Source organism: Vulpes lagopus, chromosome 18 (assembly GCF_018345385.1).
Source record: "Vulpes lagopus strain Blue_001 chromosome 18, ASM1834538v1, whole genome shotgun sequence".
Classification (NCBI taxonomy): Eukaryota; Metazoa; Chordata; class Mammalia; order Carnivora; family Canidae; genus Vulpes; species Vulpes lagopus.
The window spans coordinates 11,203,680-11,259,405 of NC_054841.1; the positions used below are offsets into that span (position 1 = coordinate 11,203,680).

Here is a 55,726-nt window from a genome sequence, read left to right on the forward strand (position 1 = left end):
AGAGAAATGCTTTTAATATTTCTATCGTAGATCCTTCCAGAGTTTGTTTCTGCATGCAAATACAAACAGAAATGAAGAGCATGCCTGTTTCCTCTTCTTCCCACAAAGGGAGCATGTACTGCATGTTACTTTTTTCACTTAGCAATGTGACTAAGTGGGGACTGCTCCCCATCAGGACGCAGGGACCCTCCTCATTCCTCTTATCCCTACCCCATCTCGGCCCCTGGGGGCCAACATCCCTTTTTAATAACCCCAAATAACCCTCACCCACTAAGCTCCCAGGTGTGCACCCCGGCCACGCTGCTTCTTGAGTGAGCCTTCACCCCACGGCCTCCATCACCCGTGGGCCAGGCCAGCACCGGCTCTGCCTGGGACTTCCGGGCTTCCAGCTGTTTCTCTCCTGCCCTGACTCTGGCTAAGTGCGTGCTGCACCAGGAGCCGCCGGGGCACCCACTCCCCTGCTTAGGTGCCAAGGGCTGCCCTGAAGCTGGACTACATCCCGACTCCTCACGCCGCACACTCCCTCTGCAGGATGTGGGCGCCTCACTCGTCCCCCACCCTGTCCCTCTGCCCTCCAGCCCCCCCTGGTCTTTGCTGTCGGAGAGCAAGTTCATTCCAGCCTCTGAGCTCCCTCAGCGCCTGGAACGTTCTCCTCCTCGGGGTCTCAACTGGAATGTCAGCGCAGCAAGGGCTCTGGTTCTCCTGCCTGCCTTATCAAGCGGGCCTGCCCTATCGCTCGCTCTAATTCCATCTTGGCACCATCACTGTAGGAAAGCGGCATGTTTATTTAGTCACTTGTTTGGTTTTTCCTATGTCCCTCACGAGAAGCTAGATTCCATGAGTGCAGGGAGGACTCTGTTCACCGCTCTGCCCCGGGGGCCTAGAACAGGGCCTGGCACACATGGTGCTCATCAAGACCAGTGGAATGAAAGCCCCGTTCTAGTCTCCAAGGAGGAAGGCATGACCATCACGGCCCCCATTTTATAGAGGCAGAAACTGGGGGTCCCAGAGGGGAAGAGCCTCGCTCTAGGCCCTGACAGGGGCACGAGCCAGGCATCCGACTCCCAGGAGGATCAGAGCCTGGTACAGCCCAGTTTGGATGCGGAGGGGCGGGGGACTTTCCATGAGGCGACAGGCGACCCCCCCCCCCAGGAGTGTGTGAAGCCATGTATCCCCTCACCATTGGTGTCAGCACCTACTGTGGGGTGTCTGTACATGACAGCACAGGGACATGGGACACAGTAGGCCTTCAGCAAATGGGTGCCCAGCCCCCAGCCCCCGCAACCCCCTAACTTCCCTTCAGGGAGGCCAGCTACAATTTGGCGATTGTTAGAGAACTTTTTTTTTTTTCTTTTGGGAGGAAAGCTGCAAGTCATTAAGGGCTGCTCCCGGCCTGCGGGTCACCATTTCCTGTTTAGAAGAAAGAATCATCTCTCCTTTGGAACATGAAGCTCCCCCCACCCCCGGCCTGACGCTGGGGCTCTGGAGCTCTGGGACGCCTGCAACCGCCTGCTCAGCTCCCCGCAGGAAACTGGCACCTCAGCACCTTTTGTGCTCAGAAAGGACACTCATTTTCTCCTGGCCCCAGGAGGGCCCCAGAGGTGAGGTCACCATGATAGCCAGCCAGGAGTGAATGATCCCAACCCAGGACGCGAGCTGACCGTCTTCCCGTCCTGTCCTCCAGCAGGAAGCTGAATGACCCCTACCCTTTGGCCTGGCTTCTCACCCTCTCGGCTCCAGCCAGCCAATTTCCGTGCATCAAAGGCCATTTGGTACCCAGCAGCCAGACAGAGGTGTGGGTCCGACAGGGAGGCCAGAGTGGGGCCCAGAGCCCTTGGAAACAGGAAGGACATCCTCTGTCCCCTACTTGCTCACTGCATTCCACTGCCTCATCTGGGAGAAGCAGCCAATCCCTCCCCAAGTCCTGCGGTGCTGGGGCAAAGCTCAGCAGCCTGTCTCGTTGATGAGACCCAGGGCGCTGGCTTCTCACCCTGCAGGCCTGGTCAGCCTCAAAATGGACGGATGAGAGAATAAATCAGGGTCACAGTGTAAAGTATGAGGAACCTACACACACACCCCTACTGTTCACTGGCCCGCAGGTGTTTCCCAGCTTCCACGTCAGACAGGACACCCAGGCTCAGAGGAAAACCCACAAATAAGGTCCCCGACAAATTCAGAGGTCCAAAAGCCACATGATGTTTAAGAGAACAGGATTTAAGCCCATGTCAGGACTATCTGAGCTCCATGAATCCCTGCCCCCTCCTCCCTTCCTGAAGGCCCTTTAAAACACTCACCCCTCTATAAAACTAAGAAGACTTTTTTTAATACATAAATTAACCACTTTATTGAATATCAATAAACTGTACATATAACTATACAAAACGTTTCCTTAGTACAAAATGTTGCTTGCAATATAAATACCAGTGTACCTTTAAAAATGTAAACATCTTCCTCCCAGGCCCACCTGTCAGACCCCAAAAATAGTTCTGGGAGACACATTGGTTGGGCTGAAGCACCCCACTCGGGCCCCCAACAAGTGACAGCAATTACTCACAGTCCCTTTTGGGACTGTTGTTAAATTGCCCATGAGACAGGTGCCACCGTGACAAACAGGACGCTGACATAGCTGCCCAGGCCTGGGGGCATCCTGGGGTCTAGACACGTCCTTGTGTCAATGGCCACCCACAGGCCCCTGGGCTGAACCTGGGGGTGGATTACTGCATAGTTAGTCACACCTCCTGGACGGGTGGCCTGAGGGTTCCGGGTGGGGGAGGAACGGGTTCCCCTGAGTGAGGGGGGAAACTTCCTATCAGTCTGTCGGCTTTTATCCTGGAGCTCAAAGCAGCTGTATCCAAACACCTTTGGATACACAAACCCACACAGAGAGGCCGACTCCAGAACACTCAGCTGCAAGCCACCTTCCCTATCAGCCGTCCACAGAAAGGCCATACTCAGAGCCTACTTAGGCACCTAGGGCAGAGAGAACTGGAATGGTCCTCAAAGTCCTGTGGGGCCAACACAGCCAAATGGGGGCACTCAGAAGGGAATTCTGTGGCAATGAGAAGGATGGGATGCCTTCCTTCTGGAGCTGGGGAGGCTACAATGGGGCAAGGGCCTGGAGAGGCAGAAGGAGCCTTGAGGGTCAGCGGGGGCCCCCTGAGCAGCCTGATTCTTGGTGTTTGTGCAGCAGGGACATGCGGGAGAAGGTTCGGGAACAGGTCTTGCACTGATACTTCTTGACATCTGAGTGGGTCTGCAGGTGGGCCCGAAGGTTGGAGCGGTCGGCAAAGGCACGGCTGCAGTGGGAGCAGGAAAACGGCTTCTCACCTGGGGTAGGAAAACAGGAGAGTTGAGCGCTGAAACCACTTGGGATAACAGCTGCCATTTATTTAACGAAATGCCTGTCCACCCACCCAGGCCTGCAGAGCCCAGATCATCCCAGGCCTGAAGGAGTCCTGTCATCCAGAAAAAAACAGGCCATATCTAGTGTCCGAAGCCCTGCAAAGGATTGAGAGCTCGGCCACTTCCCACCATGTGACCTGGAGCAAGTCATGTGGCTTCTCTGAGTGTCCATTTGCTCATCTGTAAAATGGAGCTGTTCACCCCCGCCCCCATAGGACTTGGTAACCCAGAGATGGTAAATAAAGCCTTCTCCAGGCAAAGCCAGCTGGGACAATGACAACTACATTTACTGAACACACACTTTGTGCCAGGGATGGTGAGGAGCATTATTTACTTATTTTATCCTACCCTTGTCCTCAGTTTATAGAGATGGTGAAACTGAGGCACAGAAGCCAAGTGGCATACACAGGGTCACCTAGCAAGAACCAAGCAGCCTGACTCCAGAGCCTTGACTCCAACAGCACAGAAGGCCTCTCAGTTAAGGGGGCTATAGTGGGTGTCCCTCATGATCACTCCTGGATTTACTTCATCTGAGGACAAAGCTTGAGTCAGCCTTAAAGGAGGCTCCCTGCCACACCCCTCCTCCCAGCAGGTTAGGCCACTTCTCTGAGCTGCTTCTCCATCACAAGGCCGACCATGTTCTGACCAGTTTGGTCATTTCTGCCTTGTCTGTCCCCCCAATCAGACCAAGTCCCACGAGAGCAGGGGCCTCCCCTGAATTCATTCCAAGGGCTCAGGGCCTGGGACCCCCAAGAGGCTACAGAAATACTTTAGGACTTGTTTAAAAACCCCTTCCCACCTGTCACCCTCACACCACCTGCCTGGTCAAGGTGGTACTGAAAACGAATCATGCACATAGAGCTAGGTACACAGTAAGTGCTCAATAAGCCATTATACAACAGGTAAGTCTTTTTTTTTTAAGCCTCAGAGGAACCTGACCCATCAATCACCACCAGATAACGCTATTCACCAACTTTTTATAATCCTTGCCCCAACTAAGACAATAGAGTTCACAGTCCAAAAACATCAACAATGTTGTATTTTGTTTTTTCCCCCCTTGGGGGTGCAGCATTTCCTAACTAAAAAGTCCAAATAATAACTCATTAAATAAGTAGTTATCAATCTTCCATTCCGTGCCAGGCAATAATGCTGAACACTGTTTACTAAAAAATTGAATTCTACTTTCCAGCTCCCAGCCTGATATGCCTCGGGGCCACAGGCCATTTGTTAAACCCGAGTGTCAGAATTCAAAAGCAGGGAATAAGCGAATGGCCTCAGCCTACTGGGTACCAGGGGCCCTGTACTGGGCACCCGGAGGGAGGAGTCCGGGAGTCAGAGGCCTGAGGCTGACTATGGAGGCTCCGTCTCCTGGGGCAGATACACAAGGAAACAGGCCCACGGAGATAGGGGATTTAGCAGGACTCAGGAAGGGATGTCTGAGTGAATTGGCTCTGACACTGAGCACCCTCTGCATACTAGGCCTGAAGGGCTTAACTGCACTACAAGGCCCAAGTGAAGTTCTTCCTCCTTCACACACTCCCTTGTGAAGGAAGGGCTTACTGTATGCAGATATGGATAAGGGCAAGGAGTCCTGTTTTCCCCAAGGTGCAGAAAGCCATTTCCCTCTCACCTGCCTGGCAGAGGTTAAGGAGCCCTGGCTCCAGCCCTCAGAGCTGAGATTTTGGGAAAGTGATTTCCTTCTGTGCCTCAGTTTTCTGATCTGTAAGGTGGCAGTTACAACAGTACCTCCCCTCCGAGGGCTGTCGATTCACTGCATTAACCCAGGTGATGGAAGACCTGGGCAATGCCCTGCCCCTCCCATCCAGCAAGTGCTTGGTGAACATTACCTTTATGTCATGTATGATTAGACATGAACGTGAACAAAGGAGGAAGGAGGCCTTATAGGATGCGATGGGGTGGAGGTCTGTGTGTTTAAGCAGCAGGCACAGACCTGCACCCCTTGCAGATCCCCCACCCCCGCAGACGTCTTTATGGTGATCCTGGCGAGTGTGAAATCGGCACCAGGCCGGCGGGGACAGAGGCCGCCGAGGGGGGCACTGTACATGCGATACTCCCCGGATTAAAGGGGCCTGACACGCTGTGGGCCAGCAGCTGCGGCCAGGAACAGGTGCTGGGCACCACTGGCCCATGCACCTGCTCCACACCCCCAGCCCCCACCCACTGGGCCCACCATTAAGGCACACAATGGGAGTCAATGAAGATGGTGATGGTGCATTTCAACAGGCTTTTTATGTCCCAGCCGTGCCTTTACATGAAAATACTGTGTGTGGGGAGGGGAAGCTGGGGGGCTCAGGGGAGGACCCCAAGGGTTGACTCCTCCAAAGAGAGCCCTCTTCAGCTGGGCAATCACCCTGGACAGAGGCCAGGCAGTTGGACCTTTACGTCAGGTCCCTTTGAAATCAGGGCTATGTGTGCACAAAGTAAGAGAAACAGGGAGCCATAGTCTACAAGGTGGGGAGGATGCCAGGGACACTCTGGAGGAGTAATGACAATATCAATAATGCCTGCAAAATGAAACACTAGGCCTAACAAACTGCCCCACTGACCCTCACAGCTCAGAGGTCAGCCACTGGGCCAGGAAATGCCAGAACTGAGGTCTCCAACCCAGTCAGCTTGACCCCAAAGCTGATAGCTATGACCCTTGAACCTTCTCCCAAAGTCACTCCCCAAAGAGCAGCCCCAAATATGGGAGCCTCCACCTTTCAAGTTCTGAAAACACAGTGGCTACTGTGTTTTCAGTACTTTCACATTTCCAGAAAGTCAGAGGATAGAAAAGGCTTCTTTTCGCAATTTTTCTACACATTTAGTGTTGTGTTTTTGAAACATCAAGACATAACTGTTTTCCTACGTCTGTGTAGTAAGACTGAGTTTTATCTACTACATGGCAGGGATGGGGAGAGCAGATCTGAGAAGCATGATAACAAATTATCATGAAGTGATTAAGGACCCACTGAATCTTGACAGCCACCCTATAAAACGCTATCAGAATCCACCCCATACGATTATGCCAGCATAATCCTGAGGCTCAGAGACACGACATTGCTTGCCCAAGGTCAAATAGTATGGAAGCAGAGCAAATATCAAAACCATTTCTGTGTGCTTATTGTGTACCAAGCAGTGGCCCACGTGCCTTCTGCACGCTTTCTTTCATTTAACTGGCACAGAAACCCCACAAAATGTCCTTATGCTCATTTTACAGATGTGGAAACTGAGGCTCAGAGAGGTGAAACATTGGCTCAAGGTGTGAAATTCTGGAAGCAGGATTCAGAGCCAGGTGGGGGGTCTGACGACATCCTGGCTGGCTGGGGTGGGGATGGGCCAGGGGAAGGTGGAGGGGGGGGGCCCCCTTCACACCTGGCCCCGGCAGCAAGGTGTTGGTTGCACCTCTCCCATATCAGACTCCAATCCATTTGGTGGAGAGATGGAGACTTCGAAGACTTAAAAAGTTACCTACTTCAGCCATCTGCTTAGCTGATGAATGAATGAATGTTTCTGCCAAACATTTCAGAGAGCCAGAAGTCAGAGGAGACTCTGGCCTCAGTTTCTACTCTCCGAAAATCACAGCAAGCCCGGTCCCCACCCCACCCCCGACCCAGAGATGGCAGAGAAGGCGGGGGGGGGGGGCAGCGGTGAGAAGAGTGGGGGGCCTGCAGGGACACTCACCGGTGTGGGTCCGGACGTGGCCCTGCAGCAGCCAGGGCCTGGAGAAGGCCTTCCCGCAGGTGCCACAGACGCAGGGCAGCGTGTGGCTTCGGATGTGCATCTTGAGGGCACCCAGGCTGAGGTATTCCTTGTTGCAGTATTTGCAGTTGAAGGCCTTGCGAGTCTGGGAGTCCTTGGCCACGGAGAGCCCGGCCAGCTGCGTGGGCAACTGGCCCAAGCCTGGGAAGGCAACATAGCCCTCGGCCTCCAGGGAAGAGGCTGAGGTGGAAGAGAAGGACGAGGGAGCCGGTGAGGGGGGACTGGGGGGCTGGGAGCCTTTCCCACTGTCCTCGTCCGACAGGGAGGTCAGCTCCACGGCCTTGGGGACCTCCTGGGGCAGAAGGGCGGCCCAGCCCATCGGCTGGGCTTGGGGTGCCAGGAGAGAGTCCCAGATGAGCGTGGGCAGAGAGGCCGTGGGGTTGAGGACCTCGGGAGGCGGGATGGCCGCCAGCAGGTGGGCCTGGTCGTAGGGCTGCTGGAAGGTAAACTCTGAGGGGAGACGGAGAAAAGGGCAGGGTCAGGCATGCGGTCGAGCAGTCAGTCAACAAACAGTAGCCTGCTGCGGGCGGGGGCCGCGGGCCGGCGCTCAGTACTTACTGGAGGAATGAAAGGATTACGGCCGGCCGGGGCGGCCCGTCCTGCCCGGGCCCCTCCTCACCGGGCCGCCCCGGCCTCCAGATCTTCGCGAAGGGCGCCGCCGTCCAGCCCCGACTCGGGGGCGCTCCCGCCGCCGCCCCCGCCCCCAACCCCGCCGCCGGCGCCTCCCCGCCCCCAGAGGAGCCTCCGGCTTCCCCGCCGTCGGGGCTCGGCCGCCGCGCAGCCTCCTCACGCCAGACCCCCGCCCTCGGAGAGCCCTCCCCCAACCGCCCGCATCCACCTGCCCCGAGCTCCTCACGCCCCCCCGCCCCCCCGGGCCCCGAGCTGCGGCCTGGATTTGGGCCCCGCGCCCGCGCCCCCCCGCGGCCTTCGCGGGTCTCCCGAAGCCCCCCGGGCCTCTCCCCCCTTCCCCTCACCTGGAGAAGAGTCGTGCAGCTCGCTGTAGTTGGGCCTCCGGCGGGAGCAGGCGGACTTTCTGACAAGAAAAGAGCGCGGCATGGTGGCCGAAGCAGCCGGGGTCGCCGGGTCGCGCAGGGGTCGCGGGGCACTCTACCCGTGAGGCCGTGCCGCTGCGCTGTGAGTGGAGACGCGCCGCCAACTCCTTTAAGTACTCCAGCCCCCGGATGGGCGGGGCCGGGCGGGGCCACGCCCCTTGTCACCTCCCGCCAATCGAGGCGCGCCTTCGCCGGAGGCCACGCCCCGAGCAGGTGCGCCGGGGGCTGGCGGGGCTCGCGCCGCGTGGCGCTGGGGGCCGGGCCGGGGCGGCTCGGAGGCCCCGCGGCGGGCGCGGCGCGGATCTCCCCGCAGCGAGCGGACTGCCGGGGGCGGGCGCTCGGCGCCAGGAGCCCCCAAGCGAGGCCGGACCCCCTCCGGGACCCCGCGCGCCCGCCAGCTCAGCGCTGCACGGTCGTCCGCCTCTGGCGCCCCCTTGTGCCGCGCGAGCCGCGGGCCTGGGCACCTGATGTTCCGAAACCGCCCCCGCCTCGGGCTCGGGGAGGGGGGCGGAAATTTCCTCGGTCAGGCTGGCGCCTCGCGAAGAGCGTAGGATTGACGAGGGACGATACACATTTCGGGGGAGGATGCGAGGAAATGAACACCTTCACGTGGCTCCTGGCAGTGTGAAATGCCACAGCCTTTTTGCAAAGCAATCTGGCATCATCTCGCAGAAGGCATCCGTTCCTTCACTTCGCAAATGTTTACCGAGCACCCGCTACGTGCCAGTCACACTATTCCCGGAGCTGGGGACACAGTTCTGAGCAAAATGCTCGGGGTCTCTACCGAAGGGCACCTCCCTTCGGTGGGGAAGAGAGAGAGAGACGAAGTGAACATTGTTAAGCAAAGGGAAGTGTGCTTTGATGGGGGGGAGGCCACAGGGCGCTGTGTCAAGAAGCGGGTCACCTGACAGGGGTCCGGGGCAACTTCCCAGAGGAAGTGAAGAAATACCGAGGGGAAAGGCCCGAGGTTAGAATCAGTAACTACTTCAGAGTCACTGAGAGCAGCTCCCAGGGATGGGGGTGGGGTGGGCGAGCGGGAGAGGTCAGATCTGCTGGGCCTGCAGGGCCTAGAGGAGTTTGAACTTTGCCCCAGGGACAGTGGGAGCCAAGACAAGATTTTCAGCTGAGAAGGGACCTGTTTAGAGTTTGCTTGAGAAAGATCACTCCGGCAGGTGGGAGAAAGAAGTAGGGAAGGGAGGGGCCGAGGTGGGTCTTCTCACCTGCCTGGGGGTCATCCATCCTGTGTCTAAAGGACCTAAGGCTGGAGCCTCGCCCTCAGCTCTGCTGTGAACCCACCAACTCCAGACAGGGCCATGCCGGGCCTGGGGTGAGGGGTGGGGGCACAGAAATAAATCCACAGGTCCCACCCAACTGGTTTCCATCTGTGAAGCAAGGACTATGAAAACCTGTAAGTCCCCCTACTCACCACCTAGAATGAGGGCAGGGACAACTGTCTGTTTGCATGGCTAACTTGTATTCTAGTTGGTGAGTCGAAGGTAGGGTGGGGGAGACAGGCCATACAGAACACCCTCCCCTCCCATGTCAATTTAGTTCCCAAATATCTTAATTCTCCTCATGAAACCAGAGGGAGGAGTAAGACCATTTCCCCCTGCTCAAACCCTCCCATGTTCCTGTCTCACCCAGAGTAAAAGAAAGTCCTCGACACAGCCCTCCGCCCAGCTGATCTGACCTATGCTACCCTGTCTTGAGCCACTCTTCCTACTCCCCAGGTACGGTGATACCCCTCCACACTTCTTTGGAGTCCTCCACATCCCAGCCCTTTCCCACCACAGGACCTTGGCACCTGCCAGCCACCCCTCCACCTACCTCTTCCCTAGATCTTCACCTGGCAGGCTCCCCCACCACAGGACCTTGGCACCTGCCAGCCACCCCTCCACCTACCTCTTCCCTAGATCTTCACCTGGCAGGCTCCTTTTCGGTCTGTTTCATCGTTTTTCACCAAATGCCTCATTAGTAATGAGAGATATGCAAATTAAAACCACAGCAAGATACCATTTCACACCCATCAGAAGAACAAAAAGTTAAAATTTGGTCAATATCAAGTGTTGATGAGGGTGTGAGGGCAGCAGGACTTTTGTCCCATGCTGAGGAGAGTGTCAATGGGCATGACCACTTTGAAAAGGTTTGACATCAGCTAGTAACAGGTGACTCTCCTCCCACCATTTTACTCCTAGGCCAGTCTGCTCCCAGGGATTCTCAGCCCAGGCCACAGATTAGATTCCGCTAGGGAACACCCAAGGCTGGGCCCCACCTCCACAGACATCCTGATTTAATTAGCCTGGGTGGGGGCAGGGGTGGGGGTGGCCTCCCGTATTAGCATTTTTTAAAAACTCTCCAGGTGATTCTAGTGAGCAAAGCTTAGGACTGCTGCCCAGCCCTAAACTCAGAAGAAACGAGAATATTCACTGAACTCTTGTTCCATAGCAAAAATTTGGAAGCGACCCAAATGTTTAACGATATCATGGATTAACCACCCCACGATACCAGCCCATAACGGAAGAGACGCCGATGGGTAGAGCCCAGGGGCCGCCAGTGCTGACACCACTGCCTGGGCGTCTGGCTTTCCGCGTCCTCGGCTGGCCAGGTACCTGCGCCCGGGAGGGGGTCTAGGGCGGCGGAGGCCCCTTTCTCAGACCCGGGCTGTCCCCTCCTTTCAAGACTGAGCTGCCCCGCCCCATCCCCTCTCCTGGAAGCGGCGGAGACGGCGAGGTGGGGAGGGGGCTTCGAACAAGGCCCCGGGGCCACAGACCAGCTTTCCGGGGTGCTGCCCCCTAGGCTGCGAAGCAGGGAAGGGCGAGGCGACACTCGAGATGCAGTGGTGTCACGTCTTCCCGGAAGTGGGCGGCCTCTGCAGCGGAGCCCAGCGGACCCCGCCGGGACCGGCGCTCACCCCACGCCCCACGCCCCACGCCCCACGCCCCAGGGCGCGGTCCTCCGGCGCCCTCTGCTGGCCCGGGTGCTCCCTGAGCCCGCTTCTGGGCCACCCCTCCTCGGGGCCGGGCACACAGGCCACTAAGGGGGGTGAAATCTGGTACACCTGCCTTGGAGAACAGCTTGGGACTACTTCATGTGATGAGGAAAGGCCTTGGAGGGGGAAGATAAATTTAAACAGAGGCTTGCATTTTCCACACGTGTCCATCCCCCACCAAAAGCAAAAACAATAGGGGCGCCTGTGTGGCTCAGTGGGTTAAGGGTCTGCCTTGGGCTCAGGTCATGATCCCAGGGCGGGGTTCTGGGATGGAGGCTGGCAAAGGGCTCCTCGCTCAGCAGGTAGTCTGCTTCTCCCTCTACACTGCCCACACCCCTCGTCCCCACCCCCCCACCCCCGTGCTCGCTCTCTCGAGCACTTTTCTCTCTCAAATAAAATCTTAAAAAAAATTAAACAATAACTAAAAATGTGACTGACAACCAAAGCAGAAAGTCCCCTTCATCCCATATAGCCTCCCCAAAGGCAACTATTTCTACCAGTGTCTTGCAGGACCTTCCAGAGATGACCTTTATAGAAACAAGGTTTTATATATATACCTTCTTTATGTACCATAAATGGGAGCCCACATGCTAGCCTACACTTTGCTTCTTCCTCCCAAGTAACAATATTCAGTGTCTTGAAAATTGTTCCAGGGGATCCCTGGGTGGCTCAGCGGTTTAGCGCCTGCCTTTGGCCCAGGGCGTGATCCTAGAGTCCCGGGATCGAGTCCCACGTCGGGCTCCCGGCATGGAGCCTGCTTCTGCTTCCTCCTGTGTCTCTGCCTCTCTCTCTCTCTAGGTCTATCATAAATAGATAAATAAACAAATAAATAAATATTAAAAAGAAAAGAAAATTGTTCCATTGTACCAGCTTCCTTAATCTTTTGCAGGACTCTTCCATTGTATGGATTATACCACAATCACACAATTTATCTAACAAGAGGACTGGTGCTGAGCCTTTCAGTTAGATTACAATTTTTTGCTACTATAAACAAAGTGGCAATTTCAATGACTATCTTACACATGCATCTTTGCACTCTGGGTCAAAAGTATGTTATATAAAGTGTTGATACATTTGTCCAAATGTCCTCCAAAAAAGGTTAAACTAAATTATACTTCCAGCAGCAGTGAGGTGAGGGCCCCTTTTTAAAACCTGGCCCAGGCAAGGTATTGTCTGACTTTTTTATCTTTGCCCATCTGATAAGGGAAAGTGAGACCTCCTAGTTACAACGTGCATTTCACATGATTGGGGTGGAGCATTTTTTACATGCTCCAAACCCACTTCTGTTTCTCCATGTCCCGAAGAATCCCTTCCAGTCCTTTGGTCACAGAGTTGATGAATTTCTTAACTGCTAAGCGCACTTTGTTTATTAGGCCAACTGGCCCCTGCTGACTAGATCACTCATCGGTGAGCAAATCAAAGAGTTAATCTTGACCAGGAAGAAGACATTGTCTACAGAGAGTTCAAGGAATGAGTCAAGGCTCAATCTCCACCCTTATCCTTCCTTGATTTAAAAAACAAAACTTATTGAGTGTCTTGCACTTGTAATGATTCAGCCTTGGGCCTGACTCCATAGGCCCTCTGAAGGAGTGAAAATCACCATCCCAGGATATAAACGGCTTTCAAGGGAGTTTTGGGGTCCAAGTCTATTGTGTGTGGCCCAGAGTTAGGGACTCCAAGAAAAGATGTACAAACCCTTTTCATTCCAATTTGCTGAGCACCTGCTGTGTGCCTGGTTCTGTGCAGGAGCCTCACTCATATGGATATCTCCTGAACATCCTAAGGTGGTATTCGATGCTCCTCCACTCAGGCCAAGGCCCCCCTGGAGACCAGTTAATATATGACAGTGCAGTCATATTACACATCTTTCAAAAAGGACAAAGTTCTACCCATAATGGATGCAAGGTGCAGGTGCAGAACAGCATGCACTGTGTTACCATTTGCATATAAACAGGGAGAAATATATAGATATTTCTTAGAGACACAGAAAGCACCTCTGGAGGGAGACACTGGTAATGGTGGTTGTCTCTGAGGAGGGGATCTGGGAGGCTGCCAGGCAGGGATAAGAGAGAGAGGCTTTACTACATGCCCCATCCCTTGTCTGAATTTTTTTTTTTATCATGTGCAAGTATTAGCCTAATTTTAATAGGGTAGCAAAAGAGAAGACTTACTAAATACATAACAGTCCAATCAATGGAATATTTTACAGCTGTTAAAATGTCAAAGCCTATCTGTGTACATAAATCCTCCACGGCTCCCATCTTTCTAGTAAAGATCTCCCTATTAGATCTCCCCCATCCACTACACCAGGAGGTTCTGCAGGGTCTGGCCCTTGTGGCCCCTGTGAGCAAAGGAGGCACCAGCCACAATAGACCTATGGGCATGCTCCAGTTTCAGCGACTTTGCATGTGATGCTCCCTTTTCCCTGGAATGTTCTCCCCCAAGATGGCCTCCAGGCTCACCCTCTCATCTCAAGGCAAGCCTTCTCTGGCACCATTTCATTCCCCACCCTTTTCCCCTCCAGTCTCAGACTCCTTATCCCACTCCGTTGGACTTTTCTCCCCTGCACTGACCACTATCTGACATAGTGTATGTTTTACTTATTTTGCTGACTGCCCTTTAGACCAGAGGTTGGCAAATACAGCCCGTGGGCCAAATCCAAACTGAGGTTTGTCTTGGTATGGCCCTTGCACTAAGAATGGCTTTTACAGATGGAACATTTGCAATCGATTTGAGGATAGGGAACACTAACTTGGAATCTCAAAGTGAAATGTAAATCTTCAAAAGTGAATTCCACTCTTCTCGAGAATTCTTAGACCTGTATTACCAAAAAATCTTATTTAAATATTACATTTTTCAAAAGATTTTGAGAGAGTGAGCTTGCACAAGCGAATGGGGGAGGGACAGAGGAAGAAGCAGACGCCCTGACTAGCGGAGCCAGACCTAGGGCTTGATCCCACAACTCTGAGATCATGACCCAAGCGGAAAGCAGATGCTTAACCCACTGAGCCACCCAGGAGCCCACATTTTTAAAAAAATTTATTTAGGTAATCCCTACCCCTAACATGGGGCTCAACCTCATAACCCTGAGATCAAGAGTTGCATGCTCTACCAATTGAGCCAGCCAGGCACCCCTAAATATTACATTTTGTCAATAAAAAGTTTGCAGAAATGTTTCTCTTGTTATATAGAGAACACCCCCTCACTGTTGCGGCCTCCAAAACCTAAATATTCACTCTCTACTCTAGATGGCTCCACCCAGGCAGAAGGAACTGGCTCACTCACTACTGTGATCTAGGCACCCCAACAGGGCCTGCTTTACAGTAGATGCCTAATAAATATCAGCTGAATGGATAAATGAAAAAGTAAGACTTTTAAGTGAAAAAAATTCAAGGGAACAGCATATTCAATACGTTGCCTTTTGTGCAAAAGTAAATAATATCCACCTCATGGGCCCAGACTATCTGTGAAAGGTGACCCAAGAATCTGGTTGTGTCTGAGGAGGGAAATGGACAGGGGTAGGAATGAGGCTTCTTTTGTCTCCTAACCTTTTCTGAAGAGTATGAATATTTTATTTCAGATACATGCATCACAATTTCAAATAAACTTTTATTTCAGATACATGTGTCACAATTTCAAATAAACTACTTTTTCATTAAAAAAAAAAAAAAAACCACTGACTGCCGCTGAGATGTGGTTTCTTCATCTATTCAGTGGGAGTAATAAGAAGGGGGAGTTCTGGAACAGTCCTGGGGAACCAGGAGGAGGTGATCACACAGTTGTCTAAGACTTCAAGGGTGGTAGGTGTGTGTAGGCTGAGTGATGCCCTGGAGCCAGGCCTCTCCACACCTGTGGCGCTGGTGCAGGATCTCTCCTAGGTGCAGAGTGCACCCTTCCCTGCTAATCTCCCCATGCATTCACCACCAGGGGCTCACATACACACACTAGCTCTCAAACTACTATCTCTCTAACCATCTCTAACATTAATTTGGCCTTGGCAGCCTCACCCCTTGGACTGGACTGCTATCACCCTGTTATCTCCATCTTCCTGGAAGAAGGCTGACCCTGTCTCCAGGAAAAATCCCAGGAGCCTCCTCTCTGCCCCACCCACACCCACCTTTCACACCGGTAGACCCCTGTGCCTATCTCCCTTGTGTGGGAGATATTGTCAAGCAGGGGAAAGTGAGTACAAATGATTTGCTCAGGTCAGAGTCAGCTCTTAGCTTCAGACTCAAAACAAAACCCAAACCTTGCTCGTGGCCTCCAAGCTGCTATAATACCTCCACTCTCCCCCTTGTTCATCCAGCCTTGCTGGCGTTTTTTCTGCTCCTCTTCACACAGGTTCTTTCCCATAGCAGGACTTTTGCCCTTACTGCTCCTCTGCCCAGGACACCCTCCCTAGTTCTTCCTAGAGCTGGCCTCAGTTCCAATATCATCTCAGAGACCCTAATGTCATCTTGCTTTCCCAACTCTGTCACACTGGCCCATCTGACTCCCACAGCAAGCCCTCAGTAGTAGGCAAGATTATTAGCTCTTTTTTATAGATAAGGAAACTGAGGCTCAGAGGCAAGATACATCCAAATCACAGTGAGTGAGCCGCAGAGGGTCCCTGATCTAGGGGACTAAGATATTGCCATAACCCAACAGGACACAAACAAGATCTCTGTGCCCATGGAGCTCACAGGTGAGGAAGACAGTAACAGATAACTCACCAGCCCCAAGGGACCCAGGGTGAGTCAGAAGAGTGAGATCCAAACCGATCCAGGCTGATGTCACAAGGAAGGGCAGGTGAGAGGGGAAGGAAAATGAAAGGACATTCAGGTAGCAGTGACCAACAGCCACCATGGGCAATGACTATTCCAGGATGTGGAAACAGTACAGAAGGCAGAGCCCCAGGACCCTGCCAGTACTTCGTATTTTTACTTTTTTTATTTTAAAATATTTTATTTTTTATTCATGTGAGGCAGAGAGAGAGACAGAGACATAGGGAGAAGGAGAAGTAGGCTCCCTGCCAAGAGCCCAAGGCAAAACTCCATCCCAGGACGCTGGGATCACAACCTGAGCCAAAGGCAGATGCTCAACCACTGAGCCACCCAGGTGCCCCCCTGCCAGTCACTTTTTAAAACCAAAAATGTTTAAGTGGAGTTTAGGAAACTGTGATGTTTTTTAATATATGTACTTATTATATTAACACTTTTAAGATACATACACAAATTACTGCAGAGCACAAAGCTGGGCCCCAGCCTAGCTCTATCACCCATGGTTGTGAGACCCTAGACAAGTCCCTTCCCCTCAGCTACAACTGCCACCCAGGTCAGGAGCTAAAACCTCCAGAGCCACCTCAGAAGCCCTCCATGCACACGTGTACACACACACACACCCTCTATCCTGACCTCACCTTGCTATTCTCACTGCTCTTGGAGACAGCGTTTCCAGATAAAATACAGAAGCCCAATTAAATTAGAATTTCAGATAAACAACAAACACACTTTTAAAATAAGACTGTATGGGATAGACTTACTCTTTATCTGAAAATCACAATAAACTGGGCTTTCTGTATCTTCATTTGCTAAAATCTGGCAGCCCTACTTGGAGACTGGCTGTCAATGAGCACAGCACAATCTATAACCAGCCCTTGTGGTTGATGGTTGCTTCTCAAGAACAATGGTCCCACGAAAATCCCTGCATCAAGGACTCTGACCTTACTTACAAATGTATCTGTAGGGTGTGTTCCAAAAAGTGACTCAGTCACTTCTCTGCTGGGATTCCTGCGGCCAGGCTGCTGAGACCTCTATGCCTCACATAGGCTCCCTTTGTCTCCTCAGGCTCACTTGTTTCTCCCCTGACTCTGCCTGTCTCTATCTCCCTACTTCTGCCTCTCTCAACTCTATTTGATCCAGTAGCTCTGCATTATAAAATACTCAGGCAAAAATGCATTTGCAAGGATTCTCACTGTGGCACAGTCTGGAACAGACAAGTTGGAAACAATCTAAATACCCACTGATAAAGAAAATATGGTCCACCCTCACCAGGAGCATCACACACAGCCATTAAAATAACCACACCGATATGGGAAGATGTGGGTGGATACATCTTGGTTGGAGTGAAAATGCACATTACAGACAGCAAGTGGAGCATTCGCCCATTTTAAGCTTCAACCAAAAATACGGTGACCCAAGGACATGTAAGTATTCTACTACTGATGGGATGGGTTGTCTGGGGTGGAGTGAATGGTCTCGACTTTCTTCTTTATATTTTTCTGCCCTATGTGTCTTCTGCTTTTTTTTAAAAAAACAATAAGCATTGTAATTTTTAACACTGCATATTTGCTTTATAATTTTCAACACTGTGCCTATTTCCTGTCCTATCTACATACTTATACACAGGCATCACTTTTTTCTGAGCCATTTCAGAATAGAGACATCATGTCCTTTAGTTTTAAACTCCTCTATGCATATATTTTAAGAACAAGGATATTCCCCTTCTGTAATATAATTGTCAAAACTGGGAAATCTAACATTGATAAAATACTGTTCCTTACACACAGTCCATTTTCCAATGTCAGCAATTGGCCCAGTAACATCCTTTATGGTAACCCCCACCTATCAAGGATCCAATCAGAATCACACAGCATGGCAGCCAGCTGTCACACCTCTATAGGTTCTTTAAATCTGACCTTGACAGTCAGGAAGAGTTCTGGCTGTTTTGTAGAATGTCCCTCAATTTGGATTACTTGCCTGATGATTCCTTATGACTAGATTCAAATTATAAATTTTTCATCTGGGAACCTCAGAAGTGGAGCTGTGTCCTCAGTGAATCCCATCAAGTCATCCATGTTTTGTCCCATTATCAATGATACCATCTTTAATCACTTGGTGAAGATGTCTGCTAGGTTTCTTCACTACAAAGTCAGTAATGTTCCCTCTGAAGAATTTGTGACCAAATAGTTGAGATGATTTTTAGAATCAGACAAGATATCACTGCAGTCTTGCAACGTAAGAACTAAGCTTATCCGCCTGACTCTAACATCACCTGAGCTGCAGGCCCCACCAAGAGGTTTGTTGTAACACTAGCCTGCCCTTACATTATATAAGGATTTCCTAAACTAGCCTAAGGATGCATTTTACCTGAGGTTCTTTCTAAAAGATACAGACTCCCAGGTCCCACCCACACCTACCAATCAGAATCTCCAAGGGAAGGGCCTGAGAATCTATTTTATAGCAAGTGACTCCCACGTAATTCATGTCTTCAGGCCAAGTTTGGGAAACACCCCATTAAATAATAGCATTTAGTCATCAAACATTTGCAGCTGCTAGCTGCTTAGGAAGGGCCAGGCACTGGGTGGTCTCAGAAATGGATGAGAAAAATAGTAGTGACACTGGTAGCTCATTTATTAAGTATTAAGCACTTACTTTGTTCCAGGCCCTGTAATAATGCTTTATGTGATTAAAGTAGGTTCCCATAACTATGAGGAAGACACTTACTCACCCCATTTTACTGATGATAAGGAAACCAAAGCAGAGATTAGAATAACCTGTCCAAGGTCACAGAGCTAGCAGTGTGGGTGCTGGGAATAGGGGGCTGTGCAGGGTGCCTGAGACCATGCATCCAATCACACTTTCATGCTACAACACCAAGTCATTGGGTCTCTGCCTGAGCAAATTACTCATCCCCTGGGGCCTCCACTCCCTCATCTGTGTAATGGGAATGCTATTAGTTTCTCTCCTGAAGGGCTGGTTAGGAGGATTCAATGAGATGAACTTCCAGAGTAACCAGAGTGCCTGGCTTTGATCACCTTTCAAGAATTAGAGGATTAAATCAAAATTATTTGAGGGTAGGCACTGTATTAGGAAAAGGTATGAGAAGGATTATCATTGTTATTCCTTTTTTAAAAAAAAGATTTTATTTATTTATGAGAGACACAGAGAGAGAGAGGTGGAGACACAGGCAGAAGAAGCAGGCTCCATGCAAGGATCCCAGGACCCCACGATCACGCCCTAAGCCAAAGGCAGATGCTCAAGCACTGAGCCACCCAGGCGTCCCTATCATTGTTATTCCTCACTGAGCCCCATATGGGACGCTCAACACACACTGGGAAAGGTCAGGTGATAACAAGATGAATATAGGCAGAAAAGCATCCAGGGAACACATTGAGGGCGTGGACAGATCAGGTTTCCACCAGGCAGCAGCTATTTTATCTTGTCTGCATGCCTGAGTCTCGCCCCCTCTGCCCAGCAAGCCCTGCTCCTGTGCTGCCACTTTGGAGACCAGCCTCCCCACGGAGAGTGAGGCCATTCTAGACTCTAAGAGACATTGCTCCCTGCAGGCTCTCCCTACCACTGCACAGGCACCTGATTCCAGGCAACAGAAAGGAAATACTTTTTAAGAGAGCCCCTCCTTTTAGTTCCATTTCAATGCTAGTTCCATTTCATTCCACCATTGAAGGTGCTTGGCGCTAAGTACAGAGGACAGAAGTGCACAAGACAGGCATACTCCTTGCCCTCAAGAGCTTAGCTTCTTGATATTAAGGGAATGAGTAATTGCACAGATAATAATTTAATGAGGTGTGAGTTGCCTAGCACATAGCTGATGTTCAGAACATTTATTCTAATACATATTGATAGGGTTTACAGACATAACCAATAAAAACACACAATACCCAGTTAAATGTGAATCCCGAACAATTTTTCAGCATGAATATTCCTCGCATTCATTTCCTGACTTGAGTGAATTATACTTATGTGAAATATTTGATACATATTTATATTAAAATGTTATTTGTTGTTTGCTTAAAATTAACACATAAATGGGAGTCCTGTATTTTACCCAAATATTGAGCACTGGCGTCACAAAGGTAAATAAGACAAGAATCCTGACCTTCAAGGAACCTACGGTACAGAGGGGTATTTACACAAGAGTTTAATAAATATCCTGATTAGGACCAGAAGTTTCTACAGGAACCTCAGACATGGAATTCTGATCTAGACATCCAAACTGCAATTGGGAGGCAAAGACCATGGGGGAACTGGCAGGTTGGGAGGAGGCGGCAGCACCGAATCCTCCAGAGGAAAGATGGGAGATACAACACACTCGAGGTGCAGGAACACAATGAGTGTGTCAAGAGTTTGAAGCTGGAGAGGCAAGCAGGGAGCAGAGCATAGGGCCATGTCCAGTTGTTGGGACTTTATCCAAGGGTAACTAGAGCCTTTGAAGGGTTTTAAAGGATATGATCCTTCTGGCTGTTTGGTGGAAGATGCACTGAATGTTGGCTAGAGAACACTAGAGAGGCCAGAAGGAAAGTTGTGGCAGTAATTCAGGTGAGATTCATGGTGGGTTTTGAGATGCTGATGGCAATGGAATAGTGAGAAAACACAAATGCATTATATAGGAGCTAAAATCAGCACAGTTTTGTAACACAGAGTGTCAGCAGGGGACAAAGAAATTAAAGATGATGCTCAGGCTAACTCTTGAGCAACTGGAGGGATGGTGGCACCACCTCCCCCAAGGTGGTGGGGGAAGAAGGATGTAGCACAGGGTGTGGTAGTAAGAGGGCAGAGGATGAGCTAGTTTGGGCCATGCAGAACTGAAGATGCCCTCCAGTCACACGTTGGCTAGCTCTAATAAGAAGCTGGCTCTGTGGGCCTGGAGCACCAGAGCGCAGTCTGCTCTGGGACTATGGATCTGTGCCCAGAAGTACATGGACTGTAGTGAAAGCCAAGGGAAGAGTGAGGAGTTGGGGAGGAGTCTGCCTGGGGACAGGGTGTGGGATGAGATGTAGTCTAGGGCTGAGCCCGAAGAATTCCAACAGCCAAGGTAGGGAATCAGGAGACAGCAGCTGCCAAGGAAAAGGAAAAGGAACCCGGCAAAGAAACAGGAAGAGAAACCAGATGGTGTCACAAGAGAAAAATCAGCAGAAGTAACTGTTTCTGAGAGGAGGGAGGAGTCAGGAGTACTAAATAGTTTGAAGATGGAAGTGGAGGACTAACACATCTGCTGGAATGAGTGACATGTCTTGTCTCGTCTCTGGTGAGGGGCAGAGTACAAAGTGTACATGGGAGTGGTTCAAGGGTACAACCAGGAAATAAGAGAAATTGAAACAGTGGGTGAGGACAACAGGTTCAAGATGTCTGAGTATGAATGTGGGAGAGAGATGGGCCAGTAGTGAGATGGTAGAGGAAATCCAATCATGTTCAAATGGCTTGGGAGGAGAGCCAGTAGTAGGGGACACTCACGTCGCAGGAGAATGAGGGAGAAAGCCCAGGTGGAGAAAGGAGAGGTCTAGATGACACTGCAGGCCCACGGACTTCTGGCTTCTAGTTCCTTTATTTTTTTAAGTATTTATTTATTTATCTATCTATCTATTTATTTATTTATTTATGATAGGCAGAGAAAGAGAGAGGCACAGAGGGAGAAGCATGGCAGGCTCCATGCCAGGAGTCTGACGCGGAACTCGATCCCGGGACTCCAGGATCGCGCCCTGGGCCAAAGGCAGGCGCCAAACCGCTGAGCCACCCAGAGATCACCTTCTAGTTCCTTTATAAAATAGGAATATTTACTATTTACTAAATGACTCCCATTTATTAATCCCTCCCTTACCATGAACACCTAGTCAGTTATAATTATACATTGGATCAATGTGTGAATCCCCAATGTCTAGCACAGTGCTGGCACATAGTAGGTGCTCAGTAAATACCATCTATGTCTGAGTATAAGGAAATGATCCTTCTCCAATAAGGAAATTTAAAAAAAAAATTTGGCCAAATTGAATGTGAGAGGGATGGCTGGGTGGCTTAGCGGTTGAGTGCTTGCCTTTGGCCCAGGGAGTGATCCTGGAGTCTCGGGATCAAGTCCTGCATCGGGCTCCCTGCATGGAGCCTGCTTCTCCCCCTGCCTGTGTCTCTGCCTCTCTCCCTCTCTCTCTCATGAATAAATAAATAAATCTTAAAAAAAAAAAATTGAACGTGAGAGCTTTCATCACTGCAAAGAAACACTCAGATGCCTACTGATTCTTCCTTACTTATACACCTGAATCAAACGTAGAAATATTTTGATCTACACCCATCTTTGGCACCAAGATAATAAATGTCATCAGAGTAATTTTTAGTTATTTAACAGCATTCCAGGGACATCCTGGAGTTTCTTGAGAGCTGGCACTTTCTCTATGTGACGATGGAACATTGAAGTCTGAGCCTAATTCCAAAGCACCCGTTCCCAAAATATCCGATTCCCCCACAACTGCTGCTCACAGAGTTCTCTCTCCAAATCAGAAAGACAGCTGTGCTGACCAAATCATCGAGGCCCTAAACCCTGGTGTGGTTCCTGACCCACTCACCTGCTTTCACACTTCCCTTTTAGAAAACACCTGGCCGAGTCAGGCAGCCGCCAGTCTCCCTGGTCTCTGCTTCCACTCTCCACACCCCTCCCGCTATGGTCCTTTCTCCACATGCAGCCAGAAGATTCCTCCTTAAACCTGGGCCGGGTCTTGCCACTCACTACACCCAATGCTTCCATCTCACCTACAGAAAAGCCCCAGATCTGCCCTCCGCAGCCCCGTTGCCTCACGACAGCTCCCTCAATGCAATGGCCCAGATAACACATGAGCTCCCACCTTAGGGCCTCTGCACTGGTTCCCTCTCAGAATGCTCTTCCCCTACCTGGTCAATAGGCTTGTCCCTTCTTTCACTCAGGTCTCATATGTCACTTTCCTGACCTGTTTTGGATGACAAGGGATTTCAAATAATAGCCACTGTGCGTGATGTTAGACCCGGAGGACAGGGAGGCACAGACTGTGACTTTCTCACATATAACCAGAGTCCAGGACTTAACTGGTAGTTAGCCAAAGGTGGATGTATGAAGGTGGGCTAAGAAGACTCACGGATCCCTGGCTTGAGTACTTACTGGTACTGTCCATAGCAAAAGGGAATGATAAAGAAGAGGGAGATGTGTGGAGGGAAGAAACTAGAGATGCTGAGCTCAGTTTGGGCCATAGTAGATTTAAGGTTCCTATGGGATTGGGATTGGAATGGGTACACCCAGGAGATAAGTCTAGTAGCTGAGTAGCACAGCAAGTACCCATAATTTAGCAGGCACCACACCAGGGTTGTATACACTGCTTCTTGAATCCCAAAATCCTTAAGAGGCAGCTATTCCTGGAAATGTACAGCTAAATAAAAGCAATACTTCTAAATTTGGCTCAAATACATGTAACTACATGTCTAATAAATATGTAGACATTTGGGGTACCTGGGTGGCTCGGTTAAGCATCTGCCTTCAGGTCAGGTAATGATCTCAGGGTTCTGGATTGAGCCCCACATTGGGCTCCCTGCTCAGATGGGAGTCTGTTTCTACCTCTCCCTCTGCCTCTCCCTGCTGCTGTGCCCATACTCTTTCAAAAAATAAAAATTAAAAAAAAAAAAAATAGTAAGTAGACATTTGAGTTCATTTGCAATGGTAAAAGTTCCTATGTGCAGGATGCCTGGGTGTCTCAGCAGTTGAGTGTCTGCCTTCAGCTCAGGCTGTGATCCTGGGTTCAGGAATCGAGTTCACACTGGGCTCCCTGTGAGGAGCCTGCTTCTCCCTGTGCCTGTATCTCTGCCTGTGTCTCTAATGAATAAATAAACAAAATCTTACAAAAAAAAAAAAAAAAGAAAAAAGTTCCTATGTTCAATTTGGTCAAAAACCTTTTATAATTTGGGACACCTGGGTGGCTCAGAGGTTGAGCGCCTCCCTTCAGCCCAGGGTGTGATCCTGGAGTTCCAGGATCGAGTCCCACATCAGGCTCCCTGCATGGAGCCTGCTTCTCCCTCTGCCTGTGTCTCTGCCTCTCTGTCTCTCATGAATAAATAAAATCTTAAAAAAAAAAATTATAATTTCCTTATTGAAAAAATGAAATGACCTCCTTACATATTCAGGCATATATGCTATTTAATAAGCACCTTTTATGTGCCAGCACTGTCCTAGGCACACATTAATCAACTATATAATTATAAACCGATAAAGGATTAATAAATGGTAGCTATTTAATATATAGTAAATACTTCCCCCTTTATAAAGAAATTAGAAGCCAGAAAATGATTTCCATTTTACTGTAGGGAACAGGTTGAGAAAGGGAAAGTATTTGCCAGATATCCCACAGCCACTAGCAGAGTGCAGAACTAAAGCATTCCATGACCTCGAATCTTAATGCACAAAACCCTTTACTACATCTCAGGGCTGCTGCTCAATCTTCAGAATGGAGCTGAAACCATGTGTCTAAATAAAGCCTTACATTATGGAGCCTGGTTGTTTCTCACCTCACAGGAGCTCCCAGCTGTGATAAGGGAGGTTTGTGTTCATTTTCCAGAGAGGACAAGCTTGGTGAGGCCCAGCTGGTGAAGTGTCAGAACTGAGATCAAAGCCAGATGGGACTCATGACAGACAAGAACTTCTCCTTAGAAAGAGCAACAATCTTCTGGAGTCTCACAGGCCCAGATTTTAGCAAAAAGTGGTTAATGAAAACAGGCATTACAGCTTGCAAATCAGATAAATTATGAAATTTATTTATATTTCACCATTTAAAAGCCAGAACATAACAAATTTCACTTTCTGGAAAGTCTTCTTATTAGAAATACATGAAGTGCACTTAATACAAGGAATTCGGTTTCTTGGTACCACCAGAGAAATGGACACACACTCACCCGTTCCCTCAAATGAAGGCTTTGTCAAATTTCCCTCCAAACTTAGACCTCTCCATTCAGGGAGGTCTGAGTTAACTTTTTCCAGAAATTACAGTGAAGACACGGACCTTAACATTTGGGCCCTCCCAAGCAACATCACATTAGAAAAAATTATTTTGCCCCCAAAGGGCCCCGTCTTTGCTGGTTACTAGGCATCTGCAGCCCCTACTAGCAGAGGGAGAGGCCCACGACAGCAGTACACACAGGCCCAAAGCTCTCTGCCACTTGCAACCTCAGCCACTGACCAGAAAAACTTGCCATGGTCAGTATAGAGAGGTCTGACACACAAAAAAAATGAACCTAAATCCACATGCCTTTTGGTCAATCAGAGGTTCTGCTCCTACAGATTAGACTGACAGGTCTTAGCCTTGTATTTATTAGTATTTGCAAAACATGGTGAACTTCAAGTTTTTTGAGCTATTATCAAAGCAAGCTTCCAGTAGACAGTTTCCAACAACAAGTGCCCACAAGAGACGTATTTGCCTTCTGAACAGTGTTGTCTTGTCAAAAAGAGCAGGCTGTGATACTAGATTTCCTACAACCTCTGCTTTAGAGAGCAAGTTTTCATGTGGAAACCAGTTTCATAAGGAAACCATTTGTGATAGAAAAGCAATAGTCAGTTTAATCTAAGTTACCAAATTAAAAAAAAAAAAAAAAACTACAGTATCCACCAGAGCCCCTAAACCCCCTCCTTCTTATTCATTTGAGGACTCCTCATGCTTAAAGGACAAGAACGTAAGCAGGCTCCCAAACAGAAAGGTAAACGTGACCCAGTCATTTGAAAATACCACATTAGTTTGAAAATCAAAACCAAAAAACTATGGCCCTCACACTGCTCTTAGCTGACTGACCCTCCTCCCCACTTATGGATAAATGGAGTTTAACTTTCCTAACCTAGAAACACTTATTCTCACTAAAAATATATGGTTACACCTTATCCTAAAAAGGCACCATGCAGGCATTTAAGATTGAACCAGTTAATTCTATGGGTGTGCAGGAGTGGCAGGAAAATATCACTAATCAAAACTTCCAGCATCGGATCATGCTAAACCCAGAACATTCACCCCAACAGGCCTTTTGAAATGTTTCCCAGGAGGTAAACTCGTTTTTGGCAGCTGCTGCTAAGTACCAACTAACAAGAACTTACACCACACAGAAGGAGCTCCATCAGTGATCAGACACGCTACTGCCAGAGGTCACACACCTCAGGGACAAGGAGAGGAGATGCTGGTCTCATTTGTGCTATTCATGACCTAGAAAAGGTCCTGGCTGGCTCAGAGGACCTGAGAGATGAACACTAGATGAGAGGAACAAGTGTGAAACAAGGACAGGTGGAGAAGCTGGAGTCTCCTCCAGGAGAGGAAGATGCAGCTCCAGGAAGTAGCTGAGGAGCAAGACCAGACATGTGACAAAATTAACGGTAGGGAAGACCCCAAGGAAAGGACAGGCCTGACTTAGAGACCTCTTTCCCTGTTAGAAGTGAGCCTATCCTAACACCACAGCTCACTTCCAGGTCTGTTGTACATTTAAGGTGTATGAGTCACATGTTTCACGCCTAACACACAATGGAAGGTCTGGAACATGAGACGGACAGCAGAGACTGTTCACTGATCGATGATGGAGCGCTGCAACACCTGATTCATCATGTCCTCTTCATCAACATCGTAATCCTATGGGCGAAACACAGACACTAGGCCTCAGCACCGGGTACACGGCAGACTCACATTCAGCAAGAGAAGTGGGATGGGCTCTGTAGAGGACAGCCCAGGACTGATCCCAGCTCCAGTCTGCAAGGCCAGCCATGTAACTGTGGGCAAACTGCTTGACCTCTCTGTGCCCTTGCTGCCTCATCCTGACAGTGAACATACTGATGGCTCCCTCAGGCACAGACCTTGAGGAGCAGAGGGCACCTGCATGGAGCAAGGCACAGACCAAGTGCTCGAATGGGAGTACGCTGGAGTGAAACTTGCCTTTTTAATTCAATGAGGCCAAGTTATCCACTTGGTAGAACGTGGGAATCTTATTCCTCTTCACAGCATTAACAAAATGGACAGCTATTTTGAAGTCTAAATCTCAGACTCTCTCTTAGACTAAGAATAAATATTCTTATGACAACTTAGGAAAGAGTCAAGCTTTCCTTCTCAGGTCCTGAAATACAGCCATTAAGACTGAATACTACTCTGAAATCCTCATGACATATATTTATAAACAAACAAATGGCTTACTTTGAGTAATTGGCCAAATTAATCTATTACTACTATGCCAAGACAACAGTGGTCCCTTCAAAACCGCTCAGCTCTGGGGATCCCTGGGTGGCTCAATGGTTTGGTGCCTGCCTTCGGCCCAGAGCGTGATCCTGGAGTCCCGGGATCGAGTCCCACATCGGGCTCCCTGTATGGAGCCTGCTTCTCCTTCTGTCTGTGTCTCTGCCTCTCTCTCTGTGTCTCTCATGAATAAATAAATAAAAGTCTTAAAAAAAAAAAAAAACGGTCAGCTCTAGGGAGAGGCTACAAACCAGATGAACACTTCTGGTGAGTGGAGGTGTCTTGTTGGACTTGAAGTACTTTAAGAAATGTGATACTTCCTATGAAATTCTACCTTTCCAGTTTCTTGGGGTTGAGCTAGGTGGAGGAGACTGGCACTACTATGCCTGTATCTCCATATAGTAACGATCAGCTGGAGCTGATGGCAACATAGCACGTGTCGGATACTGCCTAGCTTTCAAATCCTCATGACCGCTGCCATTACTTGCCAGGTCCCGATGGGCATCTGAGCTTCAGGATCCTAAGCCAGGTTCTATAATAGGTAAAAACTACACATACCAAAAGAAAGTGGGAAGAATTTTTGGGAAAAAACCCAGGGAGCAAGCTTTCACTATGTTTCATTGCAAATGACTGGCCAGTTTGCTTTCGTAAATACCACACAACAAAGGCTCTGGCCACTCACTGGGCTCCCGAGTATAGACCACACAGCTGCTGTTCCTGGGAGCCCATCATATCAGTGACAAACTCAACAATGAGACCCATAGTTCTCTAGGCAAGAGAAGGGAGGTCCTTGTGCTGTACCCCCAGGGGAAGGATCAGGGCCCAGGCTCCAGACTCACCACAAAAGTATCATAAGAAAATTGGTGCCGGCGCTGGATGTGCTCTATGAAGTTGGCGCTGCGGTAGTTGGGGTCTCCCCAGGGCATCGAGGCACATATTGGGCAAACCTTTCAACAAAGAAGCACAGTCTTAGACACCTGACATTTGAGCTGACATTAGCCCTCTGTGGCCTGTATCTGGCCTCCTTTCTTCCAGGGCAGTCTTCCTAACACACCCGTGGCCTGGCCATTCCTTCAAATGCACATTAGTATCCTAGAAAATAGTGTCAGCCTCCTACTCGGGTCAATGACACTGAGAATGCAAAAAAGCTTTGGCTATGATACCACCTTTTTCTGATACCCTACTGTGACCAGGACGTGTGTCAGCCCAATAAGGGCCTAAACCCAGCACACAAAATAATCCAAAAACACAAAGAAAATCAAGGAAATGACAAATGAACCATATCCTGAAGAAGTAAAACACAGCCTCCTGTGCTACTTTTACAAAGTCAATGCTCAGATGAGAGGGCTAAGGCTGAAAAGCCCTCACATAAGTTGATCTGGGCTCTGACGATTGGGAGGTATTTGGAATGACAAAAATAACATGAAAGGGTGCTTTAGCAGGCAGGCAGTTGCACAGAGAGGCCAGGCGGCAGCAATAGAGGCCAACAGCCAGGCGATCAGTCTGGCTAGAATGCAAAATTCAGAGGTGGACAGAAGAGCTGGGCCAGGGGAAGCAGCAGGCCTAAGTGGTGGCTTGGAGATAGAACCCCACCCATTTACAAGTAAGATAGGATGACAAAAGTGAGTGGCAAGAGGTCAATCTGAAATGGTGTAAGACTCCTTGGTGGAAGGAGCTGGGCTGGTGCTGGAATGTGAGTCAGGTCCAGAGACAGAGAAGTGGCTTCCAATGGGAAGGGCTAAAACATTAATAGGTAAGGAATATATAGATGGAAAGGGAACAGAACAGAGGGCCAACAGCTGATGAAAGAGAGGCTTCAACAGACACAGAACAACCAGAGGAATTTCAGGAAGCCAAAAGAGGAAAGAAAAGAGAAAATGGGTTGCAATACCAGAAACCGCAGAATACTCTAGCACTATCAAATTTATGAATGCACTTAGCCTTTAACCAAATTAACACACATCTAAGACTGTATTTTATTAAATAAACACAAACAAAGATGTGTTAAAAATTCATGGCTGCATTTTAAAACTTACCATGCAAATTAATTTCAAACCTACAGAAAAGTAGATAGTACGTTGATGATCCATCCTTCATCCCCAACACCTAGATTTTAGTTTGGCATACTTATTTCCGGAAAAAAATCAGACATTTTAAAGTAAGACACACTATCTCACCTGTAACTGTTTCACTAGTCCTCAAAACAGGAACTTTCCTTTACGTATCCCATACCATAATCCCACCTGTCAACAATAATTCTTTAGAAGCATTTAATACCCAGTCCTCACTCAAATTTCCTGATACAGTCTAAAACTGACTTCACTGTTCATTAATAAGGGACCAACTAAACTGCAGCACAGACAGGTAACAGAAAACTGTGACGCTCATTAAAAAAGCAGATCTACATGTACAGATGTGGGGGTAGATGTTAAAAGCACTGATTCAGTGTGTAGAATGTGCTGTTATTTGCATAAAAAGGGGAAAATACAGGAATCTCCCAAGAACATCTGGAAACTACAGATGTCTTTGAATTACATGAGTTTCCATTTTTCCACACACAGCTGAGTACTGACATGCCAATGAGCATAAAAGAGAACCATTTCTGATGTTTTGGAGAGAAAATTGGTTTAGGAGCCAGGACACTGGTTCCAGTACCAGCTCTGCTGCTAACTAACTCTATAATGTGGCCAATCCACTTAACTTGAATGGCACAAAAATTTCTTCCTTCACTCCCGTCTAAGAAGTGCAGGGCAGGATGGTGGTAGGAAATGAATTTTAGTCTCTATCGTTTTACTTCATCAACATCCATTACCATTTTCATAATTACTAACATAGTTAAGCTTATCTGGCGAAACTTAAAATGGAAAATGCATAGTGAGGGCAGGTGGGTGGTGTTTGTACCTTTCTGCACTTGCTCTTTCAATGAGTAATCAGTTTTTGTTTTTGTTGTTAAAGATTTTTAATTTATTTTTATATTTAATTTAATTTTTTATATTTAATTTATATTTTATTTTTAAATTATTTATTATGAGACACAGAGACACAGGCAGAGGGAGAAGCAGGCTCCTCACAGGGAGCCTGATGTGGGACTTAATCCCTGGACCCCGGGATCACACCCTGAGCCAAAGGCAGATGCTCAACTGCTGAGCCACCTAGTTGCCTCTGAGTAATCAGTTATTAAGAACCACAACTAAAACATCTTGAAGAAATGGCTAAAACCTTGGCTATGGGTAGTTTTTGTTTTTGTTTCTGTTTTTTACGGAACGTAACTCTTATCTTGCCTACTGAAGCCAAAGAACATGTACTATGAAGTTTCTGGAACCACAGAAAAATAACAGGTTCAATGACCACTTCAGGTTAGCATCTGCCTACAGAAATTTCAAAAGTCATCTCTGTAACAAAGATATAAATGTTAGATGAAGATTAGTATCAAACGGTGAGGCTACTTCTGAGTGAGAATAATCAATTCTTTCTGAGTGATCTCAGGAAAGGCTGGCAGGCCAGAGAGACACTTTTTACACCATGAACTGACTACATATGAAGAAGATATATTTAAAAAATTGTACAGAAGTGGGGCGCCTGGGTGGCTCAGTCAAAAGCATCTGCCTTTGGCTTGAGTCATGATCCCAGGGTCCTGGATCCAGCCCTACATTGGCTCCCTGATCAGCAAGGAGTCTTGCTTCTCCCTCTGCCTCTGCCCCTCCCCCTGCTAGTGCTTGCTCGCTAATTAATAAATAAAATGTTTAAGAAAATTGCAGGGGGCACCCCTGGTGGCGCAGTGGTTTAGTGCCACCTGCAGCCCAGGGTCTGATCCTGGAGACCCAGGATCGAGTCCCACGTCGGGCTCCCTGCATGGAGCCCGCTTCTCCCTCTGCCTGTGTCTCTGCCTCTCTCTCTCTCTCAATAAAAAAAAAAAAGAAAAAAAAATTCTTATAAAAAAAAAAAAGAAAGAAAATTGCAGGGACGCTTGGGTGGCTCAGTGGTTGGGCGCCTGCCTTAGGCTCAGGGAGTGATCCCGGAGTACCTGGGATCGAGTCCCGCTATCAGGCTCCCTGCATGGAGCCTGCTTCTCCCTCTATGTCTCTGCCTCTTTCTCCCTCTGTGTCTCTCATGAATAAATAAATAAAATCTTAAAAAAAAAAAAAATTGCAATGGTTCAGAAAGCAAGGACTCAAGAAGCCAGCTGGGACCATGGAGAACATGATGTCATCAGGGGTGGAAGCTGAATCTGGAGGGAATAAAGGGTTTGAAGAGACAGCAGCAGCAGCTGGAAAATGACAAGCTTGAGGGAAAAGATCAACTAAACACTAGAGAGCACAGATTGAATATTCCTCCCACTAAGGAGCCAGGGAAGATGGGCATATCTAAGGAAAACAAGGGCAAGGCATCGGTAGAGGGCAAAGCTGAGGTGAGAGGAGTGAAGACACAGGATGGGGCAAGCCACAGGACCAGGGAAGTCTTACTTTGTGCTAGGCCCTACGTTCAGTCCTCTCTATGGGTCTGAGGACACACGTAAGAGTCAGACTTGGAAAGCATCCTTCTCCTGAATACAAAATGGAATGATAAGGACAAGGAAGAAGGGGTGCAAATTCAAGTGCTCACAGTGACCAGATTAGTAAGACACATGAGCAAAGGAGGATGAGTATAAACCCATCCCATCTAGGTGGGTAGCAACTACTCTAGGCCAGCTGGCTCTTGCCTGAACTCCCAGTTTCTCAAATGTAGAGCATCAAGACTGAGAAATCTTCAGATTTTTAAAGATTAAAAAGGAAGTTAAAATGTGTACAGGTCAGATGTATCCCACAGACTGCCAGTCTGTAACCTCAGAGGTAGATCAGAGAGCAATGGAGACAGAAGGAGGAAGAAAGAAAGGAATTCACACCTGATATTCTGAAGTAAGTTAAAAGCAGGATTCAGTGTTACCTGTGGAAAGGATGAGAACAGTTCATGCCATGAATTTAATGCAAACAGTGCTCAGAACAGCCATCAGAGAGTGTGTGTGCCTAGCAGCAATAGGGCCTGGCTGAAAATGACCCACAATGAGCTAAGCTGGCCAAGTTCCCCAGTGAGAGGAGTTGGGAAAAGCAAACCAGAGGGAATTTATCTGTCAAATCTGTCACAGCACAACAGTAAGAGCTCAGGGAGCTCAGTGTAAAAAGTGGCTGTATTAACCGGAATGTGGGCTTGGTAAGGAGTTCAATAAAGTCAAGAGAAGATCTAGGGTATTCTCAAACAGGCCACCTGTATCTTAAAATTTGCAGCAAAAGAAAAATAAAGAATGCCACCAGACCTAATCCAATTAACAAAAGCTCATGCAAATACTAAAGTCTATGCACCACCTTTTAAGGCAAGGGAGCTGACGTTTGCCTATAAATCTAGGTATACAGTCAAGAGAGCAGCCTAAAATAAATGGAAAAACTGAAAACTATGGAGGAGGTTGTATCAAGATCTAGCCTGTCAATGACATTAAGAGGGAAGGGGGCGCCTGGCTGGCTTAGTCAGTGATGTGTGTGACTCTTGATCTTGGGGTTGTTGAGTTGAAGCTCTACAATGAACATAGGGCTTACTTGGGAAAAAAAAAAAAAAAAAAGAGGAAAGGGTAATACTGCAGACATAGACCACATTAAAACAAAACCACATGCCAGTCTTGATACTTAAACTGAGAAGACTGATAAGCACTTTCTTAATCATTTCATACATTCTCTTTCCCCACAACTACAGATAAACTAGGGAAATGGTAGCTTTGCAGAGGACAAACTTTGTGGACACCAAGGGATCCAAGTTAACATAACCAATGACAGGGCCAACAGACATCCCATGACCCCTGACGTGGCACCGGGAGCACACATTGCTCATGGAACTTCTCCACCTCTAATGATGAAGAATCAGACACACCCAAATTGAAGGACATCTGACAAAACAACTGGCCTGTCCTCTTTATAAATGTTAAAGTAATGAATGGCGAAGAAAGGCCGAGGGAGGGATCCCTGGGTGGCACAGCGGTTTGGAGCCTGCCTTTGGCCCAGGGCGCGATCCTGGAGACCCAGGATCGAATCCCACATCGGGTTCCCAGTGCATGGAGCCTGCTTCTCCCTCTGCCTGTGTCTCTACCTCTCTCTCTCTCTCTATCATAAATAAAAAAAAAAAAAAAAAAGGAAAAAAAGAAAAAAAAGGAAAAAAAAAGAAAGGCCAAGGAAGAGAGACATGACAACTACATATAACACAAAGATACAGGATTTAGGGGAAGATATTGCAATGAAGGATATTCCAATATTAAAATTTCAAGGTATTCCACCCCCCCTACTTTTTTTTTTTTTTTTTTAAAGTAATCTCTATGACCAGTGCAGGGCTCAAACTCACGACTCCAAGATTAGGAGTCACATTCTATACTGACTAAGCCAGCCAGGCACCCCCTAAAATTGTTAAAATTTAAACATGTATTCTGTATTAAATATTAGATTCTGTCAATGTTACACTTCCTGGGTGTGACAAACACAAAAACTAAGATTTTTTTAAAAATATGATTTTTTAAGAAAATGTTCTTGCTCTTAGGAGATAGATACATGCTGAAGTATACAGGAGCAAAAAGTCATAGTATCTGCAACTTATCACTGAATGATGAGCAAAAAATATGTACATATAGAGTATCATGAAACAAATATGGTAAAATGTTATCATCTGTGAATCCAGGTGAAGGATACACAGGAGATCAGTGTATATAAAAGAAAAATTACAAAGTCCAGGTCATCTTACCACAGATTTGGTGTCCGTGCTGTGGCATAACTTGCAGTGCTCCACTAGTCCTTCCTGATCAAAGTTCTTCTCAGGACAGTAAGGGCAAGGAAAGGTGTAGCGATTGGGGACATTCCTGGAAGATGAAAGGCAGGAAAACAGAAGAAACCTGAGTACTTTTCTACACTTCGACTACTGTACTCCCCCAAAAAAGGAGCAAAGTGCAATGTGTTATGACAGGGATTCTGACAATCACTTCAGAATGAGATCAAATGTTGAAAGTAATAGAGCTAATACTTGAAGTGAGCATCAGAGTCCTCCACACAACCCCCCTCCCCACCCCTAACACAAAAACTGACATCAGCTGTAGCCAGAATAACAATTATACCTCTACTTCCCCAAACTCCTACAACTAAACCCTTCAACATGCAAAGTGTCCACTGTCTTCATAGCAAAGATGACCTCCACCTAAAGGAGTGTTTGAGTCATTTACCTTGGCTGAAGGGAGGCATCCTTGGTGGTGGCCTTCACACCTTCCATGATGTAATTCTGGTATTTGGAACAGGTAGCCACATGGGCCCGGATCTTGGATAGGAAGAACTTAGATAGGAAGAATCAGAGCCCACAAGTTAGTCAGTACCAACACAGTCCCAAAGCAAGGTCAAAATGAAAACCAGACCTGAACCACTCTGGCAAACAATCTCACCAGACTCCTGGCTCTGCTGACAGGGCTGAAAGCAAGTTTGTTGCAGGCTTTTTGTTAATACCAAGGCTGATAATCTTATTTAACCAACCCAGGACATCTGCTTCCACTCTAAAATAACTCTCCTAGAGGTTTGCTTTTATTCAAGGTATGCTCTCTGCTCACATACTCCAAATGCAGTGAAGGTTTAAAAGTTTTCCACATAGCATTCTAACTTGCTCCTCTAGGCAGTCCAGGTGGCTCAGTGGTTTAGCACCGCCTTCAGCCCAGGGTGTGATCCTGGAGACCTGGGACCGAGTCCCAGGCTGGGCTCCCTGCATGGAGCCTGCTTCTCCCTCTGCCTGTGTCTCTGCATCTCTCTTTCTCTCATGAATGAATAAATAAAATCTTTAAAAAATTTTTTAAAAATAAATAAACTTGCTCCTCATAGTAAGCCAAGAACACATTTCATTATGTGCAGCAGTAAAAAAAAAAAAAAAAAAGTAATCATTTAAATAAAAGAGATAAACACCAGATAAACACCAGATAAACACTTTTAATTCTAATTAAAGTTACAGAATGCCACATTGTGATAAATGATCTTAAAAAAGAAAACTGAAATCTAAATTCCATTTCCCCTATAAAATCTAGTCCTTGCAAGATGGAAAGAGAAAGAAAACCTAGAGGAGAGTGCTTCATCGCAGGTGTTCTAAAAGCAAAGGAAAAGTATAAGGAATGAAGAAAGAGGAGAGATAAAGAGAAGATAAGACATTTTTGGAGGTATAGTAGTACACCTGGAAATATAATACAATATAATAACTAATCTTTAAAAATGGAGAAAAATCAAAAGTATACAGAATAAAACAAAAAGACCCATCATGCATGTAGTACAAGGATAAAGTAACGGGTAATTTCATTTCAATATCCTGAGTTTCAAAATGAAAGGAAACCACAAGAAAAAAAAAAGAAAGCTTCATTATTTGAGCTCCAGCTTACCATAATGCTCCCTTCTTACCTCCAGCTAAAGAACTTGACTTCAAGCTGCCAACCAAAGAGCTCCCAATTAAAAGGGATAGGAAACAGCCCTATTCAGAATGATAGTCACTCTGTAGCCCTAGTGCTAAATCACTCTGAAAGAAAGAAAGTAAAGTATATCCATTCTATGGCCATCCATACTAATACATTAGTAATGAAACGGACAGGTTGTCTAGTAAGTCATTAAGTGAAAAAAATTTTTCAAAAGTGAGAAAAAGCTCTAGAACTAGAGTATGCTCCTATTTTGTAAAATTCCTACATCTGTGTTTGTCAAAGGGCAGAAAATATTTTGCAGCCTTCTAAACCCAATCACTTTTTTTTTTTTTTCCCAATCACTTTTAAAGAGGTAATCTCTGGAGTGGGAAACAAGCCTACAGTATTTCATATGCTTTACGGTCTGAAATGAACAGAATCATAATTTTGAAACCTGTAAGACTGTGTGTGTGTATAGCTTGGAAAACGAGATTGTAGTTTTTCTCCTCTATAATTATAATAGATGTTGAAATACACTTGATTCTAGCATGATTATACAAAAAAGCACGGGTGCATTTCGAATGTTAGGTATTGTTTTTACAATCACGTAATTTCATACTAATCTTTATGTCATGATTCCTCCCTGTCAAGTACTAAAAAATTCAAATATTTTTATATCTATAAATGATAAAGATTGTAAAATTTCCCCTCTAGCTCACTGCAGCAGGTGACTTCCTTTTTTTTTTTTGTTTTTTTGTTTTTGTTTTTGCAGCAGGTAACTTCTAGATGTTTATCTTATTTTACACTTAAAAAAATTAAGAAATAGCATTCTGTCATTACATTCTAATGGAAATTACACATACTGCTTTGGAAAAGTGGCTCTTTTATAGGGAAAAAACTAGGATAATGGACTTCTATGGTTTTCAAAGCTACAATATATAATACACTAAACCAACTGTTAAAAGAACAAAGCAAAACCAATAAGGTCACTAAGATGAACCGGCACAGCCATTGCCACAGATAACTAGCATGCACACGTGCTGTAAGTCACCTAGTCATGCTCTAACTTCAGGAACAACGTGGCAACAGCTCTGCGTTTTACCCCCTCTCATTACAGAAAGACACTGACTCTTTTTTACTTCCACATACATTTTTACGGCAGCCATGGCAAGAAGTCTCTGTGCTCTCAATCTGCCGCTCGAGCTCCGCGGCTCGGACGCCAGGTGCCAGAGCGCTGCGACACACCCCACAGACAGGCTTCTTCGGCTTCAGACATTCCTGCAGGCATGCAGAGCAAAAGCTAGAACAAGACATACAGAGAACCTGCGTCATGCATTGTGGAGACAAGACAACAAAAATGGATAAACTTTTAAAAAGACATCAATGAATAATGGATTATAAACATATTGCTCCCTGTTCCGGATTCAAATACTGAGTCTTCCCGTGCCAGGAAGGGGATGGGGGAGTGTCCTGCAAAGAACACACAGGTCCAACAACAGAAACAAACACAAACTATCATGATACATAGTGAAAAGGTTTTGTGGCCACAGTCTTCAAACCTTAGCACCTGCCACTGAGGGATCTTGGCGGGGTTTCCTGAACCTCAGTTTCTCCTCTGTGAAATGGAGACAGTAGTAGCCACCTCTGGGATTACTGGAATGGAATATGTTTAGCAGCGTTAAACATATATGAAATGCACCACAAATAGTAGGTGCTATATCATCAGAGGTGAATGTAAAACACTATGAGAAGACAGAGATAAGACCACCTAGTTGTGACCCAAGAAGGACAGTGCTGGTAGGACTTCAGAAGCAGCATTCACAAAACAGCCTTAAAGAGCTCAGCTGGCAGAGGAAGGTAAAAGCATTCCAGGCACTTAGACTTAAAAATTCATGACGCACCTAAGGAAATAAAAGTCTAACATCTTTTTTCATGAATGGTAGGAACCCAGATGTTTAAAGATATCAACAAGGCCAAATCCAAGTTTTAGAAAAATAGCTGAGGTTACCATGGACAAGAGAGTTGATGGTTTTCAAAAAATATTTTTAGGTGAGGAAAGACAGGAGCCTTGAAGTAGAAACCAAACAGATTGGCTAAGGCAAGGAATTCTTTTTTTTTTTTTTTTTTTTAAGGCAAGGAATTCTAAGAGCCTGAGGCAACAGAGAATTAACTCAGGAAATGATTCAGAATGGAGTCAGTAGTACTTGGGAACTTACTAAATTTGGAGAAGGAAAGTCAAAAAAGGCCAAGTTTCTATCCTGAAACCTATGCAGGGAGTGATGCTGAGATAAGGTATACAGAAAGAAAGGACAATAAAGGGATGGAAACAGCCTGGCTACATACCTGACCTGGGATTTAAGGCAAGATAACAAAACTTGCCAGGAAGAACTCAGGATGTATAATCAAAGGTAACCTATGCCATCTGACAAATTTTTACCATATCTAAGTATTTTCTTCCTCTTTGTGATAAAGCTAGATGTTAACACTGCCACACAAAATAAAACAGGCTGGGAGAAATTGAGGGGCCCTAATGATTCACCACTGAGAGCAAAGTGGAGAAAGAAATAAAATCGCTGTCTTCTTAATGCTTATATTCCAAAGTGGATGAAAAATAAAAGTTAGTTTCTGATAGTGATTAAGTATCGGAAGGAAATAGGGCAGCCCTGATGGCCCAGTGGTTTGGCGCCGCCTTCAGCCTGGGGTGTGATCCTGGAGACCAGGGATCGAGTCCCACGTCGGGCTCCCTGCGTGGAGCCTGCTTCTCCCTCTCCATGTGTCTCCGCCCCCCTCTCTCTGTCATGAATAAATAAAATAAAATAAAATATTAAAAAAAAGTATAGGAAGGAAATAAAACAAGGCAAAGAGATGAGCCAAGGTGGATCATACTGAGCTTCTTTAAGGAGGCAATATTTGAGCTAAGACCTAAAACTCCGAGGAGACAGTCACACAAACCTGGACACAAAGAGTTCCACAAAGAGAGGATATACCAAGTACAAAGGGATTTCCAAAAAGCAGAAAGGAGGCCTTTGGGACCATGATATGAAGACCACTGGAAGATGTTAAGTGATTAGGCTGGACAGGTAAGACAGGCTTGTGGCCATCATTTGACTTAACTATTCTCAAAGGCAGATCACAAGAACCCAAGAGAGCAGAGGGTCCAGAGAAACCAATCCCAGCTGGTAGAAAAAAGCAGCTTCAAGCACACACCAGGACAATTCATTGACCAAATGTTCACAAGCCACTTTGTGCTCCAGTCATCCCCAACATGCAAGCCTGGTTTTAAAAAGTGCCTGTATCTTGGGCTGGCTTTCAGTTTCCCTTTCCTATTTCATAGGCCTTAATACAATTGAGCCTTTTAGGTGCTCCATCCTTTCTGCTACAGTGCTGTGTAAAGAGTTCCTTCTCTTGGGCTCCCAACACCTACCCCTCTCCAGCTATATTCTGCTAAACTGGAGGGACACAGTCATTCAGGGCTTAAAATAAAGTTTTATAAAAACTCAACGCCCCAGCCAGCCAAAGTTACGATGCTGGTTTCTAAGCATAAAAGTTAGCAAAAATCTGCCACTAACTAGCCTGAGCAAAAAGCACTTGGCTGGAGCTAAGGGAGATTTGTGCTCCCTTCACAGAGGTGTATTCTTCTGTTTTCAATCAGCATCAGAATTGATGAACACGTGAAACTAGTGTGGTGAGTGCAGAAAGGAACCAAGTTTTGAAACCGAGTACTGCCCCTTGACCTCTGACCTAGGGAAGGTTCACGTGGCTCAAGGAAACTTCAACTTTTGCTGCTCTTCAGTTGGTAAACTGTGCTGAGTCAAGCCTCTTATAACTATTGTGAATGAAATCCAGTGAATTAACACAAAATCAGGTAAAAGCAGTGAGGGGCTGATCCCAAGAAAAAAGGACTCAATAAAAACGCTGTCTAGCCTTCATTTTAATGCTCATGAAATTTGTTTCCACCACCAATTTCTTAGTTCATTCATCCATTACCTGATCTCTCCCCCACAAACCAATTTGATCCCTATGACCCTCCATTTCACACTGAATTTTCCCAATAGTCTGAACATTTGTTAGTCTAATTATCACTTCACTGGCTTGTACACTTTGAGGGCAGAATCATCTTGTTTCTTACTGTGCCAAGACACTGGCACATGGTAAGCACACAAATACTTTAGTCAGTTGAATATAAGATTGGAAGATGGATGCTCAGACACTGCTGGGCAATGGGGATACAGAGAGGGGCAACACAGATAGGATCACTGCCCCTCATGATCCCTAAGTCTGGCTTTATGCAAAGAAGAAGGAAACCCCAGGAGTGAAGCAGGGAAGTAATTCGAGTAGGGATGGTGATAAGGGAGGTAAGTTAAACTGGGACTTGAAGTCTGGAAAGGATTTGGGGTAGCTGGCAGGGGAGATGCAGGTGAGCAGGAAGAGTTCCAGGCTACCTGAACTCCAAGTGGGAACAGCCCAAAACTAGAAAAAGCTTAAGAGTACTTGAAGAAGCAAAAAGCACTCTGTGGCTGGGGAGCCCTTGCCAGGTGCCAAATTATTCTCTGGGCTGGCAAGGAGAAGACACCTGCAGTTCATGTGGGAAGAGTTAGACAATAGTGAGGCTGACCTATGTGAGCCTCAGTTCCCTCACCTGCCATATGGCTGCCAACCCTCTTTCCCTGCAGTACTGCTGTAGGAGTAAGAATACCTGTGAGGCCCAACAGGTGCCTATCTGTCTACTCTCCAGTAAAGGTGTCCTAAAACCAATGCCAAGGTGATGCTGAGGATAATAAGCACTGCAGACCACCAGTGAGGAAATGCCAACCCCCCAGTGGCAAGAAGTGACCACATTTTCTACAGTCCTCTCAACTGAGGTGTTGGCGTGTCTGACGGAGCAAGGCTTAGATTCAAATCCCAAGGGGGCGCCTGAGTGGCGCAGCGGTTGAGCGCCCGCCTTCGGCCCAGGGCGTGATCCTGGAGACCCGGGATCGAGTCCCACGTCGGGCTCCCTGCATGATGGAGCCTGCTTCTCCCTCTGCCTGTGTCTCTCGTGAATAAATAAAAGCTTTAAAAAAAAAAAATCCCAACAACCTCGAGCACCTACCCCAACCGAGGGTCTGTATTGGCAATTTTCCCACATATCCCCTTCAGCCGTCGTGACCAGCGTATTAGCGGCAAGCGGGCCAGGGAGGCTTAATTTCAAACAAAACGCAGCAAACCTCGGACACAAGCAGGAATGCTAACAATCGCTATCTGTGACTCCCAACCCCTTTCCGTTGACGGCAGCCTGGTGAGATTCTACCATCAAGACTTCCCTTTTGTTCTTTTTTAGTCTAGTTTTCGGCGTTTTTCCAACTTCAGTGCACATTCGAATTACTTGGCGGAACTGGACACCTGACGCCATATACGTACCATGTACTTCGGACGCAACGCTCAGGCTTTCAAGGGCAACGGTGGCTCTCCGAGGGCCGATTTTATATTTTTCGAGTGAACTCCACGCCCAAAGCGGGGCCCGAAATGACGACCTCCAGAATCGAGTCACATGCTCCACCTGAAGGAGCGAGCCAGGCGCCCCACCTGATCCCCAACAGGGTGCGACTTCCACTATCGCGGGTGAGGAGTCTCACAGGCCCCCTCACAGGAGGCGCTCACCAGACGACGCGATACTTGGAAGCGAGCAGGGCCGAGAAGCGCCCCGCCGACTTCCACGCGCCTTCAGGAGCCCCGTTGGGCCCCAGGAAGAGGCCGCTCTGGCCCGGTCCTCGCGCTTCCGCTCCGAGACCCTCCCCGCCCGGGCCGCGCCCCTCCCCATTCAGGTCCCCCCCACCTCACCCCCCACCTCCGACCAGGCCCTGGCTCGCCGCTTACACGTGACCGCAGGGCACTTGCACGGGCTTCTCGTACACTTCTAAGCACACGGGACACGTGAAGCGGCCCAGCGGGTCGGACTCCGCTGCGGGCCCAGCCCGTTGCGCACAACCCTCACGATCCTGCTGTTGCGCCGCCATCTTGCTGCCGCGCTGAGCGGCGCAACGGCGGCCGAGAAGGAGGAGCCCGAGGGGGTGGGGCCGAGGCCGCGGGCCAGCGCGCGCTCGGGGCGGGGCTTGCGCCCGCCGGGGCGGAGCTAAGGCGGGACCTTGCGCGGCGAGGGACGCTCGGGGCGGGGCTTATGGAAAGGACGCGCGGCTGGGGAGGGGCTTGTGGGCGGGCCACGCCCCCTTCCCCTCCCCCTCGCCACCCCCGACGGGCGGGAGGGAGGGAGGGAGGGAGAGAGGGAGGGGGCGAGGCCGCGGGAAATCTGGAAAATGTGGAAGTCAGATCCAGACACCTGCAGAATTGGAACAGGCTTTGTGTTTCAACTGCTGCTTCCTCAATTTAAATCATTACTATTACTTGATATTTCACCCCAAATCGAGTTGCCTTTTCTTTAAATTTAGGCAAACAGGGGATCCCTGGGTGGCGCAGCGGTTTGGCGCCTGCCTTTGGCCCAGGGCTTGATCCTGGAGACCCGGGATCAAATCCCACGTCGGGCTCCTGGTGCATGGAGCCTGCTTCTCCCTCTGCCTCTCTCTCTCTCTGTGTGACTATCATAAATAAAAATAAAAAAACAATAAATTTAGGCAAACAAATTTCATTTAAAAAATTTTTTTCAAGGGAAATTTTATTTTATTTTTTTTTAAGATTTATTTATTTATTTATTTATTTATTTATTTATTTATTTATTTATTTATTTATTCAGAGAGAGCGAAAGAGAGGCAGAGACCCAGGCAGAGAGAGAAGCAGACTCCATGCAGGGAGCCCGACGTGGGACCTGATCCCGGGTCTCCAGGATCACACCCCGGGCTGCAGAGGGCGCTAAACCGCTGCGCCACCGGGGCTGCCCCTAAAGGAAATTTTAAAGGGAGATCTGTCATCACTCCTGAACTATGATAAGAAAATAATCACTTATTTCTAAGAGCATTGTAAACACAAAGTAGAAACAACACAGCCTTATTAACGCATGCCGGATACCGTTGACACTGAAAGGGGAGATTAGCCATTACTAGAGGTGTTGAAGACACGCTATGGCCATAAACGAGCCGGCCTAGTGAAAGCAGAAGTGGGAGGCTGGTCTCCCTCAGTGAGTGAGTCACCAAGCTTCGGTGCTGTGTTCACCCACCCCGTGGCCATGGGGCCCAACTCCAGCTCTGTAGAGATGGGGAAGCTGAGGCCACCGGAGATAGTCTAAACCTCAACCTCACAAGAACTGGGCTGACCTGGAGCCCAGATCTTTTGATTGCCAACTTTATCCACTTTCTACTGCACCAAATTGGCTCTTGTAGACAGCCCACTGAACAAAAGATACATCTTGTTAAAAGGCAGGCTCTGCTAACAATTCTAACCAGGTTTTCTTAACCTGGGAAATAAACTATCAATTAAGCCTCTGCTCTGAAAGGCCACAGAGGCCTGACAGTATGGAGTCTATACAGGACAAATAAATCCTGTTTGTTAACCAGGTTAATTGAATGTAGGAGGATTGTTTTTAGCTGTCCATGTGGGCATCTTTTCACCAATAAATAACTTGGCGTGTATGCACAGCAGCCCAAGGGAGACAATTTTTACACTTTCTGTTTCTTTTTCCTGTTCCAATGGCAGGCATCCAGTGCATCTGATCTCCTCCCAGCCAAATATGCCATTCCCCCTCCAGGAACGGGGTTACCTTGGCAGGGGCAGAGGTGTGCTGTAGGTATTTATAAGATTTTGTGTTAGCCTTGTAGCTGCTGCCAGACCCTGGGGTGGGGACAGGAAAGCCCCAGACCTGGGCTTCGGATTGACTGCCTCCAGTTTGGTCTCTTGGAATGAGTTTACCATGAGCTCATATACTTAGTTATAGAGTCAAAAGGGCAGGATTGAGATATTAATAGTGAACTTTTTGGTGCTTATTGGCCTAAGCATTTTACATGAATAAATTCCCATTGCAACCTATCACTTAGGGTCTATTATCCCCATTTTACAACTGTGCAAATTGAAGAGATTAAATTACCTTTTAATAGAGATGGAAAATGATAGTCAGGATTTGAACACATACAGTTTGGCTTTGGAACCTATGCATTTAAGAGTACCTCTCTAAGTCATCTGGAAGGTTTCTTAAACCAATTGTGGGAGACAACCCCTTGAGATTCTGATGCAGCAGGTCAGTGGGGGTAGAGTCAAGGATTTGCATTTCTAACAGTTTTCTAGGTGAGGCTGATGCTGCTGCACCAGGGGCCATACTTTGGGAACCACTAGCCTACACTATCCTCCTCCCTCGCCCCCATCAGTGCTGGACTAGCCTGAATGTACTCTATCCCTTCCTGTCTTTCCTAGGCTTTCCCAATATCCCTTCCCATTATCCCTTCTCAGCTTGCAAATACATTGCCAGTCCTCATCTCCACACTCAGTACTCGTTGTTTTTCAACCACAATCAACCTAATAATGTGTGTGAAATGAGTGAACCTTTCCCTTCTCAACGTTCTTAAGGGAACTACTTCCCACAACTGTCTCTTCCTCTTCTTTAGCTTTGGCCAGCCTCTCTCAGGCTGCCCACATCATCTAAGATCTGCTGTGAGCCCAGAGTGGGGAAATCAGTCCTGCTCAAAGGCATTGCAGACGAGTTTTTTTACCATCAGTGTGGACTCATTCATTCAGGCAGCAAGGAATCCCCGAGGACCTTCTGTGTGCCAGGCCCTCTGCAGGGTTCAGAGGAGAAATATGGGGTCTTTAGCAGGCAGTGAGGTAGGTGGGTGGTGGCAGATACTTTTAAAAGTTATTCAACTAAATAATGATCTTAAGGAAAATTGCAGGGATCTGGCTGTGCTAGTGTGAGGTGAACCAGTCACACCATGCCTGTGAGAAACTGAGATAATCAACATGCGTTAAGTTTGTGGTCATTGGGGATCCCTGGGTGGCTCAGCGGTTTAGAGCCTGCCTTTGGCCCAGGGTGTGGAATCCTGGAATCCTGGGATAGAGCCCCACGTTGGGCTCCCCACATGGAGCCTGCTTCTCCCTCTGCTTGTGTCTCTGCCTCTCCCTCTCCGTGTCTCTTGTGAATAAATAAATAAAATCTTAAAAAAAAAAAAAAGTTTGTGGTCATTTATTACATAGCCACAGATTATACAATCTCCTTAACAGGCAATTTGCCTATACTTATCTAAGTTACAAGAGCATATACTCTTTGGTTTACATATTCTATTTTCAAGACTTTATCCCTTGGACCTGCACCATCCCATATTGTGGCTATTTAAATTTAAATAAATTTAAAAACAAATCTAAAGAGTCAGTTCCTCTGGCTCCCTAGCCATTATTTCCAGAGCTCAATAGCCACACGTAGCAGGTATGTATTTAACATAGCAAACCTAGAACATCTCTACAGCCACAAAAAGTTCTGTGGACAGTGCTGCTACAGACCTACTCACACATATGGCACACGAGCGATTGTGAGCTTTAAATTCTTTAAAGCTATTTCAGGCCTAACTCTTAGAACTGCACCAAATTTTTGGACACTTTGTAAATTCCAGATACAAATCCTTTATCAGAAATATGTATCACAAATATTTTTTTCCCAGTCTGTGGGTTGCCTATCCATCTTCTTAGCTGTGTCTTTTTTTTTTTTAATGCCACATTTAAAATAACAGCAAAACATCAAGCAACAACAAAATTCCCAAGCATCCACAACAAGAAGACAAACCTCGCCCACTGGTTGATGACATTAAAAAAAATAGAAAAAGCATATCCTGATTTGGTAAGCCTAGGCAGAGACTCTTGCTTTCATCTGGAATCATTTATCTTTTAAAGGAAGATTTCTCAACTAGGAGTTCCATTAAAAATAAGTAACAAAATAAATATTGGGAAATTGGAAAATGTGAATATGGGTTGTATATTAAAAATAGTATCCTATCAGTATTAAACTTCATTTTTTTTAAACTTCTTATTTTGATAATTGTTCAGTTGTCATTTAAGAAAATACCTTTGTTGGGTGCCTGAGTGGCTCAGTTGGTTAAGCATCCCCCTTGGACTCAGGTCATGATCCCTGGGTCCCGGGATTGAGCCATCCCAACCCCCCACCCGGAATCAGACTCTCTGCTCTGTGGGGAGTCTGCTTCTCCTCTCCCTCTGCCTGCTGCTCCCCCTGCTTGTGTTCTCTCTGTCAAATAAAAAAAAAATTTTAAAAAGACCCTTTTTTAAACGGAATACACACTGAAGTATTAAAGATAACCTTATTTCCTGTCTGTAACTTACTTTCACATAGTTCAACAAGGACATATAAAAGAGATTGATGAAACAAATATAGCAAAATGGTAACATCCAGGAATATGAGTGAGGGGTATATACCAAAGTTCATTGCATTATTCTTGCACCTTTCTCCAAGTTAAAACATTTTTTTAGGTTTAAGAAAGTATCAAAATAAACTAAAGAACATATTCCCAATTGACCATATCACAAAAATGTGAACTAAGATTTAAAAAATAATGAAATAGGGATGCCTGGGTGCTTAGTGGTTGAGTGTCTGCCTTTGGCTTAGGTCATGATCCTGGGCTCCTGGGATGGTATCTCATATCAGGATCTTTTATGGAGCCTGCTTCTCCCTCTGCCTGTGTCTCTGCCTCTCTCTCTCTCTCTCTCTGTCTCATGAATAAATAACATCTTTAAAAAAAATAATGAAGGGATCCCTGGGTGGCGCAGCGGTTTAGCGCCTGCCTTTGGCCCAGGGCGCAATCCTGGAGACCCGGGATTGAATCCCACGTCGGGCTCCCGGTGCATGGAGCCTGCTTCTCCCTCTGCCTATGTCTCTGCCTCTCTCTCTCTGTGACTATCATAAATAAATAAAAAAAAATTTTTTTAAATAATGAGATATTTTCAATCACATTCCTCTCACAAAAATATTTTATTAATAATATCTTTATTGGGGGCATCTGGCTGGCTCAGTCAGTGTAGCATGCACTCTTAATTGTGGGGTTGTAGATTCAAGCCTTCTGTTAGATGTGGAGATTACTTAAAAATAAAATCTTTAAAATAATAATATCTGTTGTTAGCACAATAAAGTTTTTACATTATTAAGAAAAAAAAAGAAATCAGAAAAAAATATTATTTTATATCTAGGTCTTTCTTTTTGTAAGTTCGTATTTTGAAATAATTTTAGACTTACAGAGAAGTTGCAAAAATAGTTTAAAGAACTCCTAGAGACCTCTTTCATCAGATTCCCCAATTTTATCACATTTGCTTTATTGTTCCATTTCTCTCTCTATATATATATATACACACACACATACACACATATGGCTGGCTTTTATATATATTGTACATACATATGCTCTTTTTCCAGAAATATTGGAGAGTGAGTTGTAGACATGATGTTCCTATACTTCTAACTCTATCAGAGTGTATTTCCTAAGAATAAAGACATTACTTACAAAACCATAGTACAAATACCAAAAGGAAGGTGACATTGATACAATGCTATTATCTAATCTATAGGCTTTCATATTTTAGCAATTGTTTCCATAATCTTTAATTGTCATTATTTTTTAAGATTTTTATTTATTTACTCATGAGAGAAAGGCAGAGACACAGGCAGAGGGAGAAGCAGGCTCCCTGCAACGAACCTGATGTGAGATTCGATCCCAGGACTCTGGGATCACAGCCTGAGCCAGAGGCAGATGCTCAACCACTGAGCCACCCCAGCATCCCGGGGGAGGCCATACTTTTTAATCCTTGTTTGTGTGTCCCACCTCACTGATAAGGACACCTAGGTCCAGATAGGTTAGATAGCTTGTCCTTAGTCACACAGCTGGAAAGCAGCAGAACTGGTATCTCAAGTCAGGCCTCTTGGCTTCAGTCTACTTTACCTTCCTGCCTTGTGAGATTGTAGCTATGGAACAAAGACCTGGTCTGCTTCAAGGACAAAGATGATCGATTCTAGCTAACGGTCCTTTGAAACCCAATCCCTTAAGGAACTGGTAGAGTAAATAGCAGGAGCTCATAAACTCTGGGTTATTGTTCTCATCAGCAATTTAGAATCATCCACAAGAAGTGCTGACGTGCTGGCTGAGTCTTCCACATCCAACCCCAGGAGCTATGTCTCCTTGAAGGTGGCCTGGGCTAGAAGGCTCTCCTAATACACAGCCTTAAGTCAGTTGAGTTACCTTTGGACTTGGGGGTGGGGGAGCTTCCAGGCAGAGGCAAAGACTTTGAAGTGATTGGCAAATTGAGTTTATATTTAAAGGGAAAGGGGGAAGACTTTTGTACTGAATGTGAAGAATTGGGACTTGCCAGCTTTCATTTCTAGACATGCTTTCTTTGGGGTTACAAGCTTCCCTAGGTCCTGCCTCTGACAGTGGAGATCAGAATGAATTTTGAGGCGCTTTTTTTTTTTTTTTTAATTTTGAGCTTTGAGAAGCAGATGGAATTCTTTGCTCCCAGCAAATTTACATTCCACAGCAATGATCTTAATCATGGATAACATTAGTTGCAGGCTGACTCCCTTCCAAGCACTGGGACTTCCCAAGGTGAAGTTCTTTGATGGTAGATCATGCTTACTGAATACCTCCTGTGCCAAGTGCTTGCAGGGACTATCTCACAACCTGTATGGAAGTAGGTACTATTGTCATGTTTCTCATTTCAAAGACGGATAAACTGAGGTACAACTGGCCATTTGGTCATTTCGCTCAAAGTCATATACAGGAAGCAGCAAAATCAAATCCAGGCATTCTGGCTCTGGAGTCTTGCCTTGTAGAGGAGCTAAGAGAGATTGAGGGGCTCATCCAACTCATGGGGCCATGTAATGCAGTACCAGGGACTTGAACCCAGGTGTACTGTCTGCAGTCATTTCTGTTCCAATGTGCCATGTTTCTTGGGGCCTTACATGTTGATTTCTCATGCACCATACTCTTATCTACCAAGCACTAGACACCTGGTCTGGAGAACAAGGGCTATAACTGTCATCCATCAGGCTCACACACCTTCACTGGTTCCTCTGTGCTCACAGGGTCAAATCCAGACTCTTGGCCTGACTTCCAAGGTCCTCAGAGACTGGGCTGATCTCCCATCATCTCATTCTAACCTCACCTTGTGTATTCATCTCTCTAACTAGATGAACTACTTGTTACTTCTCATCCATTCTTAGTACAGGGGGCAGACCTGGCACTTGGAGCTACATATAGCCCTTAGACGTGTTTCTCTGGCAAACATAGTATTTCATGTTATATTTAGTATCAGTACGGGATCATGGTTTCTTTGACTCCCATTAAAATATTATAATTCATTACTATCATTACTTATTTTGATGTTCAAACTGTCCCAGATTTGGCCAGTGGAAACCCTTCCAATTTGGCTTTTGTGTCCTTTTGATATGTCCCATCATTCTTTTGGCATATCCTCACTTTCTGGCTCAATAAAATGGTCCAGGCTCATGTTGTAATTTCCCTGCCCCAGTCCTGAAAAATCAGTCATTTCTCCAAGAAGCCTTGATTCTTTTTAGTGGAAGATGGTATTTAGAAAGCAAGATCTGGGTGCTAGGTGCTTATCAAGGGAAGGATGTTGTTTCTTGTAGGCTCTCTCAGTAGACAGAACTAGGAAGTATAATTACACATGGAGTTTATTATTGGGAAAGTTCACCTAAAAATCTGGACTTCCCTCTTTAGAAGTCTGAATATCTAATCTGATCAGCAGGGAAAGTGGCAATAATCAGCTGGAGCATAGTAGAGATTCAATAGTGTCCTCACTAAAATTTGTATTGAATGCCTATTGTGAGCCAGGTAATATGCTAAATAACATTACTACTTATAAAATGATAGTCAAATCTGTGTTGGAGGCAAGACCTCAGGGAAATTACAGGAGACAGGGAGCACATTTGATGGGTTTCTAAACTTGAGTTTGACAGTTATCGTGGGAATAGAGACAAGGAGTTAGACTCGAGGGCTAAGTCTATGTAAAATCAAACTGATGATGGAACTTGGTAACATGTTTTATAACTGAATGTGGGACACAAAAAGCAGTTTTAAAATGTGGTTAAATTTTCTAACCAGAGCAAATAGATAAATGATGTCGACATAAACCAAGATAGGAAATACAGAAAAAAGAAGAAAGAAGAAAGAAAGAAAGAAAGAAAGAAAGAAAGAAAGAAAGAAAGCAACTAACTAACCTCTTAGGTTGGGAATAATATAAATCTGGTTTCGGCTTTTTTAAATAAGATTGTTATGTAAAAAATAAAAGAATATGTAAAATATTCAAGCAAGTTATGAATCATAAGGAAATGAATACTTGTGAGCTCACTACACAAAGACTGTTATTTCTAACACTGATGTTACCTGTATGCTTCTTTCCAATCCCATCCCACTATCCAGAATCCTTCCCTTCCCTTCTTCCCTTCCCTTCCCTTCATAGTTCTACCACTTGTGGATATATTCTCATATAATAAAATCCTTAATTTTTATATAGCATGAAAAACACTACTACTAATATCTGGTACCATATGAGAATGTAGTACTCTAGTACCTAGTTATGTCCACTTTATATGTTTGTAGGCAATTGAGTTTTAATTTCTGGTCCTTGCCCTTTTTTTTTTTTTTTTTTAAGATTTTTTATTCATGGGAGACAGAGAGAGGCGGAAACACAGGCAGAGGGAGAAGCAGACTCCCTGTGAGGAGCCCGATGTGGGACTCGATGCCAGGACCAAGGATCACAACCTGAACCAAAGGCAGACATACAACCACTGAGCTACCCAGGTGCCCCTGATCCTTGCTTTTGATTGCTTTCTTCCATCTAGCTGCAAGGAAGGAAAGCTGGACATCCTCACAGGTTCAGCTCACTCAAAGCCCAGCTCAAATGCCTCCACCTCGAGGCTGCCTCCAGTTTACCCTGTTGGCAGTCACTTCTCCATTCTCTAAGCTCTACACCCTTTTCCTAACATTTACCACCTTCTATCCTGAATTCTAGGTTTTTAGTTCATCTACTCTTATTAATATTCTCCTTCTGATAACAAGACTATACACTCCTTGAGGGTAGAGGCTATGTCCATCTTGCTCATCATATGTCCCTTAAATGTTAACATCAGACCTGGTATTCAGTGATAATTTCCATCAGAAACAAGTACTGTTGAACCTCCTACTTCATGTGGGGTAGTGTATATATGGCAGATAATGCTGATATAATTGTGAGCAAAACATACAGTTATGTCCTCATGGAGCTTATTGACTGTTGGGGGGAAATATATTAATAAAAATCACATTATGGGCAGCTCCAGTGGCTTAGCGGTTTGGTGCCGCCTTCAGCCCAGAACACAATCTTGGAGACCCAGGATCAAGTCCCACATCGGGATCCCTGCGTGGAGCCTGCTTCTCCCTCTGCCTGTGTCTCTGCCTCTCTCTCTCTCTGTGTCTCTAATAAATAAATAAGAAAAAATCTTTTAAAAATCACATTATATATATTAATGGGCTGACTTAAAAAACAAATGATCTATATTTGCATTATTGCCCCCTGTTGACTTTATACATAAACACATACCTTTGCTTTTTTGTCTTATTTTTATTTTTTGAAGATTTTATTTATTCATTTGTGTGTGTGTGTGTGTGTGAGAGAGAGAGAGAGAGAGAGAGAACAGGGGGAGGGGGAAGAGGGAGAAAACAGACTCCCCAATGAGCTCGAGGATGACGTGGGGCTCAATTCCAGGACCCAGAGATCATGACCTGAGCTGAAGGCATATGCTTAACCATCTGAGCCACCCAGGAGCCCCCATATACACATACTTTTAGAAAATATATATTATTGTTTTGTTTTTCATTTCAGAGGATGTCTTTCTTTTTTCATTCCATGATATATCTTGCAGGATTAAGTAGGTTTATATCATCTTTTTAAAGTGATATGTCATAGTTATTAGTATGGATACTTCATTTCCCTATTGTTGGACATTTAGAATGTTTTTGGTTTTCACTTTTGCATTATAAACAAGGATGCAACAGGTTTCTGTGTACTGATGCTTATTTATCTAGTAGATTCCAAGAAATTAAATTCCTAGGTCATAGGATTGCTTTCTTTTCTAATTTTTTGTTCTAAACACATCTATATCATTGGAATTCATGTATTATTTTTGTAATAAAAAAAGTAAAAAATAGAAAGAAGTAGGTAGATTTTTGTGTTGTTGGCTCTTAGGAAGTAGAGGTGCCTAATCATTGTCACATGACTATTATATAATCTGCTAATCATTATGTAATGAAATCTGAAAAGGGTGCTTCTATAATTCCACATCATCAAGCAGAGAAATCTCAGGCCTTCAACTCTGCCTAAAAGATGAGAAACATGGCTCTATTCAAAGACTTTGGGCCCTCTCTGATATAAAATGTCACTACACCTCAATGACCAGGGTTTCCTACTAGTAAAGCCTCCCTAAAAATCTATTTCCCTTTTGGCTGCCACAGAACCACAGAGCTGTAAGGGCCTTCTTAACAGTCTCATGCTGTTTTGTGACAGTTTCCAAAGGACAGTTTTGAGTTGTTGCAAAGGCAGAGAGTTCTGTTGGACAGTTTTTCTCAGCTGAAATTCCTATAAACACCAATAATTTGCAGATGATTAAGAGAGGAGCTTAAGCCTGAGCTGATAAAGGATGAAGCACACAAAGATCTTGAGTGCTGCTCAGATAGCAACAGATATAGTAGTCACTGCTGTTCGAATAGCAGGTTGCTGGTTCTCCAAATGCTTCTTCCCTGTGAATTGTCACTGACTCCTCTGAGACAAGACCCACTGGCTTTAGCTGGGGACACAAAGGCTAAGAGAGAGAATCCTGCATTCAAGGAACACATGTGGGGCACATCCTGATCAGACATGTGTAGAGCTCAGGAGAAACACAGATAACACAGATGAGTAAGGAGTTCAGGTCTTGTGGGGGTATCAGGCTTAATATGAATGAATGAATGAATGAATGAATGACTGAATGAATGAATACATATATATTTATATATATATTCATATATTATTTGAATGGGAATGGGTCTGGAGCCATATATACAGAGAGAGAGAGAGAGAAAGGAAGAGATGAGGGGAAGAACATTTACAGTGAGGGAACAGCATATACAGGCACAGAAGCAAGAAGGGTAGAAGAGCATGTTGGAGGAAGAGACCATGGCATGGAGTGGGCTCTGAGTTTTTTTAAACTAAAGGTCTTTTTTTTTTTTTTTTAAGATTTTATTTATTTGATAGACACCAAGCATACTTGAGTTGGGGGAGAGGCAGAAGGAGAGGGAGGAAGCATATTCCTCCCTGAGCAGGGAGCCAGATGCAGGTCTAGTTCCGAGGACTCCAGGGTCATATGATCTGAGCCGAAGGCAGACAACTGAGCCACCCAGGCGCCCCAACTAAAGATCTTATTTAGAGAGAGAGATATAGAGCGCAAGAGCAGGGCAGAGGGAGACGGAGAGGGAGAAGAGAGATAGAGAGAGAGAGAATCCCAAACTCCAGGTTGAGCATGGAGCCCCATGCAGGGCTTGATCTCACAACCCTGAGATGACGACCTGAGGTGAAACCTAGAGTCCTGCGCTTAACTGACAGAGCCACCCAGGGACCCCACTCTGAGTCTTCAACAAGTGTCTAGGGTAAGTTAGAGAGAGAGAATGATGATCCAATCCCAAATATGTTGGACAAGGTCTTGTGTATGTTAGGCACTTTGCAATCAGTAAGGATTCAGTGAGTGGTGACCCATAAAAGCGGAGTCCTCGGTGAGCTCACGGTTTGGTGGGAGTACATAGACAAATCCACGAGTCGAAGCCACCATGACTGATGCCAGTGTAAACCATTCAGGTACTCCAGATGTCTGGTGAAAAGTCATAGAGCAAGGAGGCTATATTTTGGCTTGGTCTTCCTCAACGCTGGCTTCCACTTAGGGACATCGAGGGCAGAGAGAGGTCGTTTCCTTGGACGTCACCCGGTTTTAAAAACAAAACATACCTAGATCTTTACTATATGCCAATTATTGTAATAATTATTGTAATAAGCTTTCCCCATGTGTTAACTCCCTTGATTCTCACAGGGGTCCCAGCAGGCGGTATTATTAGTATTCCACTTTACAAGTGAAAAAGCTGAGGCTCTGAAAGGTTAGGTAACTTGCCCAGGATCACGCTGCCAGTAAAGTGGCAACAGCAAAGCTGGGAGCCCCGTTCTTAACGCTAGCCAGTGACATCAACAATCCCCTCAAGGCTAGATTCCATCTATGATGCTGGGGCTCTCGTTTGCTCTCTTTATTATTTTTTAAGATTTTATTTATTTATTCACGGGAGACACAGAGAAGGGGAGAGATAGAGAGAGAGACAGGCTCCATGCAGGGAGAGCCCGACGTGGGACTCGATCCCGGGTTTCCAGGATCAGGCCCTGGGCTGAAGGCGGCGCTAAACCGGTGGGCCACGCGGGCTGCCTTCGTTTGCTCTCTTTAAGCCTCGGTATTTGCATCTGTAAAATGGGGCGAGGGCTCCAACTGTTAGCTCCTGCTCAGGTGCAGCCTGGAGCGCCACTCGCGGGCGGTGGACAAGGGACAAGTCAGGGGGGGCGGGGGCCGGGGATCACCGGGTCTGCGCTCGCAGCTCCCAGCCTCCACCGCCCGGCTCCAGACCCGTTCCCATGGCAACCCGGCCAGCCACCATCCTGGGGCCGGCGTGCGTCACGTCCGGCCCGTCTGTTTCCGGGTCTAGCGTCAGCCGCGGCGGCGGCCCTCCAAGCCCCAGAGCCGGAGCCCGCGACTCCTCGGCTCCTTCTTCTGCCTCCCGCTTCTCCCTCAGCCTCCCGTAACGATCGGCCTCTCCCCGGCCCAACGCGCAGCCGCGGCCCTGCCTCCCTTTGGGCCCGCCCCCTAAGACGTCACTTCCTGGCCGAGTGTTTCCGGGTCGCCGCTTGTCCCGGGGTACTGGCTTCGGTCCCCTGCAGCCGGCCGGAGCGACGAGAGCCCAGCCGGGCCCGGCTCCGGCGGCGGCCGCGGCTCCTTGTGGATTTCCTCGGCCGGGGCGTCCTCGGCGGCAGCGCCGGGGTGAGTGCGGGGCGGCCGCGGGCCGACACGGCCTCCGGCGCCTCCCAGGGCGCAGGGGGCGCCGACTCGGCGGGGCTCGGCCGACCCGGGAGCGGGGGGTCCCCTCGCAGCCCGCGGGGGCGACGGGTGGCCCCGCCTTTCCGGCATCCGGAGGGCCCAGCTGGTCCCCGGGATCCCCGCTCCCCCGAGGGCTGCCTCGCAGACTCCCGGGGCCGGCATGGGTGGCCCGGGGCAGCTCGGGAGGAACACCCCCTCTTCGGCGACGAACCAGGCAGTTGGCCACCCCGAGCCCCGCGTGAGACCGTTACCGCGCAGCGGGCTCCAGCCCCGTCTCGGGCCCCAGACCTGGGTCTGTGCTCGCTGTGTGACCTTGGACAAGTCATTTCATCTTCTGAGCGTCGTTTGGCCTAATTTGTTAAATGGGCGTGAACGTGCCTGCCGGGGCCGTGGTGGGGGTGAGATGAGAGGATGCTGGTGAAGCGCGGCCTCTGGCATACAGCAGGCGTCCAATAAATGAGAGCTGCTGTTCGCTCATTCACAGACCCGGAAAGGGCCAGAGTTTGGGACCGGGGTATTTTTCACGACCGGATAGGCTCTCAGAGGCTGTAGGGATTACCAGGTGGGGTATAATAGCAGCCTCCAGCTTCGGTCTCCGGCAGGGAGGGGGAGCTGCTCCCTTCAGAGCCCCTCTAGAGGCAGCTGCCAGTGGGGAAGGCCGTGTTCAGCAGCGCTGAGGTTGCGTTCAGAGGTTTGCAAGGCCTCTTTCTCTCTCTCTGAATTTCCCTGGAGTCTGATTGGGGTCTGGGGGACCCTCAGGTGTTTCACAGCCAGTGCAAGGTGCCTCCGCTGTGTCTTAGGAACCTCGGCTTTGGAATGAGTGCAAAGGAGTGGCGGTTGGGAGGTGGAGGGGGTTGAACTGCTGGCTCTCCTCTGGCCGCTGTTTGGAGGCCGAGGGAACTCTGAACTGGCTGGAGCCAGACCAGAGATCTGTAAACCTGTGGACTGGGGCGATGCTGGGACCAAAATAGCTTCTGCCTGTGCAGGGAGGGGGCGCCTTCAAATGCTGCCTGGGGAGTGTTTCTGCTTGAATGGGCCAGCTGAGGTAAAGCCA

General features: G+C 47.0%; 3 protein-coding genes across 3 annotated transcripts in view; 1 reads left to right on the forward strand and 2 right to left on the reverse strand.

The window, feature by feature from the left end:
* Nucleotides 1–2,336: 2,336 nt before the first annotated feature.
* Nucleotides 2,337–10,084, reverse strand: SNAI1 (snail family transcriptional repressor 1). Its single transcript, XM_041732129.1, has 3 exons — nucleotides 8,139–10,084; nucleotides 7,087–7,614; nucleotides 2,337–3,327 (listed from the first exon to the last, which is right to left on the reverse strand). Exons 1-3 carry the CDS (start codon nucleotides 8,218–8,220, stop codon nucleotides 3,143–3,145), a joined length of 795 nt encoding a protein of 264 aa, XP_041588063.1. The 5' UTR covers nucleotides 8,221–10,084; the 3' UTR covers nucleotides 2,337–3,142.
* A 14,638-nt stretch (nucleotides 10,085–24,722) lies between these two features.
* RNF114 (ring finger protein 114) lies at nucleotides 24,723–41,643 on the reverse strand. Its single transcript, XM_041733120.1, has 6 exons — nucleotides 41,463–41,643; nucleotides 36,756–36,906; nucleotides 34,410–34,516; nucleotides 33,938–34,052; nucleotides 28,024–28,131; nucleotides 24,723–26,590 (listed from the first exon to the last, which is right to left on the reverse strand). Exons 1-6 carry the CDS (start codon nucleotides 41,600–41,602, stop codon nucleotides 26,525–26,527), a joined length of 687 nt encoding a protein of 228 aa, XP_041589054.1. The 5' UTR covers nucleotides 41,603–41,643; the 3' UTR covers nucleotides 24,723–26,524.
* Nucleotides 41,644–54,472: 12,829 nt separating this feature from the next.
* The window catches only part of SPATA2 (spermatogenesis associated 2), a 9,141-nt gene continuing 7,887 nt past the window's right edge, over nucleotides 54,473–55,726 (forward strand). Inside the window, exon 1 of the mRNA XM_041733345.1 lies at nucleotides 54,473–54,615. The gene's annotated coding sequence lies outside the window, so the exon portion shown is untranslated. The remainder of the gene's footprint in view (nucleotides 54,616–55,726) is intronic.

Excerpts from the sequence above, each read along its gene's own strand:
- SNAI1 (XM_041732129.1), bottom strand. The coding sequence starts at position 8,220 with ATGCCGCGCTCTTTTCTTGTCAGAAAGTCCGCCTGCTCCCGCCGGAGG. Across the intron at positions 7,615-8,138 it reads GCTGCACGACTCTTCTCCAG|AGTTTACCTTCCAGCAGCCC; the intron begins GTGAGGGGAAGG and ends GTCTCCCCTCAG. Across the intron at positions 3,328-7,086 it reads CCACGTCCGGACCCACACCG|GTGAGAAGCCGTTTTCCTGC; the intron begins GTGAGTGTCCCT and ends TTCCTACCCCAG.
- RNF114 (XM_041733120.1), bottom strand. The coding sequence starts at position 41,602 with ATGGCGGCGCAACAGCAGGATCGTGAGGGTTGTGCGCAACGGGCTGGG. Across the intron at positions 36,907-41,462 it reads CAAGTGCCCTGCGGTCACGT|CTTTTGCTCTGCATGCCTGC; the intron begins GTAAGCGGCGAG and ends GTCTTGTTCTAG. Across the intron at positions 34,053-34,409 it reads GATGCCTCCCTTCAGCCAAG|GAATGTCCCCAATCGCTACA; the intron begins GTAAATGACTCA and ends TTCATCTTCCAG.